General features: G+C 39.5%; 1 protein-coding gene across 9 annotated transcripts; it reads right to left on the bottom strand.

Annotated features, from left to right (window-relative positions):
* Nucleotides 1-20,953: 20,953 nt before the first annotated feature.
* On the bottom strand, nucleotides 20,954-59,663 carry phactr4a (phosphatase and actin regulator 4a). Of its 9 annotated transcripts, none has more exons than XM_085261599.1 (16): nucleotides 59,303-59,663; nucleotides 53,223-53,337; nucleotides 50,438-50,479; nucleotides 36,533-36,703; nucleotides 36,363-36,443; nucleotides 35,140-36,285; nucleotides 33,152-33,520; nucleotides 30,326-30,457; nucleotides 29,256-29,829; nucleotides 28,515-28,747; nucleotides 25,417-25,576; nucleotides 25,104-25,159; nucleotides 23,031-23,092; nucleotides 22,786-22,923; nucleotides 22,233-22,309; nucleotides 20,954-22,088 (listed from the first exon to the last, which is right to left on the bottom strand). In XM_085261599.1, the coding sequence occupies exons 3-16, from the start codon at nucleotides 50,448-50,450 to the stop codon at nucleotides 22,073-22,075; spliced, it is 3,228 nt and encodes a 1,075-aa protein (XP_085117725.1). In that variant the 5' UTR covers nucleotides 50,451-50,479; nucleotides 53,223-53,337; nucleotides 59,303-59,663; the 3' UTR covers nucleotides 20,954-22,072. The 9 variants fall into 9 exon arrangements, with proteins under 9 accessions (XP_085117725.1, XP_085117726.1, XP_085117724.1 ...); XM_085261600.1 differs by lacking the exon at nucleotides 59,303-59,663 and adding an exon at nucleotides 58,428-58,566; XM_085261598.1 differs by lacking the exons at nucleotides 50,438-50,479; nucleotides 53,223-53,337; nucleotides 59,303-59,663 and adding an exon at nucleotides 50,022-50,196.
* Between the last annotated feature and the right edge of the window lie 12,426 nt (nucleotides 59,664-72,089).

Raw genomic sequence — 72,089 nt, 5'->3', positions numbered from 1 at the left:
TCTGACCATACTAATGAACAAAAGGTGGCCTTGCTTTCTTGTGAAATTTAAACACAGGTTTAAATAAATACAAGTTATAACTGCCCTCATTAAAAATAAAAAAATAAAAGAATAACTGCTAAAACATTAGATGTATGTACTTTATAAATGAATTTGCATTAAAGTATTTAAACTCTCAAAAGTGAGTATCTCATCGAAATAAATGTTTTCTTTCCAAATCCAGTTTGCCGTACTACAGAATTACACATTAAACAGTGGACAGCTGGTTCATTAGTAGAAATTGAACAGACATTCCGACTACTTAGTGTTAAGCAGGTAATGAAATGGCAGATTTAGCATTGCTTGAATGTGTTGCCATCTTCAGAGACAGAGTTAATATGTTCTAACCTCCTAAGACCCGAACTCTTCCATCGCATGCATTTTTAATTTCTCTCTGATATTTGGGCTGATTGGCACCTGATAAATGTAAAAACAAAGAATTATCAGATTTTTTTTTTTTACCTAATTTTTGTTTCTGAGAAAAATGAGATCCAGATATGAGCATATTTGTTTAAAATTTCAATGGAACAGTGGCAGTATGATGTCCTCGTAAGTGGATATCAGGCCCTTGTAGAGCAAAATGTAGTATTTTGGTCTAGACAACCCAAAATGTGATGTCCAAAATGTGACGCCAGGTCCTAGGAGGTTAAAGAGAGTGATGAATGGCTTATCAGTTGTTTCTGAGTGTCAAGAGATGAATGGAAGGCCAAACACTATTGAAGCAATAGTCAGATACTCAACATTGTGGCTCAGTTGCCAGGAGTTAGCCACCAACCCATTTTAAATAGCACAGTAAGAATATGTTTAGACGCAGGAGCAGTGAGAATAGGATGGTTTGGTGGCGGTCCTTCTGTATATGCAAGTTATTAAATTGAAACACTTGGTTTCATTTGTGCTGATACTGAAGAGAAGATCTAAAACGTGGCTGATGACCCCATCTCTCTTGAAGAGGTGCGCTACAACTACATGCATGTGTACACATACTGAAGATGCACAACCAATCACGGAACCTCCTGAGGGTGGCCGCTATTTAGGCTCAGCAGGGCTTAATTCTGTGTCTCTAATGATGGGTAGTTCAGTACCTAATGTGAAAATGTCAAAGTTGATTTGTTAGAAAGTCTCATGTTGTACATTACAATTATTCTCTTTAATACCCCTGATGCATACAAGTACCAAATACTCTACAGTGGTATGCAAAAGTGTGGGCACCTCTGATAATTTTCATGATTTTCCTTCATTAATCATTGGTTGTTTGGATCAGCAATTTCATTTTATCATATAGCAGATGAACACCATGATATCTGAGAAGTGAAATTAAGTTTATAGGATTTACAGAAAGTGTGCAATAGTTACTTAAACTAAATTAGGCAGGGCAGCAAGTGTTTTTCTTGGAATGCTGTTGTTTCAGCCATGCATACCACCTCTTGTTATGTCCAAATAATTCAATTTTAGTTTTAATCAGTCCACAGCACCTTATTCCAAAATGAAGCTGGCTTGTCCAAATGTGCTGTAGCATACCTTAAGCGACTCTGTTTGTGGCAAGTACACAGAAAACTGTCAGGGTCCCTGTGCCTACCCGGTCGGCTCAGTATGGCTACATATGTTTTTATTTTCTTTTTTTGTTCCTGCTCTCTCCCCTGTGTTACCTGAGTGATTGGAGTGTGAAGAGGAGCATGAGGAGTGGACGGAGTGTGTGTGTGACTTTCGGTGTCTTTCCTGTTCATGTGTGGACCCCCGGAGCCCGGCTTTTCTCTCACCTTTGTAAATAGATCACCTGGTGTATTGTAATACAGACTCTTGTGCTTTCAAGACCTAGAGCCTGCGCGTGAGTCCGTTCAGTCCCATTGTGACAAAAAGACTTCTTCTGCATTACTGTCCCATACAGCATCTTCCTTGTGCAAAATGCGCTGAATAGTTGAACGATGCACAGTGACATCATCTACAGCAAGATAATGTTGCAGGTCTTTGGAGCTGGTCTGTGGCTTGACTATGGCCACGTTCACACTGCAGGTCTTAATGCTCAATTCTGATTTTTTGATCAAAGCCGATTTTTTTTGTCTGCCTGTTCACACTACAAATAAAATGTGACAGCAAATGCGTTCGCATGCGCAAAAGAAGACGTCACACACAACGCACTGTCAATGCACTCAAACACAACCCGGTTACGATACGACCGTTCAAGTTTAGCTTGAATAAAATTGTCTCCCCATATGCTAATCAAGTCCAAAACCTCAGTTTCTGTCCATTGAGTCGCTCTGTCTCCAGTTTCCGCCGCCATGCTTTCTCGTTTGGCTTCTCCGGCGCTGATAATTAGCGTCTGCCTTGTGTCAGTGACGTAAAAGACGGATTTAATGCAACATGACCATTCAAACTGCAGTCGCTTTCTAAAACATCAGATATGTATTGAAATCAGTACCACATACGAAAGTGAGCTAGGTCGGATTTGAAAATATCAGATCTGTGCTGTTCGAACTGTCATACCATGATTGGATATGGGTCGCATAGGGTCAGAAAAGTTGGATTTGATGCAGTTTCGCCTGCAGTGTGAACGTAGCATAAGACTGTTCTCACCATCCTTCTCCTCTGCTTATCTAAGATTTTTCTTGACCTTACACTTCGGGCCTTAACTAGAACTGCGCCTGTGGTCTTCCATTTCCTCTCTATATTCCTCACAGTGGAAACTGACAGCTGAAATCTCTGAGATAGCTTTTTGTATTCTTCCCCTAAACCATGATGTTGAAAAATCTTTGTTTTCAGGTCATTTGAGAGTTGTTTTTGTTGTTGACAGTTTTTTGTTTCCAACTGTGATACAAAAACAACATTTCAATGGAAGCAAGTAGAGGAATCTACAGTGACAGTTTTTGTTTTAATGCATTTCAACAGTTTAAATAATTTGATGTATTTTAAAAGCTGACAAACTGAAAATCGAGTAACAATGAGTAACTTCTTATTTCTTCGAAAGGTGTCAACACACCCATTTACAACACAGCTGTGAAGATCTGCTGGCATCTTGTAGGCTACAGGGCTCAGGTAAGACCCAGAGCCATCCAAACAAAAACTGACATAAAATATCAGGTAATATATGAGGACCTGAGTGTGCTGGTGATTGTCTCCTTTTATTTTGATGATGGCGCGCCTTAGACAAAACAAAATCCTATCACACATCGCTGCTTAAGATCTGAGAGATTTTTTGGTGGAGAAGAGCACAGAGACACTCAGAGAGCAGTGATTTACTGTGACACCTACAGACTATCACACCTGAGAGTGTTAGTGAAGAAGTGTAAATGCTGAGAGAAAAACCTCTGTTTTGGTTTCTTTTGAGGGCTTTGGGAGTTTGAATTGGAGGATTTTTAAGAAAAAAAACCCAAACCTCTTCTAAAACTGGTAAGACTAGAAAACTCACAAGTGTTTTATAACATCAGGTTCACATAACATTGAAACAAAAATGCATTGTAAATGTGTTTTCTGTTTCAGGTGTAGGCATTTCCAGAGGCCATACGTCATAAATTTCAGTCGGTCACACATGGCATACATTTATTAGTAGTCCAGCTACAGTGTTTCAATATTTCTGTGATGTTTTAAATATTTATAAAATATCATTCTTCTAACTTTATTACAGAACACCTTAACTCCTCAGCATAGTGAGAAATTATGTTCAGATCCTTAAAGAGAAGCAGCAGGTAGAGCATAGCTCCAAACTGCTCAGGAAGTGGTGATAGAGGTAGTTCCCTGCATCCTGCAGGGCTTCTGGGAGCTTCCTCCTCACCCTCTCTTGAACATGGCCTCCCAAAGTCTGATACTCTCCACCAGTGCCACAAAGGCCACTTTGGGTTCTGTCACCAAAGCTCTTACAGCAGTGGCCATCTTCTCCCTCTATATCAAAGATAACATGGTCCAGACCATCCTGAGGGAGATCAGAGAGAAATATCCACCAGAAATTCTTCTCACCAACATTGGAAACTTTGCACCAGTGCTGCTCACTACAATTGCTGATGTAGCAAAGAACCACATAACCAAGATTTTCAAGCCCTCTTTTGAAACTCCACCAATGTCTGATGTTCTTCCCAATGAAGAACCTCCTTTTGAGAGTCTGCCAATGGCCGTTACGTCAGTTGAAGAAAATCCTTTGGAAATTCTGCCAAAGTCTGATGTTCTTCCCAGTGAAGATCCTCCTTCTGAAAGTCCTCCAGTATCTGATGTTCCTCTGGTTAAAGAACCTGCTTCTGAAAGCCTGTCAATGTCTGATGTTCCACCAGTTAAAGAACCTCTTTCTGAAAGCCTGCCAGTGTCAGATGTTCTTCTCAAACTCCATCCATGTCTGAGCCAGCTGAAGGCCATATAATCAGAAAGAAAAAGAATAAAGAAAAGGGCTTCTTCAAAAAAAAAACTGTGGTGTTGTCGTGTCAGACCCAGAGAAACTGACTGACTTTGAGACTCCCATCTGTTTGTTCTCACTCTACAAAATCAAAATAAAAAACTCATCAATATTTCTGCATGAGTCTGCATCTATGTTTAAAAAATATTTTTATTGTCTATAAGAGTCTCTTAGGGTTCTCAAAATAAATCCACAAGTCCAGTAACTGTTGTTAACATAACATAACATAGCACATTAGTGTTATTATTTTTAAGAAAACTTCTCATTCTTACAGGTAACATATTAACAACAGTAACTGAAACTGGTATATAAAACTACAGAATGCATCTCCTCGAGAAAATACAGTGTAAATGCTGGTAGCTAAATGGTTTGAGTTGACTTTTTATAATTGCTGAATCTTTGGTAAAAAAAAACAAAAACAAATTGTTGAATAAGCTGAAATACAATGAATCATTCACACGAAAGCCAAAGTGCAGAACTGTTGAAAGCTGAAGTTCAAGTGGGAAAAACCAGAATATTTGAAGAATATCTTCTGTGTATGTCTGTGAGTACCAGCGAGTAGTGACATACGGAGAAAGAAGGGAACTGGCATCAAATGAACAGGTAAATTAGTTTTTAATCTTGAACTGTTTTACTTGGTTTCATTTTAACACACACTGTGTCCAAGCCTGTGATAACTGTGATAAGCCATGTTTTTAAGAAAGGCGAGTTCAATATTTCAACCCAGGCCTGATTACTAAGAATCACTTAAATAGAACCTGTTTTAAAAAGTAAAGTAGAATAAAGAAAAATCTGAAAAAGCAACACATCGTGGCACGTTTCAAAGTAACAGCTGAGAAACAACTTGACATTGTCAGTCTGAAAAGGGTTATGAAGCCAAGGCTTCTAAGGCTTTACTGAAGCAAACCATGGTGAGAGCCACAACTTTGAAAACAGTGGTGAACCACCTAGGAGGTGTCTGCCTACCAACTTCAAGAGTGTATTTATGACTCATCCAGGAGGTCACAAAGAAATCAGAACAACATCTAAAGAACTGAAGCCCTCAATTGTCTTAGTTAAGGTTGTTTTTCATGATTCAACAATCGGAAAGTAACTGGGACTAAATAGAACCAATGGGAGAGTTCCAAGGTGAAAACCACTGCTAACAAAAAAGATCAAATTCTCATCTCTTATTTGCCTCAAAAACATCTTTTTTTTCTGAATGAACTTGTTGTGCCAAATGCATTTTGCAAGATCAGCTCTATAAATTCTCTATACGCTCCTCTTGTTCAAGTGTTTCTTTTCAGTTTATTTCTTCATTTCATGTTGTGTTATTCCAGTTATCACATTATATGTGCTATACAGTATGACAATATCTGAGGCCAGGACAGGCATGTGTATGTGTGTGTCTGAGAGGGAGAGAGAGAGAATCCACTGTGAGTATGTATGTGTCTGTCAAGAAATGTAACTGAAAATTGGGGTGGGAAGCTGCAATAAGACCCCAGGAGCCAGAGGTAGACAGAGATGGATCCAGGAGAACTGGGTCATCCGCAGCCCCCAAGAGTACCAACTACAGAAACGTCTTGATATCCTGATACTGCAGGCAGAAAAAACAAAAGCAGAAGTTTTTACTTTTACTCTTTTACTCTTACTAAGGTTTGCATACCGTTACATCTGGTGTAAAACTAAGAGCATTTCTTCATAAGATCATCATCCCAACAATCAAACATTGTAGTGCAGGTGTGATGGTCTGGGGCTGCTTTAGGAAGTGGATGATTTGCCATAATTGATGAAGCCATGAATTTACTCTCTACCAGAAAATCCTTGAGGACAATATCTAGACATCATGTATGCCCTGAAGATCAAGCGGACTTGGGTTACACAGCAGTGGATTTGCTGGTGTTTTTCACCAGCAAATCCACCTTTGAATTGCTCAGAAAAACGAAACGCAGGCTTTGAGTGGCCAGACGTAAATCTGAGATTCTTTGGCATGACCTTAAACATACATTTACAAAAAATAAAATACAGTCAGGGCCAAAATTCCTCCACATCCATGTGAAAGACTCCAGGTATTGCCAATGCTTGATTGCAGTTGTTGCTGGCTGTAATGGTGGTGCTACAAGTTGTTAGTTTTTGGTGTGGACACAGAGGACAGAGACAGAGTTTGGATTACTGGACCAATGAAGTCCAATAATCCAAACAGTGGTGCAGGGGGAAAAAAACAGCACAGAGCTAAGGAAAACTGAGGGCTTAAATCAGAGGTGGAGGCAGACATTTGAAACACCCGGGGCTTAGCCCTAAAGGGTAGTATGAATGTGGGATTTTTTTTATTTTTTGGGGGGTGGGGGGGTGGGGGGGTAGAAATGACTGAAAGATTAATTGGCTCCGTTTTGAGTTTTGTTCAAAAAAGAATGACTTCATATAGGGAAAAATATATATCACATATGCAGGACACCTTAAACTAGTTTTTTAATTAAGCAGCAAGGCAGAACAAAGTCGGGGCTGTATCAAGACACAGGGACTAAACCCCAATTCAACCAGACCCAGAACTGATCCTGAATTAAAACAGGACTACAACAGTTCAATATCAGGACTACTTGGGATTTAACCAAGACAGAACCACAATCAGAACTAGATAATAGTAGCACTAAAAATCATCATAGACCTGCACTACACTTGTTTTTTTTTATTCTACCAAAGTACAATATTTAGATTGAGAAAAGTTTATATAATTATTTAGCCTTGTTGTGCAAACAAGCCTGCAAAACTTAATAAATGTAGAATATGAAAAATAGCAACCCTAAAAAGAAACACTAGGTATGAGATACATGAGGACCTATGATACGGTGATACTTTTGGTAAACGACCATTTGACTAACATGTGTGTCTCACCTGCTCTTGTTCATCTCTGTTCTGTCCTCATTCTCCTCTCTCTCCCTCTCTGTTCCTCTCTCTCCCTCTTTGTGCTGACAATCATCAAATATACAGTTGAAACCACATATTTATGTACTCTTCAGATCAAAACACAAACACTTTTTTAATTGTAACATCAAATCCGACTAAATATTTTTTTTAGATTGATAAATATAAAAACACATTTGTTAACTTTAAGAGTAAAGAGAGAAACTATCTGTATTTCTTAATTGTAAATGGCACCAAATTGTATTCAAAATTGAGCCACACTTATGGAGCTCCACAGTTCTTTTCCTGGTGTTTTGGTTGACATCTCTTAATTTTCTCATGTCAAAGAAACAGGCTCTGTGTTTTGCCTTATATGCATCCACAGGTGTGCCACCAATTTACTCACATGGACTCTACTAACCTATCAGAAGCTTCTTCAGCTCAGAATGGAATCGTCTGGAGTTTTCTTATTAATTAACAATAAACTTAGTGTACATGTACTCCTAAATTTGATGAAAGTGATAAAAATAGACAGATCCCTCTCTCTTTATTCTGACATTGAACTAATTCAAAAGATATTTCAATATTTATCTAAAACAAAAGTTTACTCTAAATTGATGTTGTACAGTAAAAATGTTTTATGTTTTCTCCCTAAAGTGTATGTAAATATCTGGTTACAAATGTGAATATCCTGCTGTGTACTGAAACCCCTCTTGTTTTGCATAGAAATATACTGAACAACATACAAAGCATAATATATAAAATAACATTTACCTGAGTTTTTTCTTTGAAAGAACCCTCTAATGTCCATTCTTATGTTTCAGTACATAACTGAAACCGATTTAGTCGGGGAGGGTAAGAACTGAAAATATGAAATAAACACACGTAAGCTAAGACTCTCTAAAAAAATAGCATTTGTTCGGCTTTTCATTTCGCCATTTGTTGATTCACTTGAAGAGCAAGTAACGTAATATTGGTCAAGTGATCAGTTTGATATCAATCTTTCGTGATGCACCGTCATATTTACATTATTTGTACGCTACGAATGATTTGCTTTGGTACCTGGTCAAACTTAAGCTCTCCTTAGTATGGCTGGCTCCGTCTCTCCAACAGCGCACTCACAGGCAGCAGCTGCCCCGCCCCCTCGTTCAGTTGCTTAGTGCCTGAGCTCGGATCATACCAATATCAGGGGGGATTCACGCACAGTCGTAAATTCCCACAGTGTGCACTATGTGCTTCGAATATTGTGTGTACTTTTTGTTTTATACAGTTGTCAGCCAGGCATCTAACTATGAAAAAATTACACTCCAAAAGACCCCGGGCTTCTGACAAAACAACCGGGGCTTAAGTCCAGTAAGCCACCCCCACGCTCCGCCCCTGGCTTAAATACACACAAGGAGCAATTAGGCCGAGACGACGCAACTATGGAAAAACAAGACACAGGTGAACAGAATCTAATTAATGAGACAAGGAGAAAACAGAACAGAACACAGGGGATGCGTCATAACTGAAACAAGGAAAAGTGTCATAGTTTGCTGTGCGGCAGGCAAGTAGTGATAACTGACACTGAAGACCAGAGGCCCGTGTCAAGTAAAGGGTCCGTGTCCGAACAAAGCTCGTGTCACGGCTTCAGAGTTCTTCAGAGTATCATGTGACTTTTCTCTGAAATGATTTGACTGCCTCGTTTTTTGTATTTGAGCTGTTGAAAAGATGCAGGAATTCGTTTTTTGAGTGAACTGGATGTCAGGTGATTCTAAGGTTTATCACCAGCTTGCAAGGAGATTGTAAGCACATTATAGAGCCACCAAAAAGGCAAAAAAGTAGTATGTTAAAATGCTCCCTATCGCCCAATAAAAACATAAGTCCTAAATCAATCACAGAGAGGATTGTTAGTTAGGGGTGTGTGTGTGTGTGTGTGTGTGTGTGTGTGTGTGTGTGCATACATTTATATTATACAGTGGTACCCCGACTTACGAATACCCCATTTAATGAAAAATTCAAGTTACGAACTCACTTAACGGCAATATTTCTGCCGGTGTTACGGCAAAATGCCCGGGTAACGAAATCCCCTGACTCTGATTGGCTGAGCCCAGAATGCCTACAATGCCCACAATGCCTTCCGAATCATGTGGCAACCCCCTTGGCTTTCGTACTTGTGCTTCGCTGTTCCGCTTGAATGACGTATTGTTGTTGCCGTTAGCAATTAGCCTACAGCCTATCGTTCACTCAAAAGGCGCGATGGGTGCTTCGACTTACGAAAGACCCTCGGGAATGAATTAATTTCGTAAGTCGGGGTTCCACTGTACCGGACCTCATATGGGTATTCTGCAAATGATACATCATTATGTTTATATGTTTATATATCGACTGTTATGTAGCCCACCTGTATTATCACAGCAGGACATGCTGTACATTGTCCAGCAGGTGTCAGTACTTTCAAATACTGTCGAACAGGGCTTCGTGTGATCTTCCTTTTGAAGCAATTGGCTGGAAAGATTCTACACATTCACAGGGCTGGGACTGGGGATAAACAGACATGTTGACCTGAAGGGATAAAACAGTCAGAGCGGTACATGACAGACCAAATAACAAAACACTAGGACTAATAAAAGCCAGAAACTAGAAATATACTCAATTGCATGAGAGAAAGCTAAACTATACAGAGCTAGCACTTAAACATCTATTTAATGCATTAGAAAGAATCATGAGTCCAAAACAAACTCAAAACACTGGGTCAGAGACCCAGAGCAGAATAGAATACACTGTGAACAAAACCCACATAACTACAACTGAGAGAATGTCAACATGTTTCTAAAAGGTTTAAAAAATTATAACAAACTACAGTCCCAGTAGCGTGACATTATCCTAGTGTAATATTTAAATCCGTTTGATTATCAGAAACATTGGTACAATGAACTATCCAGTCCATAGAAAATATCTAGTTTTGGAATGCTGATATTTTGGATTAGTTGCCAGAAATATCACATGTCAGTGCAGTGTGTAAGGTGATGGCTTTATTCCCTCTGACTAAAGAAAATGTTGTATTACTAACAAGCATTCACATAAATAGTGTTCTTACTAACTGAAAGCCTAGCCATCTCCTAGTATTACCAAATCCTTTTAGCGTCTGGTCATTGCAGGTAAATTACGTGAGGATGCTGAGAGCTGGCAGGTGAATTTAAGATTACTTCATGGGTAATTTGCTTTGTTGCTTTTAAGATGTGAGTGATATAAAGGGCAAATAGATGTAGATGAAGAAGATATATGTTTTTAGCTGCAATTTACAGAACAGAGACAGAAATAATGACAATAAGTGGGTTACATCACCTGGCAACTTTAAATGTCTAAACCAAACTCGTGTTGTGAAATCAGTGAAATATTCATATTTGTTAAGCATGTTACCCACCTGTGTCCAGGGAGAAATTGCTCTCTTTAAAGCTAGACAATTACAGTAGCACAGACTAAGAATACAAACATTTTCCCTGAAATACTAATAATGAAGATGAATAAAGTGCACAATCACAGATGTTGTATGGTACCAAGCAAACTCCTCCATACTCCTGAGACGATGCTGGAACACACAGCAGACCGTAAACCTTCTGACAATAGCACGTATTGATGTTCCATCCCTCTCATAGGGTCCAGGTATCGCCTCATGCTATCAGCATGACACTGACCCTAATGAAACAACAATTACATGGTGTTACTTTGAATAAGCTGATACAGATTAGGAACCCCCTCTGCTACTTAACTGACTAGATGAATATTCCAGATATTGACTTGATGCTATACTCTGAGTAAAAGGTTTTCCTTGAATTATTAAGTCCCAGCCCATTGTAGTGTCATAACAATAAAATTTAAAGATTACAGACCGCCAGCACTGAGAATGGTTATTAGTAGCTGGACGGGGCCATAGAAAGGCAACTAACCAGCAGCAGTATCTGCTTCTTTGTGCAAAGCTGATCAGGAGTAGCACTGCCAGAACCCCACAAAAGGACTTCACACAGGCTGCTCATGTGCATGTATATGACCAGGCTGTCAGAGCCAGACTTCGTGAGTGTCGTGGCTATCATTATTTTTCATGGTGCTTGATTTATCTTGTACTTAAAATAAACACACACTAGAGACAGGGAAGCCATCAGACTGGCAGGTCTGCAACAGGGTGCCCCATTCCCTTCACAGATAATGTTGCAGACAGCATAACCTCATCATCTCTGGAGTGGTTCACATCTGTCAGATGTGCTCAGTGTGAACCTGCTCTCATTTATGAAGAGAATGGGCATTAGTGGCTGCTCTGCCACTTCTAGTGCTCTCTTACAAATTGAGCTGCATGGCACTGGTCTGTGAGGACAGGTCCCACTGAAGGACATCAGAACCTCATGCCACCCTCAGGGAGTCTGAATCTGCGTAAACCAGGCTAGCAAGATAGCAGGCTAACTCTGCTATCGTGTTATACGGTGGTCTGTTAAAAGAATTTAGATGGCACTCAAGCTCAAGACCCTCGATTTTAGGACATTAAGTATGTTGACAAAGATTCCAGCAGGAATTGTTTGACTCACAGAGCAAACCAGGAGAATTCCAGCAGTCTGGAACAAATACGCAAACACCTACATCACTGCTACCTTGAATATTTGTGTTTTCACTTCAAGCCAAAGCTCTATTTCTTTTTATCACAAAGCTGTCGTATTTCAGCGAGCAAAGGAAACCCCACGTGTCAGTCACAAGATAGTCTGTGATTCAGCAATAAGTGAGTTCAGCATATTATGTGTTTACTTCCTGTGGGGACCCTGAGGACAGAGAATTCAACAAAGCTTTGCTAATTTGTCTAGATTGCTCAGCATGGACCAGCAGTCCTCTAATTACACCACAGTTACTGTCACGCCTGTTTGAGCACTTCCTCCCTGAAGCTCCCCAGGAATTTTAAAAAGGACAGGAGGACGCTAAAATGTAAGCAGTTAAACACACAAGAAAAAAAAGCCATGAAGAACTTCTCACAAAATAGCCGGCTGCTTTGTGAAAAGCATGGCTGGAATGAAGGAGGCTTCCTGCATTTTGCAAAATATATTCAATTTTTGCAGCAGGGTAACAGAGTGTTCCCTGCTTAATGCAATATCTAATACATTGCCATTGGAAATCCATTTTGCTTAGAAGTAGTCAGGCCTTATGGGGAAAGGGTCTATATAAACACACAAGCTTGAACCCATATTTTTCTACTTCCTTACTTTCTCATACTATTTTCACTCTTTCTGACTCCAGTGCTATGCTCTCGCTGTCTTTCTGAGCAGTTCCCATTCTTTCTGTTACACTCATTTTTTCTTTTTTTTCCCACAAGGGCTCTCAGTCCAAAAGGCTCCCATTCAGTCTTATGTGCTGAAGTTTCCAGCAGCCAGATGAAAGCTCAGGCAAATGGAAGGCTCACAATAGAGATCTGGAACACCTTGTGTGATATACACTTTGGTTTCAGTCTGGCTGGATAGATAAGAAAAAGCTTTCAGCACTGTCAGATTTGATTATGTGCCTCTCTTTTATGAAAAGGATATTTCTAAGGATCGGCCTAATTCCCGCCGTGCAATGTGGCGTGAATGAACAAGAGTCAATTACATGAGTTGATGAATAACAATGCAACTGCTGCCGTCTTTCCCTGAGCCTCTTCCTGACAAAGGTCTTCCTGTTGATCGGGAGTTCTTCTTTTCTGCCGTTGCAAATTTCTCACTCACAAGGAACCATCGGACTTTTGGGCTTTTCTCTCTATGACTGGAGGTTCCTTATTTTATAATACAAAGCCTCTCAAGGTAACTTTTGTTGTGAACTGGTGCTTTATTGTCACAATGGTTTTTTTTGTTTGTTTGTTTGTTTTTAAGTGCAATGCATTTTTTTTCTTTAGTGTGGCCCTAATACCCTTTTGTACTTTTGTATTCACCATGTACTTTCTAAATATTATCAGACAGAATGGATTGACATCTGATAATACAACGAGATATAACTTTGTAGGGTGTAGAGTGGGGTCGTGTTAACAATCAATTAAATTTTGCTTTATATCCAGCATGGTCTTCAAGGTCAACTTTGTTTATAGAGTGAGTGGGAGGTGTATGAGGATGTGTGCGAAAATGAGTCTGCACAAACTGGAACTCATATATGTCATTAGGAAGTTTATTTCATGTCTGCAGCACACATGTTTTCCACAGTGGGGACGTGCCACTGAAGTAGCAGCCACTTAAAGGCAAATCCTGAGTGCCTAAACCTGACCAGGTAAAACATTCTGAATTGATAATAAATTTAAAAACATACATTATTGATGTATGTGTATCTGTAAACTTGGGTCTCTGGTGAGAGTTGGGAAATTATACCCTCCACCATAAATCCCCTGTCAACCTCCAAATCTTTCACCTTTTAACAGAAGGAAATATTTATTGTCTATAAGCATGTAAGAGGTGAAATATCAAGTTTATGGATACAAAAATAATGGGAAGGTGTGAGTCAAGAAACACAAATCAAAAATGTAGAGGTTGTAAGCGCGTTGCTTTTATCTACAACCCACCCCATTCACTGCTCCTAACAACAGATGGGTGAGTTTGCACTTCAGTGGTATCATGTGTCCAGATTTCTGGCTAAGGTACAAATTTGACCTTTGAAAAAACAGATAACACCAGCATTGGCACGCAAGGGTTTGAAACAAGAAAGGGGTTTGATCAACTCTTGCCCCTTTGCGTTGTTTTTAAGGTGGTTTAAGGTGGTAACAATCATCTGTTGAGTTTCTTGCTCCCACTTTGCACAGATCAGCACTGGACTTGAGAACATCATCAGAAAACAGTGTGGTCAGACAACCTTGGAGGTTGTAAAAGTGCATCCTGGTCAGAACTGCATAGTCTACCTGCGAGACACCAAGAGCATGTTTTACAGAAATGTGTTGCTGTTCAGCCTCAATGTTCCACCTCATGATACCACAGAACACATTTTCCCAATGATCCATGTCCATGAGCACTGTGAGCTCTGCTGAGGTGACTGAGAGTGGCACGAGGCTTTGTTAATTTTCATAAAATGTAATTATTACCTCCCATCAGCTTCTCAGCAGCCTTACTGTCATTTGAGCAATGTCCTCATTTTATGATTTGTCAGCTGCAGCAACACAAGGTGATCAGGATGGAGCCCTTTGCTGACAGAACCTGGGATTTGGTAGCTAGAAGCCTCCATCTGGGGCATAAAAGAAAAATAATCTCTTTCATCTTTAAGATCCCAAATCCCGTACTGAAAACTAATTCCAACCAGATGACATTGATGCACTAGGACTGTGGTTAGATTATGACTTGTCCCTTCGTCTAAATGTTGCTGCTTGCCAAAATAACTCAGTGCCTCGACTGGTCCCCAGGAAGACAAACTGGACATCTAATTTTCATAGTCCCTGCAGCAGCCATGTTTAGCATCATCCAGGAGGAGGACAGGTTCAGCTCATTCTCCCTCCAAGTCTAGATGAACGCATCACAACTCAGCAATAAACAGTTGCCAGCACTCCAGCTAATTATGTATTCACTGTTTTCTGAAAAACAAAGCAGAGTTTGTCTCCCTTCATAGATAGGTAGACAATAAAGGCTATCCAGTCTAATATATGGAAATTGCTTTACACCAGTTTCAGGTAGAATTGTCATAATCATCATAATATAAAGATTGAAAACAAACCTTCTCATTTAAAATGTAATGTTATTTATTCAGAAATACAGCAGCTGCAAGATACATTATTTTTGCTTCCTACAGTTTTCTCCATTTACAGTGATTATGTATATTTATAAATAAATATGTAAATAAAGAAATAATATATAAATAAAATCCATTTTCTCACTTTATTATTTTCTATAGGGAAAGTGGAGTCAGTTATAATAGACTGTGATAAGCAAAATAGATGTCATTAAATATTCATACTTACTAAATGGTAAATATAACTTTTCTGTAGCTCTGGGTTTCCAAAATGCTGTGTCAGCCAATAGTGTGTCATTGGACTGTACTATTATTATTACTTTATTATTAATATTAGTGCCACATACAACTGGACAAGATTGGCTTGAATTATGATAATGACATGTCAAAGCCAACCACAGCATTGGCATTATGACTGGGTAGCATTAGCTGTTTATAACCAACAGCCTGTGTTGTTTATGTTTTTTGAATAAAATTTTCAAGCAAAGACATAACTTTTTCCTTCATTTTGAGTACAGTGAAGATTTGAGATTGGCTGTGCTTTGGGGAACATCAGTGCTTCATAGACGAGTCATTGCCATCCCATGAAGCTAGAAAACAGATAATGGCTGTATAAAAAAAAAACAACAACAACAGTATACTGCTGTGGTTCTTCTCTGACCTCTGGCCAAGATGTCAGCAGATTAATTAGTCCTATGCATGCACACTCTATTTGCCATGGCGTCAAAGTGTGCACAAAGGTTGACGTTGTGGTAACTAGCTAAGCAATTTACTGATGACAGCGTATTGATAAGGACCCACACGCTCAAGGCTAATGTCTTTAGAGGATTTATTGAAGTCCTCCTGCAAAGGACTGCAGACTCCTTATCAAACCCACAGGGTGACTCGTTGTCCCCGTGCTATGACATATTCTGATCTGTGTCAAAGCACACAGAGGCACTTACTAACTGATAAAGAACTTTCAGCTCTATCTTGTGCGGTGTTCATCGAACCAGCTGCCTCTAAAATGAAAAAGAATGCTTTGAGTTAGCAGGTGATCAAACTGTTTGTTTTATCAAATTCTTATGTGCACAGAAATTTTACCTATAAGTGCTCCACAATGTTCTCAACAGCTAGTCTTTAACTCTTTCAGTGTGCTGTTTGCCGGCTCGGTGTAGAATGACATTCTGGAACTTTTTTGTCTGTAAATTGTTGCTCTGGGAATAAAAATAAATAAATGCTGTGGCAGTGTTGAGAGTGGAACAGTAAACTGAACCTGAAGATTTTTAGCTACTGCTGATTAAAGGTTAGCCTTCCCTCACAAAAGCAAGACATTGCTACTAGCCAGGGTGTGAGACTCAGTGGCAGCATCACTCTCTGTGGCAGTGACAGCAAATACAAACTCAACGTAATACCAAATCAGCAAATGACAATTACATTTTTGTGCTGAGTGATCAAATCATAGAGCAGCAGCACTGGTATCCAACAGCTAATACAAGTTGAATGCCTTAACACCAACACGACACAGTTTACTACGGCCACCAGGGGGCGATAGCTATGGTTTCATAGGGCCGTATGTGAAAGATATATTGAAATGATTGGTTATGTCTGGCCTGAGTCTTCTGTCAGCAAATCAAGAACTCAGTTAACTGCAACTTTAAAAATTCAGGCATACTGAATATTGTATACATTAAATGACTTTGCACTTTCAATCCCAATTCTGTGCAGTCATGATCAAAGAATGTGTGACAATAATGTGGTTTTCTGGAAGAAAGATTTTTTTCTTTTAACTTATAACAACAGTAACATCATCTTCTGCTGAGAAGATAACTCAATATGGAATAAGTATGTTTCTCTTTTTTGAAAGGGACTGAAAATAGAGGGCATGTTCCTCCCATATTGGCTTCTCTTCATTTGCTCCCTGTTAAATTAAAATCATTCTCCTCACAGACAAAGTCTTGAATAATCAGCCCTCATCTTACCTTAAAGACCCCATAGTACTGTATCACCCCAATATGGGAGACAGACACACTCTCTACTTTTACGATGTCTAAGCATATAGTTTGGGCTCGATCAGGTGACCCTGAATCATCCCTTAGTTATTTTGCAAAAAGGCCTAGGCTGCCCATGATGCAGCATGTTGAGTTTTTCTTCTTCACTCACCCTTTTTACTCCATGTGCTTATAAACTTCTCTGCATTTAGTCATTAGTTATTATTAATCTTTTCCACAGCATCTTTGTCCCGTCTTCCTCGAATTACCTCCAACCAGTCATAGCATATGGCCGCCCCTCCCTGAGCCAGGTTCTGCTGGAGGTTTCTTCCTGTTAAAAGAGAGTTTTTCTTTCCCACTGTCGCCATGTGCTTTCTCATTGCGGACTGTCTGATCATTGGGGTTTATTTTATAGTATAATGTACCTTGATGTGATTGTTGCTGTGATTTCGCACGTTATAAATAAATAAAGAACTGAACTGAACTGAATGTTCACAAGAGGTCTCTGTAGACCTTGAATTGGCATCCACACCTCACAGCTTACAGGGTTGCTAATAGTATGGCATAAAGATTGCAAAACTAGCAACAGTTACAGAGCAAAAAGAAGTCAAAGATTAGTGCTTTGACTCATTTTTAATACATCTGGGTAGAATTATTGCAGAACAGTATGTGTGCTGCAATTAAACTAATACTTAAACATGATCTTACTAATATAATATCAGGGTTACAGTAAATATTCTTTCTTAATGAGAGATATATTCTCAACATTTGAAGCTACTTGTGACCATGATCATGCTAATTAAACTTGCAAAGGAAATAACACCTACAGACTGATTATGGGATAACTCAGTCACAAGAAACTGCATTACATCTGAGACGCTCTGCAATCGCTTTGTTAGGAATACCAACAGCGTGTGCTGAGCGCATGGCCAGTGATGCAGAGGTCCTTTGGGTCTGCTTGATTATTGTGTTTATACCTCCCAAGTCAGAGCATGGACATTTGTGCACTATAGTCACACTAGGCAAAATAATGTGACTGTGTGGTGGAGCACTAGAGGGCTCCACTCACACCCAGTGTTGAGGAAGTGTGTTGCTGAGTTTTGTGGCACGAAGTGTTCAGTTGATGTGAAAAAAGAAATAAAGCTGAAGTGAGAACTAAGAGCTCCATGTCGTCTGTGCTTACCTCCACAACCGCAGCATAACCAAAATTATCACATCTGTCTGCAATGAATCTGCAGTTTCCCTGCCTTTGAAAAGGTTGCATTGAAAAAGGCAACCAGGTTGGTAACTGCTCACAGTCAGTTCCTGTCATCAAAGCAACTTTGGTGTGTCAAGAAGGTGTGAAAATGACTTTAAGTTTGAATCATTCTGCTATGAATTTGCAGCTGAATAGGGTCAAGATGGCAGTTAATGCAATGTGTTTGTGATGATAGAGTGATTAACTCATGTGGCAGTTTTTCTGCAGTAAAGTAGAAAGCAATTATTTGCAAACTTTTGCCAGTCTGTCTGTGATTAACTGCAGACAGTCCAAGTTGGTCTGTGATTGTCTAAAGACAGATTGCTTCCCACCAGGTGAACAGTGCAATTACCTCACAAGCTGAAAGCGATAGCCCAAGGGTTGCAATGTGGTCACCAAAAGCAGTAACAGAAAAATTCAGTGCAATCACCAATTTCTCTTAGTTACAAGTAGGTTGCTATCTTTATTTTATTCCAGAGTAATAAGACTTTCAGTCTTATGGAAGTGTGAGAACAGCCCTCGACTTTGACCTCAGTCCTGATGGGTTCAGTCATTTCAGGTCAGATCGAATAAAACATCATCCATTTTATAAATTTTGTTATTGTAAGTGTCAGAAAGGTGGATTATCCAGGGTGTTTGTTGACAAATGACTTGTGATTCGATTAATCATTTGCCAGGGAGCCTGCAATAAGATGCTTCTATGTTACACCCGGTTTCGAAACACCAAGATGGGGACAGAGAAAATGCTGAGCTTGAGCCATCAGATCAACATTTCACCAACCAATGGGTGGCTGCGTTCCTTGTTTTATATGATCTGTGGTCCAAATATGATAATATTGCTCATATTGTGTCGAGTTATTTGGTACTGATGTGTTCAATGTTTAGCAAAATGTTGTATTACAAGCATTCAAATTTCTGTACTTTTTGACAAGGTTAGAAGATCCATAGAAAGAATCACCTGTCCAATATTGTGTCGCTGCCCCTTTTGCTGTTTAAACACCCCTGACCTGTCAAGGCATGGACTCCACTAGACCCATGAAGGAGTGCTGAATGGGTGCTGTGATATCTAGCAACAGATCCTTAAAGCCCAGTAATTTGAAGTGTGGGACCTCCATGGATCAGCCTTGTTTGTCCAGTTCATCCTCAGGGCTTTACTGGGTTGAGATTTTGGGGTCTAAGTCAGCACCTCAGACTCACTGTTGTGTTCCTCAAACCATTCCTGAATCATTCTTGCTCTGTGGCAGGGTGCATTATCCTGCTGAAGGGAATACCGTTTCCATGAGGGTGTACATGGTCTGCAACAATACCCAAGTAGGTGGTACATATCAAAGCAACATCAACACTGTAGACAGTATAGTTTACTATGGCCACCAGGGGGGGATAGCTATGGTTTCATAGGGCCGTATGTGAAAGATATATTGAAATGATTGGTTATGTCTGGCCTGAGTCTTCTGTCAGAGACAGTTCAGCAAATCAAGAACTCAGTTAACTGCAACTTTAACTATTCAGGCATACTGAATATTGTATACATTAAATGACTTTGCACTTTCAATCCCAATTCTGTGCAGTCATGATCAAAGAATGTGTGACAATAATGTGGTTTTCTGGAAGAAAGATTTTTTTTCTTTTAACTTATAACAACAGTAACATCATCTTCTGCTGAGAAGATAACTCAATATGGAATAAGTATGTTTCTCTTTTTGAAAGGGACTGAAAATAGAGGGCATGTTCCTCCCATATTGGCTTCTCTTCATTTGCTCCCTGTTAAATTAAAATCATTCTCCTCACAGACAAAGTCTTGAATAATCAGCCCTCATCTTACCTTAAAGACCTCATAATACTGTATCACCTATATCAAAGCAACATCAACATGGATGGCAGGATCCCAGCAGAACATTGCTGAAAGCATCACACTGCCACTGTTGGCTTGCCTTCTTCCCATAGTGTATCCTGGTGCCAGGTTTTCCATTGATAAGGGATACACATGGACCTGGCCATCCACTTACAAGAAAACATGATTAATCAGACCAGGGCACCTTCTTCCATTGCTCCATGGTCCAGTTCTGATGTAAACATGCCCAATGTCGGTGCTTTCGGTGTTGAAAGGTCTGCAGCTCCATACACAATAAACTGTGATGTCACACAACTTGGCCCATGTCAAACTCGCCAAAATCCTTACGCCCGCTCATGTTTCCTGCACGTCACTTCCTCCCTAATATATCCCACCCACTAACGGGTGCCATGATGAAGAGAAAATCAGTGTAATTCACTTCACCTGCCATAATGTTATGTCTGATCAGTGTATCCTGTGTACATGAAAACATTTTACTGTTAAGTAGGATATACTGCTGTTTTTGTTGGAAACGAGATTTTTACTGTCAGTTCACTCTGACAATCACTCAGTATTTCTACTGTAGAATAGAGCCGCTACTGTGACTGTCCATTTACTACAAACTGCTATCACAGGTGTTATCACGGGTTAGAGAGACAAATAATTGTGTTTTGTCAAAGAGACATCAGCTGCACTTTTCTAAAGACAGATCCACTACATGGAGGGAAGAAAATATTCTAATCATGGCTTAACTGTCTGTTGTCTTTAGGCTCAGATGGTGGTGACTTATTTATATAGCACATCTTTATAACACTGCCCTCATCTGGTCATTTTAAAAGGCTATATCCCTCCCATTCACACATTTCTGCTTTATTTGCATCCATGTCATCAGCAGACAGAGGCATGAAGAGACTTAAATAATCTCACTGGACTGCATGACAAATCACATTTTATTTTCTGAGCGGATTGTACAGTTATTCAGTGTTGTTGGAAAACAGTTTAATGGTCTCTGTATCAAAAAAAAAAAAAAAAAGTACCATTACTACTAGGAGATAATATCTGAGAAATACTTTAGAATTAAAACATGTCAGTGTTGCATGTCAGTAGTTTACAATACAAAGTAAATCAAATCTACACGATTGATCTATACAATAGCAGCCACCTATGGCATATACAAAGTACCATAAAACAGCCAGGAAAATAAAAATATGTACATTTTCATGCTGTGAATAATTCAGTTATAGACATAGTTTAATTAGAGGTTCAAAAACTTTATAGTTTTCGATATACCTGATTAAGGAACATAAGGTGCCTTATTAAAAAATGATCTAGGGATATGTCCCATGAGAATCAACTACATGATCAGCAAAGTACAGTAAAATGCACACATTAGGATATTATGTGTCACTGTCAGTAAGTATCAATATGTTGTTGATTCAAACAAAGTGACGACTCAGTTGTAAATAAGTCTTTCACATTTTGTCTGAGCCTTTCATTATTTTAGGTCTTCGATGATTTCAGTAGTAAGGCAGGTGCTGTGTGGCACCTTTGGGTACACTCAAATAAACAGTTTTTAAACTAGTCAGTTTAGTGGTACCATCAACAGTGCTAATATGAACCGCTTTGTGTGCACAGTCTTTCTGTTCTGGAAGAAAGGGAGAATATATTCATGAAGGCATCGGGAAGAGATTTACCCCCTTCAAGGTCAGTGTCTGAGTCCCCAATACAACGGGGATGTTCGCACGTGGCGCTCGCCCTTTTTAGTGTTGGCACCGTGCGCCTCCAACATGGATGCACCGACAAACTCCTCCTTTCCTGAATTCCACAGTGTCAGATCTGCCTTAGACCTCACTGTGGGTGAACAGATGTGTGGCTCCTTAAGTCCTTGTTCCATTTAGTGACGCCGTCTTCAGCAGGTTAGCAGGCATGGATTTAAAAAAAAGATATATATATATATATATATACATAAAATGGACCAAAGGGGACCACATATTCAGTTTGTACCGCCTCGTTCCCCCCAGTTTAAGTGCTATACTGGTCGGCACGGAGAACTAAGGCCGATGAAACCTGGAGGAAAGAGAGGAAAAGTCAAGAGGTCAGTCTAGACGCTACACTCAAAAATAGCAAATAGTACAGAAAGAATTGATGTGCTGAATAAAGCTGAAAAACAGCTGGGATGAATGTTTAATGAGAGCTATATGTGAGCCTGACCGGGTATAGATCCTGCTCTCTTCGTGGACCTCCATCTCTGAACTCTTGAATTCGTTGAGCTCCTTGCGGATAGCAGCCTGAGAAGAGGAGGAGACATGAAAGAGAGAGCGCTTCAGTGGGAACGGCTTTTATCCGTTTACAGTAGAGCACAGGAGAAGAAAGGCAGCAACGGATCAAAGCTTCATGTATTTTGATGATTCCTCAACTCTTAATGCTCCACAAACAACACACACACACACACACACACACACACACACACACACTTTTCGAACAAACTCAATCTGTATTTGATATCATGCCATATTCCAGTTTCCCCTCTCTCCCTAACACGCTTCACTTGGCTCGGTAATTCACCTGGTAAGTCTAAACCCAGCCATTATGCAGTACCTGTGCTGCATTCCAGGGATCCTTCTTTGTTACCAAATCTGCTTGGAATGCAAATCCTCAGAGTGGTAAAATACTTGCAATGTTTAAGCTACCCACTGCTGAGAAGCTCCAAACCACAGGAGGCCTGTCACGATAAAGAGATGCGTTAGAAGGTGAAGTCTCTCACCTTATCAGCAGGTGTTAGCTTCGTCCACGGCTTGTCTGCCCTGCGATCGTAGTCCTCAGCGTGGGTGCTTTCGACGTACTCATGGAAACGCAGGATCTTCCTGGCTTGAAGCTCGGCCACTGTGGGTCTCTGAGACAGCTGATGGTAGAATGGACAAGGCTGCTGTCAGTTTCTTGTTCACAACAACAGCAGCAACAGAAACAAGCTCTCACATTAAAGATAAAGTCACTTTATTGTATCCTAACCTTTCTGGTGAGCCTCCGCTTGATCTCGCTTCTCTCCAGCCGTCGGTCCACTTCGTTCTTGGCTGTGGGGAGGAGAGCACATTCCATGAGATAGGGAAACACTACAGATAGATTTCACCTGAGCTGCTGTCAGCACACTGCCCTCACTGGAATCTTTAATCACTGCCTGGCTCTGCACAAGGCACTGCATTGTTTTTAGCACGCTGAGGAGCATCAGTTCTGTAGAGTCATCTGAGGACAAGTGAGCTGCAGCGGGGCAGAATGAATCCTTGCAAACTTGCTGACAGATTCTGAGAAGTATTAAACCTGGAATCGCACTCAGCATCACAGTGATGCTGCATCAGTGATCTACCACAGATAATCTGCTCCTCATAGTTTTGAACTTTCCGTTCTTGTGTTTTAACATGTAAGCAATGGTTTCTTATTTCAGAAACCTGGGTTATATATTTGTTAATTCAGGCAAAAAATATAGAAGTGTTGAAATACTTGAGGCAGTTTGTCCATCGGAGGGCACTCACTCTACAACATCCCTGTTGGGAACAACCACCACAGGTTTGGGCCTGTACTGAGTTCACTAGGCTCCGGGCATCGTTCCACTCTCTGGGTTCATTTAAGCTAACAGTGGCGATCAGGACAAGCAGTCACACAGAGGTTAACCCAGGGTTTCCCCTACACGTTCGCATGAAGCCGTGGTGATGGTAGCATCTGACCAATCTTTCACGGATCCTATAGCTCGTCTTCCACAGGACAGGACTCCTGTGAGTGCTGCAGCTCGCCAACATAAGAGTGAATCTAGATAACAAAAAGATACCCTAGGAATACTGACGTTGCTTCACAGTACAGGCCTCTGATCCAAGCAGAGTGGAAACAAGTATTTACTTGTAAACTTGTGACAATAAGAGCAGATTATTTTAAACTGCAGTATCATCTTATCGTAGTTAAGGACTCATAAATATCTCAGTTTGTTTCGTTTGTCTGAAATTTTTTTTTTTTTTTTTTTTTTTTTAAATCAACAAATACCAGTATGTATGCTGGTTACAGAACATTGGTTTTCCAGCACCAGCAGTTGAAAGTCCATCACTTTGATTTCAGGTTAATGGTTAAAAGGAATAACACACTGTGTACAGCTTCTGGAATTGTGCTGTGCAGCTATACTGCACACGTTTCAGTTACTTCACTACTGCATGCGATTTCTCTCCCACCGCACAGATTCTGGATAACGAGGACAGATTGTATTAAATTCTAAACAAAGAGTAGGGATTTGTACACAGCCCTTGGTAAGCTTGTTCAAATTTGTACTGCAGCCCAGAGATTCAGGAACTACACAGGAGAAGGCATCAACCACAGAATGATAACAGACAGGACAGCAATGCTCCATCTACATTTTCATCTGAACTGAACGCAAAATGTTATTTTTGTGAAGTAAACAGAGGGGAAAAACATAAATACAAATCAGAATTTAATTTATTTCCATCACATGCGGCAGCAACCCGAGGTCCTTAATAAGTTCAGTGTCTGCTGTGAGGCCTGAATTTGAATACCTCCGACAGTGTCTTAACTAAAGCAGAGCAGCAGCACTGACAGAGCTGCCTGGTGACTGACCACGAGACAGATGGACTTGATATAGTAAATGTAGTGGCTGTGACTCATTAATCGCACGTGTTTGCTGCCATGTCTGGAAGGCAATGAGTAATTTAGACTCAACATCAATATGGACAACAAGCAGACGTGCCGAGTTGAAGAGCCTAAAGGAACATTGGATAAATAACTGATTCAGGCTCTCTAACGTGCACTGGTGTATTTATTCAAGTCACACACAAACTTGTAATGAAGCGCTCTCAGACCCAATAATGTCCAGACTGCTGTGTGTTTAGTGACACCCGTGGTGCCTGAGGCAAAAAGGAAAAACATTTTACAGAGTGAATGACTAATGCTCTCTATTGATTTCAAAGATGAGAAAATAGAAAGTGGGCTTCTTAACATTACAGCGCAGACGAATGAGATGCGAGTAAACACACAGCTGAATGGAGACGTGAAGGATGGAGAGAGCAAGAAATGGAGGAAGAGGCTCACCTGGAAGGATGTTCCTCTGCTCCAGCTCTTTTGCTGTGGGTCTCTGACTCAGCCGCCTGAGGGAAGACAATATTTCAGACGGAGCATATTTTTCTTTGGCTTCATTAGATAAATAGTGAAGAGTAGACAGGAAAGTGAGAGAGGGTGTGTTTTGAAGAAGAAAGTGAAGTGCTGCAGATATCGATCTCACTCTACTTTTTTGAGTTTGCTGCATGTTAATGTGAAGCCAACTAAAAAATAAAACTATTCAGGCCCCATTTTTTCCCCAAAACTGTCTTAACTTTACTCTCGGTGCCTAAAAAAAAAACTTTACCGTGTCAGTGTGGTCCCGATCTTGTTCCTCAGTTCCTCCCACTGCTCCTTATTGTTCCAGCTCATGCCATCATTGTTATCCTGAGTCTCCTTCTCTCGCTCTTGTCGCTCCAGTTTCAGCGCCAGCGTGTCCTTCCTCTTCACTCGACTCGCCAGCAAACCTGTTACACACAAGAGGCATGTTTATACATCCAACAACATGCCTACACCTGCATCATCTTTACACAGCTGAACATGGACATTTCAAAGAAGCTAATAAAGACCAAGTGCTTAAAGCTATAGTTAGTAAGAGCTCAGAGCCAGTATCCTCGGTGTGAGAAGCAAAAGGATCAAAGCAGTTTCAAGGAAAATTATGGAGACCAGTTTCCCCAAAAAGATAAAAGGATTCATTTCCAATTACCTGGTGAATTTATGAACATGCTGGAAATCTCTGCAAGCAACAGATGATTTTTTTCAGTTTTTACAATTAATCATATATATATATATATATATATATATATATATATATATATATATATATATATATATATATATATATATATATATATATATATATATATATATATATATATATATATATATATATATATTTATTTATATTTATATATATATATATTTTTTTTTTTTTTTTTTTTTTTAACATTCTGTCAGTCAAAGTTCTTAGAAAGAAAATCTGAATCGACAAAACTATGATTTTCCCCCCAAAAAAAGAAAGAAAAGAAATCTGAGGAATCTGAATCAGTGAAGAAAACTGTTATTGGTCCATCTGTTATTGGTAAGACATGAAGAAAAATCCAGTAACTTCTTCATGTTTCCTCAAATACAGTCAAGGTTGAAGCTGTCTTTAGAGGAAAAGCAAAAGCAGCAGAGACACCTCAGGACATCTGACAACTAGAAATATGGACTAATGAGTAAGAATGCGGGAATTCTGGTTATAGTTGTAGCTTTTTTTTTTTTAAGAGGAAAAAAAAAATAACTGGATGGTAACCGTGTGTGGTTAACACAGTGGATAGATGGAGAAGCCGTGGAAAATTTATTCAGAATTCAAGGAAACATCTAACCACATTTAATAGCTGGTTTGACCTTAATGAGATCATCATTATTTTTAAAGCAGGAAACTGTGCTGGTGTGGTGAGTTAGAGTGAAAGCAAAGCAGCCAATCACAGCTCCGTGTATGTAAAAAGTCCTTGAAGACCACTAGAATAAACTGTGTGCAAAGCAAAGCATTCAGAAGAGAATATTAAAGGAAAAAAAGACAGAGACTTTGCTTCATGTACACTTTCTTCTTATGATTTTTCAAAGTCTTGATGTCTTTAGAATTGTTGTTGCCCGTAGAAAGTAAAAATAATGAACTGCCCTTTAGGCCTCTGGCAGGTGGTGTCCAGAAAAATCTACAAAGTGAGACAATTTTTTCCCAAAGAACAGAGCATCACGAGGAAAGAAACTGGCAGATCGGTTATTGACAGTCTTATGTAAATTAGGAGACCCACAGTCTTCCATCACTTTGAATTAGAGCTGGGCGATAGAACGATAACGATATGTATCGCGATATAACTTTTACTCGATAGAGAAATTAAGCTATCGCGATAGACCTCGCCGCTCTTGTCCTCTTAAAAAAAAAAAAAAAAAAAAAAAAAAAAAAAAAAAAAAAAAAAAAAAAAAAAAAAAAAAGGTCAGCCAATCCAAATTAAGTAGCGCAGAGCCGAACCAATCACAGGAAATGAGTGTGCCGACTAGAAAAATCAACCGAGCGTGACCGAAGAGAAAACAGATGATGGTTCCAATGCCGGAGAGATTGTCGAACGGAAGAGCCAAAGAAGTTCCGTAGTGTGAAGGTATTTCGGCTATTTCAAGTCTGACAAAAAACAGAGTAGCGTGCACTGTAAATTGTGCCGAAAGCAAGTCTGGAAATACAATAAACTGGTGCATGCGTCACACTGTGCGCCACGTTATTGTTTTGGTGAAATGAATTTCTACAATACTGTTACTGTTAATTCTACTCTCTGCAGTGTTTAAATGCTTACATATACACACAGTTACTGTCCCTCCACACATACGACTCGGTTCTGCTTCTATGCCCCAGCTTTGTTTACTTTTTCCCACCGAGGCTTCTAGACTTCTGATTGGCCAACATTTCTGCACGGTTAGGAATCTAGCGCCACCTGCTGCTTTGGCATGTTCATAGCAGCGTTTTCCTTCATTTCTGCCTTTATGTGTGGACGGGATTATTTTTTAAAACGAAAACTCGCCGTTTTCAAAAACACCCGTGTACGTGTAGATGTAGCCTCAGTCTCTGACTGGAAGCGCTAATTCGTCATTCGGCTTTTGTCAGACTAAAGTAACTGTTAAAACTGTTTGAAAAGCTAAGCTATACAACAAGGAGAGATTGAGAATTTCCTTTTAGTTCTCAGTTTATTTGATATTGACAAAAGTTAGTCAGTTTTGTCTGTTCTTCTGTAAAACAAACTAAGATTTATTTTTAGAATTAATATTTTGTTTCTAAGTGGAATTGACAATTTAGTCTGTTTTGTTTGTTCTATTTTGAAACTTAAACGCTTTAGCGGCTGCCTTTTGTGTAGTTTGCAATATTTGTCTTTATTTATCTGAAAAAGTCTCATGTTCCTTAAGTACATCTACCCTGTTGAACTTATTATGGGAAATAAATATTTAAATAAAAACAAGCTGCTGATTATTTCACATTTTACTTGTGAGCAACGGCACATTTAAATCTTACAAATATAGTTATTTGGCTTATATCGTGATAGATATCGTTATCGCCTGAAATGAAAAAAACATATCGTGATATGAAAAAATCTCATATCGCCCAGCTCTACTTTGAATGTTTTCAGTTATTATGCTTGAGGAACATTGAAACCATAAACCTGACAGCTTTAAGATGTCAGTGCTTTAGGAAGTATTTCCCATTACACTGATATTTTAAGTATTACATATCACATCCTTTACTTTTATTGAAAACAATTTCCTGAAATGAGAGACACTAATTTGGCTGTGAGCTGAGGTGAAAACTATTTTCTATTCATCTTAATGTACTTAAAGATAAGTGGGATTTTTAAATGTCACTTTACAAGTGGAACTTACTTGGAGGGCCTTCCTCGTCTTCATCACTTTCTTCGTCTTCTCTGTACAGGATGGGGCCATCTGAGTCCGACTCCTCCTCGCTGTCTCCAGGGCCTCCACCCTCAGGGATGACGGACACTCTGGGGTCTCCAATCAAACCTCTCCTGCTGCGGGGCTCCAGCTCCGGCTGGTTGGACGGCTTAGGGGTAAGTTTGCGCATCTCCTCTTCAATGTCAAAGTCATCGTCTTCTGGCCTGTGAAGGAACACAGCAGCTGTTAAAGAGCAATAAGCCCACCCTGTCACAAACCCGCACATTGCATTTGGGAGCAATTGGGTGGGGTGCTATTATAAAATATTTGCTGTGAATTTGAAAACTACTTCTGCTTGAAATGCCCATCCCTGGTGCGCAGCTGAGGCAATAAAACAGAGGTCGTTTGCCTCCATCAAACAACATCTGTTTGTACCGATTTGTATAGAAGACTCAAAGGCGTTTAATTTTGATATAACAGTTTAGCCACACACTATGTTTGCAGCAGCTCATTCAAACTTTGAACAGTTTTATTATTATGATGTGGTTTAAGCACATTAACCCACATCAAACTATTCTGTCATGAAGCTACGTTTCCAAAATAAAGCCAAATGTGCCTCTTGATTTGTTATGCATCTGCATATTCCAAACATAAATAAAAATAAAACCTGTGCCTACCCAGTGTTGGTCACTATATAATGAGTGCATAATGTGAAGCATATGGAGCACTTACAGCCTAAGTGGTTCGATGGTGATGGGGAGAGAGTGCCGTGAGTTAAGCCCCACTTCTGTGGGGATCGCTGGTGGTACCTCAAACAGCAGTGAGTGGGCTCTATGGGAACCGTCTGGGTTTGGCTGAGGTGCACCGGGACTGGCCAGAGCCCTAGAGATGCGAACATGTAGAGGGAGGAGTGGAGGCTGGCTGGGTGGCTCGGTGGTTGGGCTCGGCGGGTTAATTTGCGTCGTGGGGATGGGACCTGTGGAGGGGATGCTGGGTGGCTGGAGCGACTGAACCCTGGGGGGAGATGGAGGTATGTGGGTGGGCGGTAAAAGCAGAGGCTCAGTGGAGGTCTCAGGAACTGCTCCATTTGTCTTCTCTGTGGTATTTCCTTTCAGGACAGCAGGGGGCACCAGAACAGGGGCAGGGGAGGGCTCACGGGTGGCAGACTCTGGGGTCTGACTGGGAGGAGAAGGATCCACAGAAAGGTGCTTGATGACAGGGGTTGTCCTCTTTGGTGGGGTTGGCGGAGAGCGTTTGGTTGGTACCGGGACAACACCTACACCAGAGCCAGCCTGTGAAAGCTCTGCTGTTAAAAAGAGAATCAACAACAAGTCAGTACCTGTTATAAAGCATGATGACAACATATACAACCTATCATGAGCAGGTTTAGACGCACATTCAATCTGTAAATGAGTATGGTTAGTTTTATTAACAAAAATGAACAAAAAGCAAATCTGTCATTTTTAGTGAGGGAGAGATGTTCCTGTTAATTCAGAGCTGGCTGCTGAGTCAGTGGAGGGTAACGCAGGTATTAGCTGTATCAGCAGGCTTTTAATGAACATTCCAGTGTGATGAGCACGCTTGGAGCATTTTGAGAATTAAATGCCCACCACATTTCCATGCAGAGCTTTTTTGCCATACATTAGCTGAGCTAAAAAACAGCTACAACCACAAAACACATGCGATGGAGGTCTGGGGTTAAATGAAGGTGAGGTATTCCCTGTTGTATGACGTTTGTGGCTCTATTCCACCTCTCCAGGCTTTACTACAACAGACCGGGATTGTGGCGCCCCTCTGGGTACCTGAGCAGCACTGGCCAGCCCTGTGACGCAGGTACAAGGGTAGAGAAAAGTAGAGGCCGAGCTCACTCTGGCGTCTCCAGCTGGTCCAGTAACAAGGCTGTCTGACCTTAGAGCCCCTGTTCAACGTGGAAGCTGGCAAAAATGAGTGGAGATGTCAGGGATAGGGCTGGGTTTACATTCCAAGTTGGGAGATGAATATGAGAGGGAGGGGGTTCAGATAATGGTTTCTTGGCTTTACTTTGCCAGAAGCAGAGTGTACATCCATCATTACACAGTAAACAACTTCTGTGGAAAAATATCTCAGAGCAAAAGATAAGCACTTTCCTCATTGCATTTAAAAAAAAAAAAAAAAAACCCACTAAAGTGTGGTGTGGTAAACATTCTTGACAGTTCAGGGAATTAAATCACAGGGAAATTATGTTTCTTCTCATTTTGGCTGGCCCATCAGCAGCAGCTACAATCATATATACATATCAGCTGGACTCAATAATATTATTATTATTATTATTATTATTATTATTATCATCATCATCATCATCATCATCAGCCTTTTTATTGCAGGTCTAAATTAAAACCCTAAATGTAAATATCAGTCTCAAATGCACAATACTGGTCATTAAATGATTTACACATCACACAGCATAGTTTTTAATATAACACAGCCTTAAAAAGTAGGAACAAAGCATCACAGAGGGAACAGAAATGAAAACTGAAAACAGAAGATGAGACCTTTTCTTTATCACAATCATATACTGCAGTAACGTGCAACGCTTGACAAAAGGCAGTGGAATGTGTCACTGCCACAGAGAATCAGCAGGTTTCAGATACAGTGCTGTAAACAGGAGCAGCTGTGGCATGCTGGGACAAAGACATAAATACTAAAAGCCAATCCTTTTTTTTTTTTTTCCATAAATCTGCCTTGCGGTGCAATACTACTAATGCTGCATAAGAGGAGCAAGCTCGTGCGTGTCTCCTCGACTGAGAGTGGCGGAAACACCGAAACTTCACAACTGGTGACATACTGGAAAGCACACACATCAGTGACATCCGTGAACAAGTACGGATATTCTGTATATCAGGATTACATCATGTTCAAATGGTGAAGTAAAAGCAGCACATTTACAACTTCAAATCCACTAAAGAGCAATTCTACTACTGTGAGCTTTTAATACTTTTAATGAGGTCTGAAACACCTGTATCTAAGTCACAATTTATTTTTAATTGCATATATCACTACATGAACTATCTTAATTGCCCCTTGGGGACAAATGAAGTCTTTCTGATTCTGAACTATGTGAGCCCTTTGGCCAATAACAAAAGCTGACTGTAGTAAGGGTTTAGCAAACATGGAGGTTTGGGTTAGAGCATGCCTCACCAAAGAGAGAAATTAGCTGGAAAAGGTTGAAGTCATCAGTCTACATTCAGTCCATTGAAAATGTCTATAAATGGAGACAACTTAGTTCTGTGGTCATTCTCTTATAAGTGGGATGAAGCACAAAGCTGATCTGTGACCTCAGACAAGCAGCTCAGAACAACAACTAAAGATGTAAAGGAAGTTAACTAACATGTCTGTTCATGACTGTATGCAGATCACTGATCAGGCATTGTTTTGTGTTTGTGTGATCCTGAATGTCAAAGTCAAGCTGGTAACAAGAATGACCTTGACAAACAACAGTCAGTGTTTGGATGAGCATGTGATTACTATGAGACAGTTTTCCTTATTTGTAGCTCTCTGTTGCAGCAAGATGTTTGGTTCTAGGCTGGCCTGGCTAAGTGCTTAGCTAACCTTTTCTGTAAGGACCAAAACAGAAAGAAAGAAGGACAAGGGGGAAAAAAAGCACTTCTATCTACTTATATGGACTATTTTTACTTGCACATTACTTTTCTCAGTTTATACATATATTAAAAAAAACACCTATACTTTAATCTTAATAACTGTACAGTACTCTGTTATTGTAACTATTTTCCATGATGTAAATATTTTCTCCTGTAAACGTTGTGTATGTTTCTGTTCTGTTTATATATGTGCTTTTATTCTGCTGCTGTTACAACCAAATTTCTCCTTGTGGGACAATTAAAGGATTATTCTATTCAGTTCTTTCAGATAGAATCACAATGTCTTTGAATTCGCTAATAGTCAAACCTGCAAGATCTAAATATGAAACGAAGTCATAATCACGCTGTTATTCATATACAAGTCACTGAACAAGGCCTTTTTCACAGCATCTATTTTAACGTGAACTACAGTTGTAATAATGACTTTAATGACAGATCGGTTCTATGAAGGCAGAGCCTTTACTATGGTAAATAGTATTTACCTAATGTTCCATGTAAATATGATGAATTAAACAAAGACTTTGCAAACATATCCTTTCTAACAGCAAAAAAAACCCCAGACTTGGGCCCTGTCTATTCCAAGTAGCTAAAAGTGTCCAGCACCATGTATTTGCTGAAGTCTGTAGAAAGACTTATCTGGTCATGTATAACATACCTTTCCCATAAACAACGGGGGAAAAACTCTGAAACACTCACTGATCTCCAGAGTTTGACCTGTGACCTAAGGAACAATGTCCACCATGCACCTGCTTTTCTATTAGAAAATTTTTACCATTATTCTATTTTTCCACCAGAAGTACCACTACTACAGTCAGCGACACTTTAAACCCAGCATTGAAATGTCATTTAATAGCCTCTTTTTCTAAAAACCAAAACATCTTCCCTCTGTCGTCTTTGTACTTGCTCCTAAAAAGGCCATTTTGGGATTTCGTTTGATGAATCCTGTAAAAACAAACAATGTAAAACAGCAGAAGCAGGCAACAAACTCACCAAGCAGTGCAGGGTTGCTGTTGCGGTTGGTGGGTTTTGGTGGGGGGACAGGAGGTTGTTTGGCATGGGGAGGAACGGGGGGCGGTGTGTCAGAGTCAGTTGAGGAAGCAGCAATGAGGGAAGGTCGGGAAGCGTCATCTATAATTAGGGACACCGTCCTTGGGGGTTTGGCTATAGATACAGCAGCAGAGGAGGAGGAAGACGAAGACGAAGAGGATGAAGACGAGGAGGGGGTCGGACTCCTGGTGGACTCATAGATAGGACTAGCGAGGAACTTGGGGGGGAGCAAAGCTTGTTTGGGTGGGAGAGGCAATTGCTGTGAGTCCTGTGTTGGAGGAGTGTCAGGGGTGAAGCGGACACCAGCAGACTCTACAGAGGGGGTAGACACACACACACAAACACACACGCGCACACACACATTAAAGACAAGGTCACAATAAGGTGCTGCATAAACACAAAATGCTGCTGCATAAACAGGAAACATGAAAGGGAACGCTGAAGGAGAAGCTGATGCCCGAGTCAGGCTTATAAAATAATAGAGCTTAACCAGAGGGAGGGCAACTCGGATCAAGGTTCTGCAATTATTAGAGGATGAGAGGCAACGTGAATCACATGATGTAAAAATCACACACAGCAGACAAGGAGGAGGATCAAAGATGCACGAAGGGGTCTTAATGATTTGTTTTCCCGCTTTTCGTGTTCACCTAGATTCATGTATCTAAGCTCAGCATTTACCGGTTCATCTTCATTAGCCCATCAAAATAAGGGTTTAGTCATTTACTAAAAATGCCTTTGCAACACCATCAGGACACTGATTAGCAGTGGTTTCATCATAGCTAAGCATCCACTGATTAAGAAAACAGGCACAGACACAAGAAATTACATCGCAGATTCAAATTGGTTTCATCAACTAAACAGGTAAACAACAGATACGACAGCAAATTTGAATTGCCATCGTATCTGTTGGTCGATAACAAAATATCAACCAACAGATAATTTAACTTGCAGACAAAAATGCTTAGATTATAATAAACTGCCTTGGTAGTAGTCCACTTGAAACATTTAAGTCACTACAAGCTTAGTAAGTAACTCCTTTTCCCTACATGAAATGCAGATACAGTGGCTCTGGAAGTGCCACTACACTGATGCAGAAGCAAAAGTTGTTTAAGATGAAATAAGGCAAAATCATTGTTCTTACACAATATGGGAAACTTGCAGCTTGTGAAATCCAGACATGTGCTACACACACTACTGGCTCCTAACAACTACTCACTCACAGGCCTACAGGAGTTATTCAATTTAAAAAAATTAATTTAAAAAAATCAGTTCCTACAACGTGAATCAGCTGTCTTTTGTACAATAACTTAAAAAAAAAAAAAAAAGGCAGGCAAGACTTCATCAGAAAGCTGAGCACCTGTACTGCAAAACTGCACAATTTCAGGATGTATTTTTGATAATTCACTGCAGACAACTTCAAAAGGTGCATTGTGGGTAAACCTTTCATGATCAGATCACTGTGTGCTGGTTCATGTCCAGAGTGACTGCTCTTTACTTGACACAGAAAGCTCAAGCCCATCAGTGCAGTCACATTTTCATGAAATCGCAATTATCAAAGATGGCCATGTTGCTCATAACATGACAAAAGGTTGAAATTAAACCTGCAAACCACACCTTAGTATATTTTGTGTTGAATTGTGGTTTTTATTCCTTGAGCAAGTAGAAGGTCAAATTAACATTTGGTGAGTATGTAAGAAATATATTTTGACACAAAAGGAAGCTGAAAGATGAGACTGGTATCAAAAAGTAAGTTAAAAGGAAACCATCCGTTTACTGTAAGATGTTCTGGCCAGCCACCTAAACCAAACGGTGATATAGACGAACTTTCAGTTTGTCCAAAATGCACTTTTTCAAGTTTCCTTCAGTGAGTTATCAAAAAGCAGATCAAACAACTTGGGTATCACTAAAGGCTTCTGAGAGAGAGACCTCACCTGATCGTTCTCTGAACTCTGCAGGGGCTACGTATCTGGGCAGGGTGCTCCTTCGGTCAGACTCTGACGCAGGGCGAACTTTCTTGCTTTCCTCTGAGGAGCTCTTCTGGAGAGGAGGCCTCAAGTCAATCTCAGAGGCAGGCCTGATGATAGGCTGAAAGTTGTCCACAGACCGCTGGGGTCCTGGCCTCTCTCTCTCATTTCTTTTGGCCCAGTTATCCCGTTTGTCCTCCCTCTCTACTCGAGCATCTTTCCTCTCGTGGTTTTCTCTGTCCCTGTCATCTTTGTTCTCTCGCCAGTCTCTCTCGGGACGCCGATCCCTCTCTTCTCTCCTGTCTCTGTCATCCCTTTTTTCTCTTTCATCACGCTTCCTATTTTCTCTGTCCTCCCGCTCGCGGCGTTCTCTTTCATCCCTGTCTCTCCTTTCCCTGTCGTCCCTATCCCTCTTGTCCCTCTCATCCCGCTCTCGTCGTTCTCTTTCATCTCTGTCTTTCCTGTCCTTCTCTTCGCGGACTCGACGCTCCCTCTCATCCCGATCCCTCCTTTCAAGGTCCTCCCGGTCCCGCCTCTTGTCCTCGTCGCGGTCCCGCCTCTTGTCCTCGTCGCGGTCCCGCCTCTTGTCCTCGTCGCGGTCCCGCCTCTCACGCTCGTCCCGGTCCCGCCGTTCTCTGTCTCTATCTGTCCTTTCATCCCTCCATTCTCGCCTTTCTCTGTAGTCTCTATCTTCTCTCCGGTCAACTCCACCATCCCTTTCTCTTTCCTCTCGCCTATCCCTTTCTTCCCTGTCCTTCTTTTCATCTCTGCCGTCTCTTCTCTCATCTCTACGGTATCTATCATCTTGTTGAGACCCTCGAGGTAGAGTTCCTCCTTTCTTATCAATATCTGATGGCAGACGGCTTCGTTTGTCTACATCAACAGCGAGCCGTGCATGAGTGTCCACATCCAGCGGTGCCCGGTTACTTCGAGAAGCGTCAGACGGCACTCGGTTACGACGTTCATCTAGTTGGGGTAGCCTGGAATTCACCTTAATGTCCGACTCCCCTCGAGACACTCGCACCCCCGCTTCTGAGAATCTGTCCACATCCATTGGCACAGGGTGACCATTTTTAACTGGTGGAGCTTTGGAGTGGTTCACTTCATTACTCTCTGTCAAAACAGTGAAACGAGTGTCATTAAAGTTGGATCCAGTTCAGCCACAGAATGCGTATTACAGGTCTACCTACCGTTCTCTGGGTCGTCCTTTAGAACGCCTTTTGCTATTAACTCTTGGCGGCTTTTCCTAACTGAAATCTTCCTCTCCAAAACTAAAACAAAAAGTAAAAACACATACATTAAGCACGATGTAATGATTTACACAACATGCAAACGCGACAAAATCCTGTAGTAACCATACCTATGGATGTTTCTGTGAACTTGTCACTTGGCTTCTTCTTCCTCCATTTCCAGGGCTTGAAGATATTTCCCATTTTGGAAAACTTGCCTTTACGTTTAGCTGGAGGCGTTCCTCCACCAGAGCTGCCTTCCTCACCTCCTTTTGTGCTCTGTTGTAGGTCAACCTCATCATCTGCATGAACAGGACACAGAAAAACAATTTCAACTCATGACAACACCCTCACACATTAATCCAGTGTCACACTTATCCCTTATTTTGAGAACATACAACCGTCTAATGTAAAAACTAAACAGCCTTTACAGGCTGCACCAGTGCAGGGCTGCCTTATTAACCGCCATAATGAAAACACTAACCTCTAAACAAGTCCAGTCCAAATTCCACTCCTCCACCTCCTACTATTTACAGGGTGGTGTGAATTAATGTGTGTGTGTGTGTGTGTGTGTGTGTGTGTGTGTGTGTGTGTGTGTGTGTGTGTGTGGGGGGGGGGTGTGGGGGGGGGGGGGGTTGCCACTAAGGTGACAGTGGGGATTCAAGACCATGTGGTATTCTCCTCCATTTGTCACACCACCACTATCAAACTGAAAACCTGAAATATTCTTGGCTTTAAGGGGGAAAGTACATATCTGAGTTAGAATTGGTAAATGGACTGATTCTAAAAATAGCGCTTTTCTACTCTCACTGAGCACTCAAAGCGCTTTATACAACTTGCGCATTCACCCAATCATAACCATTCACACAAGCACTTGATCTAAGGTTTTTAGTGCTTCTATCTAGCATTCACTCGCATTCTCACTCCAATGGATGCATTGGAGGGCAACATGGGGTTAGTATTTTGCCCAAGGATATTTGGCATGTAGACTGGAGGAGCCTGGAATCAAACCACCAACCTTCCTGTGAGTAGGTGACCGCTCTACCACCTGAGCTACAGCCACCCCCATTCTAGAACAGGAGCATTCCAGAGGAGGTGTTTTGAAAATCCCGAGAAAGCCATAAGTGGGTGTGAATCTACCATTATAATTCTTAGGCGGTGAGTCGGCAGCAGTTATAACTGTTACACAATACTGCACTGGAGCATGGCAGACAGTGACAGGAAGTCCTGTGGCATTTCAACTTTTAATGTCCCTGAAAGGAATATTAAAATGTGCTTATTTAGCTGTAGCGGTTAGACTACACATTTTATGCATCCCTCTCTACTATAAATGAGTTCATTTTATATTTTGGCAGTCAATGACATACCCAACAAGTTCCTTCAGGAACAGGTCCAGAGAGAATTTCTTAAAAATGCTATACACAGCATTTCGGTTACATTTCACACTCAGCCAGACCGGGCAAAGGTCAAACTAACAGATCGGCAAACTAGTCATTAGTCACCAATTCAAAATTCTTATAATTTCCTTATCTCAATATGCCTCACAGTGAGAAACTGAGCTGTGACCGGTGTGGCACAGGGTTTAGATAAATGTGGCCATTGGTCAGAGTCCTCAGAACATTGTGCTCCACCCCCGAGGGGAATAAAAGACAAAAAGTCTGAAAATCTGGATAAAATCCTGGAGGGATAATGCAGAAAAATCAGTATTGAATGTCCATGATCTTTGGGCACGAAGGCCCACAGCGTTAATAACAGAAATGATTCTGTGATGATAATCACTGCAACAGCTCAGGAAATCACTCTGTCTAACCACAGTTTGCCATGCCATCCACAATTTGAAGCACTGTCATGGAAAGAAGAAGCCATATGATCCAGAATCGCCAAAGTATTCTTGAGGCCGAAACTCATTTAAAATGGACCGAGGCAATGTGGAAAAAACTGCTCTGTCATAAGACCAATGAAAAATTTTAAATGGTTTGGGAACACATTGATGCTTCTTGTTATTAACAGTCTATTTGTGTCTATAAAACTGGCAGATCTGGAAAGGCACCTTCAATGGTAAAAAGCACACACACAGGTTTTTGAGCACCGTATGATGCATCGAGACAATGTCATTGTTTGTCAATAACATTGTTTCATAGGAGGGAAGTCCAGGCACAGTACTGGATGGGTTTATACTATGATTAGCAGAGACAGCTACCTTGACAAACTATTAACTTTTTTTAAATTACTTTTTTTTTAATAATTAAAGTGTTGTATTGGTTAGAGCAGGGCGATATGACCAAAAATATTTATCACGATATACATTTGAAAAATTGCAAAAACAATATAACTGACGATATAATTGACACTAGACAAAATACTTTACAACTCCACAACTTTATTAGTGCTAAAGAAAAAAATAAATAAATGTATTTTCACTTAAACAAGCAGCTGGTTTTTTTGGGGTTTTTTTTTTTTTTTTATGTGCATTAAAGTTATATAAAAATTTAACAGTGAAAATGCAAATTCCTTGCTGACAGTTTAACCAAAAGGCATTTCCAGTGGAAATTGGCCGACATATCCTCAGCATGACCATGTATAATGTCCACGAAACTTAAAGAGGTTATACACACACAATACGGTAATATTATGTTGAAGCACAGTACGTATCACTCTGCGAGGCGCCTGCCTACGATAGCTGTAATGCTCCGACAATCCATCAAGCGGTGCGGGTTCGTAGCTTAGCAAAGTCGTACTAAAACATTTGACAGATTTTCGAGCGCCGTGTACTAGGGCTGCTCGATTATGGCAAAAATGATGATCACGATTATTTTCACTGAAATTGAGATCTCGATTATTTGACGATATTTATTTAACCCTTTAAGACCTACTATAGAACCAAGTCCGCCAGAGCTTATATTATATTTTTACATGTTGTAGTGCCATTTGTGGGAGCATTTCAATTTGCTATACAACTATTATAGCCCATATTTTAATAATATGTATGCATTAAGTACATAGTAACTACATTAATTGCAAAAAAGTGCAATAAACTACAAAAAAAATTGAAAATCATTTTTGTTTTTTTTTACATATATTTCTACTTGGAGAAATTTAAGAGGCTTATCCTTCAAAACTTTAAATACAAAAAAAGTTGCAAAAAATAGTTTACAACAACAGGAAATTTATTTTGAGTGTCTTCATAGTTTTATTTTGGAGATACACCAATTTTTATATACTGCAGGAAAAACGAAAAAACAATCCTATGATGCAAATTTGCAAAGAAAACAGCAGGTGCATCAAAATAAAATATTTCCAGCAGTGCAATTCGAGTTCTAAGCATCCCAGCAACTATTCAGAAAAGTCAAACATGACCAGTATAGGTTTTTAGTAGGTTTTTAAGGCCTACAAGTAAAAAAACTACAATTTCCATGAAAATGACATCACTTCCGGTTTCGGGCAGGAAATGGCGGACATGTGACAGTTCGCGCTGACGTCTGTTTAACTGTGGGAAGTGTTACGAACAGCTGATGGATCGGCAAAGCGTGTTTCTGGAATATTATGTTTTTGTTCCTGCAAGCGCTTTTTATGCAATTTTTGCAAAGCTTTATGTGGAAGGAAACCGTGACCGAGGACAAGCTGATGGCATCAGATGCAAGTACAACTCCTCCGGTTTCATATGCAAAACAAATTATTGCGCTAGCTTACACGGTTCCGGTTCTACAGGGATTTAAAAATAGTTACACAAAACGGAGCGTGCTGCTCTGACCGGCTTTAAAGGGTTAACAATGACTTTAAAAAAATAATATAAAATAGTGTGCAACACCACTGAAGTTTTTTTAACCTTTCTTTTCAACCAACAGCAGTCACTCTCCTCTCCAAATAACTTCTGCTTAGCTTTCCGAGTTTCCCTCGGGTCCTCTTAATCAGCGTCTCCAACCTTTTTTGCGCCACGGACCGGTTTATGCCCGACAATATTTTCACGGACCGGCCTTTAAGGTGTCGCGGATAAATGAAGGAGGGGCTAATAATCGGCTCAGTCATTTTTAATGATCGTTGAAAGCCCAGATCGTAATCGTGATTAAAATTCGATTAATTGAGCAGCCCTACCGTGTACGACATAAAATCGTTTTGAGGTCAGTAAACACAACCAGAATTCATACATAAGGCACACGGGATTATAAGGGGTGCTGACGATTTTCAGAAAAATCAAAGGATTGATTTTAAGCATGCTCTACCAAAAATAGTGCTTTGGTGTGTATCTGACGGACGAAAGCTAAACCAGTTCCACACCACTGAAGTTGCAGCATTTTTACAAACAAATTCTGGTTCATCCGTTTCATTCAACGATCCGCTTTCGCCCTTCTCATTCTCCGTCGCCGCCATGCTTTTTCCACCATGTGCATATGAAAACAAAGGCGCGTTTTACCCATATTCTATTGCGATATTTCATTGTCTTATTGTTGCCCAACGTTATACCGGTATTACCGTGAACAGTATGATATGGCCCAGCCCTAGTGTTGGTGTTAACCACAAGCTATCAAAAAATACTGATCCACCACAGCCACACTAACAGGGCTGCCTCTGACACAGATCTGTATGCATTTAATTTATAACGACCTGATGAAATATTTGCAGCAGGGTCATCCATCAAACTGTTAACTGACAGAATATTTCAAAATGGCATTTAATGACCAACCCCCCACCATTTGTCTCTGAAATCCTCAGGGGGGGGTCATCCATGGCTCAAGCCCGGATGTTTTTTGAATGATCTCATGAAAGAATTGTTTATTAAGGGCAGGCGTGTTCAGGCATCAGTGTGTCACTGTTGATCAAAGGCCAAGTCACATCTGAAACTCTCCCATCTCTGACCACCCAACAATCTCACAGGAGACACACTCTCCGGCAGCTCCAACCCAACTGCCTGTGTTGATTGATGGGGGATTGACAAACAGCATTCAATGAAAAATATCTGGGATTCCACCAGCTTTGTTGCAAAGCAGGTTGACCTAGTGACTAATTATGCTAAGGGGCATTAACCCTTTACAGCCGATCGGAGCGGGCACGCTCCATTTTGCGTAACTATTTTTAAATCCCGGTAGCTCTGCAACCACGTAAGCTAGCGCAATAATTTTTTTTGCATATGAAACCGGAGGAGTTGTACTTACATCTTATGCCATCAGCTTGTCCTAGGTCACAGTTTCCTTCCACATATAGCTTTGCAAAAACTGCATAAAAATCACTTGCAGCAACAAAAACATGATATTCCAGAAACACGCTTCGCCGATCCGATCAGCTGTTTGTAACACTTCCTACGTCCATCAGCGCGAACTATCACATGACCGCATGACCTGCCCGAAACCGGAAGTGACGTCATTTTGCGGAAATGTAGTTTTTTTTACGATCGGGGCCTTATGAGCCTATACTTGTGTTTTAAAAAGTTATGTTTGAGTTTATGACTTTCTGTGTCGTTTCTGGGATGCTTAGGACTCATATTGCAGTGCTGGAAATAGTTTATTTTGATGCATATGCTGTTATTTTGCAAATTTGCACTATAATATTTATTTTTGTTTTCAATTTTCAATTTTTTTGTAGTTTATTGCACTTTTTTGCAATTTATGTAATTACTATGCACCTAATGCAGACATATTATTAAAGTTTGGGCTATAATGGTTGTATTGATGTATAGCAACTTGAAATGCTCCCAAAAATGGCTCCACAGCATGTAAAAATATAATATAAGCTCTGGCGGACTTGGTTCTATGGTAGGTCTTAAAGGGTTAAAATGCAACACTGCCCCAAATATGATCAATAGGATTCATAATGGGAAGTAGGGAGGCCAGCCTATAACACCCTTAGTTATCAGTTCAGCTAAAGCCTTTTCACAAAAGGAAAAAAAAAAAAAAAAAAAAAAAAAGAGAAAGGCACAGAGGAGACCAGAACAGGCAGAGAAGTTGCAGCAGAGACCGCTTCTAAATTCTGATAAAACCGAGTCATTCTTGACCATGATATGTCCTTCAATGCACATATTACAGAACTATGTATGACTGCTTTCTTCCATTTGCACAATATCTCTAAAATTACAAAAACATCCCATCTCAGAGTGATGCTAAAAAACTAGTTTATTACTTCTAGGCTGGACTACTGTAATTTTTTTTTTTTTTTTATTATTATCAGAATGTCCTAAAAAACCTTCAGTCAATCCAAAACCCGACACTACAGTGGTGGGTCTTATCACCAACAGTGATGAGACAGCTTACAGGGAGGAGGTCAGCGCCCTGACCCACTGGTGTCAAGACAACCATCTCACCCTCAACGTCGCAAAGACAAAGGAGTTGATAGTGGACTTCCGGAGGTGCAGAGAAGTACACACCCCCATCACCATCAACGGCGCTGCTGTGGAGAGAGTGAGCAGCTTCCGGTTCCTTGGTGTACACCTGGCTGAGGATCTTACGTGGTCAGTACACACAAACAAAACAGTGAAGAAGGCGCAGCAGCGCCTCTTCTTTCTCAGGAGACTGAAAAGATTCGGCATGAGCCCCCGCATCTTCAGGACCTTCTATCACTGTGCCATTGAGAGCATCCTCACTAGATGCATCACCACCTGGTATGGCAACAGCACCGCCTACAACTGCAAAGCTCTCCAGCGAGTAGTGCGGTGCTCTGAACGGATAATTGGAGGTGAGCTTCCCTCCCTCCAAGACATCTACAGGAAGCGGTGCCTGAGGAAAGCGGGGAGGATCATCAAGGACTCCAGTCACCCCAGCCATAAACTGTTCAGACTACTTCCATCAGGAAGGAGGTTCTGCAGCATCCGGTCCCGTACCAGCAGACTGAGAGACAGCTTTTTCCATCAGGCCATCAGACTGCTGAACACTTCATAGACACCTCAGCTTCACTACTGGAACTTTAACATTATGCACTCCATACTGTACAGTAATGCCACTGTTTTGCACATGTCTCAACTCTGTATATTTTATTTTATACATTTTATTTATTGTTTACTCTATTTAAATTGTAAAATATGTGTACACACACACACACACACACGTAGAAAAATATTTAGTATACACATCCAGAAATGCATATACTATTATATATTGTACATATATTTATTAGTTTCAGATGTAGCCATTCTTGTATTTTGCTTGTTTACATTATTGTATTTTGCACAACTCTGTTGCTTGTGAAGCTCGCACACAAGAATTTCACTCACATGTGCTGTACCAATGTACCTGCACATTAGGGCTGCCACGATTAGTCGACTAGTCACGATTACGTCGACTATCAAAATCGTCGACGACTGATTTAATAGTCGACGCGTCGTTTGAAGCTTTGTAAGATCACAAAAGACGCAGGAATACCGGTAAGCAGTAGGATTTAAGAGTGTAATAACGGCCTGACACAGAAGATGGCAGCACTGCATGTACAAGGATGCCAGCTGCCATTAACCCCGAAGAAGAAGAAGAAGCTGTGTCCCAGAATTCATAGCGCAGCCCAGCTCAGTTTCCAACAATGGCGGCAGCTAGTTAGTTTTAATATTACTCTTATTATTCTTTCTGGGTCACAAAATAAACGTTTAACATATTTTCATGCGAGAATGTAGCTGTGTAAACCTCAAATATCTGCTCAGTTTATCAAGACACCACATATTTTCAAAAGCGCTCCGACGTTTTCGGAGACGTCTGTTACCCACTAGCTCGATAGTTAGCCGGGGCAAGGCTCACCCAAATCGTTTTCAAACCCACTGCCGTCTGTCGCTACTCAGGTTAAATATATATAAGTCACTTAGATAACTTAAAAATGTTATTGTTTGGCTTTTTTAATATTTTATTTGTTCCTGAGTAAATCGGTTTGGCTGAGATTAAAGTTATAGTTTTTACACAGCTGAATAAACAATTGGTTATCAGAAGTGTGAGATGCTCGAGAATATACTCCGGTGTCCCGTTATATTTTAGATAGCAAGGAGTTTATTAAACTTCACCGAAAGAATCTGCAAATTTCATTAAAATTTAATAAACTATCATCTTGTCTTTATTTTTAGTTAGCACATACCGTAAACACTTATAGCTGTAAGCTAATGATAGTTATATAAGAGCAGATGCTGCTGGTGCAATAAGCTGTACGTTTTACGTCCAATGGATGCATGATCTGATTAGTCGACTAATCGCAAAAATAATCGGTGACTAGTCGACTATCAAAATAATCGTTTGTGGCAGCCCTACTGCACATGTGATGTGACAATAAAATTGATTTGATTTGATTTGAGAATCTGAAGCAACAGTACTGACCAGGACTAGAAAGAGAGAGCACATTTTTCTTATATTGGCTTCTTTTCATTGGCTACCTGTTAAATCCAGATTTAAATTTAAAATCCTTCTCCTCACAAACAAGGCCTTGAATAATCAAGCCCCATCACATCTTAATGACCCCATCAGGTTGGCAAATTTGAATCTGCCGCTGCTTTTAAAATGTTCATCTCTGATGCACTGAGCCACAGATTCACATATTTACCACATAATTTTCCCATGTAGACCAGAAAAAAATGTAAATAAAAATCATTACTTAAAACAAAGTTATTCTGATGACCACAGTGAAAAATAACATTGTAGACATGAAATCATGCATACTGCTTAGAGTAATGTCAGGCTTAGACAACAGTGTCTCACTCTCCTCAGAGACTGTGGCATATATGCATGACTGTGGTATGTGTAACAATGAGTAACCACAACAACATGGGGATGCACCGTGTCTGTCATCCTGAAACTCTCATAGTTCCCAATAAAAGCTCAGGTTATTTTTCCATGCAAATCAAATTGCACTTCAATGCTAAAACTTCGTATGCTGTATATTCACATAGAATATATTATGTTATCATAACACTGACATTTACCATTTACAAAGTCAATGACTCCACTCTAAAGGAAAAATTGTGTCTACTCTGCCACAGTGATATTTTAGAAGAAAAAATTAACACATTATTTGAGAGCATTTTGTGTAACTTTTATAAATAACGCATTAATTAATTTGCATTAGTAATTATTGTGTCATTCTGTATCTTGTAGAGGGCCTCATTCTCACTAGGTGAATGCATGAGCGCACTCTTTGCGGAAGAGTCCTACCATCCTTTTTGGCTGCTTGTTTGACCATCAGAATAACGATGGTGTGTGTGCCATGGGCAGCTACAATTTGAGCCAATAGTTTGACACACTGAGTAAATTTTCCATATCTCATCTCTTGGCTTTGAGTCAAGAGGGAGCATATTTTGGTCTACTACAGTTCTTTTTACTCATAAAACGAAACCCAACTCAATGTTCCAAGTACTTCCCATGCTCAGTCCCATCTATCCTGCTTTTGACTATCAAAAAGCTCATCAGGCTGAGCACACGCGCGAAGGTTTTCTGGCAATTCATGGGACACAATTCGAATTTAAATTCAAAATAGACATTTATTTCGTGAAATAACAGTCCCAACCAACAGTGTGAAAGTAGGGCCATCACAGGTTTGACATTTCTGATACAAGTTAAAATCTGCATATTCACAGAGCAGCCTATTAATTCTCCATTATGTGATGAGACTACATAAGATAAAATCATGGATCAATGTTTGTTGACAGCAAATGGTGCATATATACAGCAATTACTCAAGTGGCTCATTTCCAGCATCAGTGACATTACCAGTTTTAGATTAATCATTGTAATACTGAGTAACTTCTACATTGATATATATACAACTATGCATGCAATTTGTAACCAATCGCAACATTAATTCAATGCTACATATTCCCACACTACACTGTGTCGTCCATCACAAGGCAGGAAAGCAATCCACCGTGTCCCCTTTTCAAGAAGCATTTTCCTCTCACACTTCGCGTCACAGAGCCAACTCAGATTTAGTTGTACAGTAATATTAACAAGCATTCTTTAAGTCACATCGGTGACACCGTGTGGCTCTGCATTTGTTGCATGTAAGGAAATCATAGTAAGACAGCAACCATTTCATTTGGCCGATACCAGTGCAGTTTTATTTATTCTTCATTGTGTCCATTATCCATTTTTTTTTTTTTTTTTAATTTGTGACACAGCAGCTAAAGACATAGTGATATCATCAGCTAGTTATCTTATTTGCACAAGTTATTCAACAGGACCAATATGGAACATCCAGCTGATAATCTGGATAATATTGATATTCTTTTTTCTTTTAGACTATTTTCTTTTTGACTTTCTTAAAAAATAGAATTCAGACTGTTGGTCAGACAAAACAAGACATTTGAAGTTAAAATGTCAGACAGCAGTCATTACAGTCACCACAGCTGAAATTATCGAAAATATAAGTGAATACATTTGTTTCTTTTGATATATTTCGATAAGTATGTTGTGACCAGGCTGTTGGATGCATGTGTGGAATCCTATCCTATGTGCTCTCTGCACTCATCACTTGCTCTCACAGCTATTCCTGACACTTGGAGTTCAATGGGAGGGGCAGGGTGGCAGTAGACTAGGAGATCACTGAAGTGGTCAGAAATATGGCATGGTGACCTTGTGTTACAGCAAACCAATTGGACAAGGCAGCTTCTCACTGAGTGAGCAAAGACCTAAAGGCAGTGACCTCTGAGAGCCACAGTCAAGAGGGAAAAAATGGCATGCTACTAATGCTCCCTGAGCGAGCAGTCAGAATCTGTCCAAGCTACCGATTTGCTTTAATAAACCAGCTATGAACAGAAAAGCTTTTCCCAGTCACCTGAAAGAGTTATAAAAGCCTTAAACCTATACTAACTAGCTGGTAATACCCTGTAGTCCTCTAGTCAAGCTATCCATATGAGTCATGCCAGTCATGACACACTAATAGCAACTCCACAGAACAGCACACCAGAGACAAAAATGGAGAGCAAATATGTAGCAAAGAAGATGTTCTCGTGTTACTTGTTTTGCAGAGGAACGAGTGTTACAAAATGTTTAAAGGGAAACTATCCAGCAGAATACCACATCACATCAGACCAGGACTGACACACTGCTTTGAGATATTGTTCAAAAGAAAGGAAACACTCCAGTGGTATACAGATGCTCGATTTAAAATAAAAAAAATTTAAAAAAATGATGAGCTGCATTGTTAGTAAGAATTGTGTGAGTCCAGATGCAGACTTTCCTACTAACAGCAAAAAACAGTTCTCAGTGTTTGATCTGCTGTTTGCTTAACCAAAGACACTGAGACTTATGGTTTCCTGTAGACTTGTGAATTATAGGAAGGCTCGAGGAGTCAAGTCGTTTGAGTTAAAACATGCAGCGAGCTGGAGTCAGCTGGTGCCTTGTACCCCCAAATCTCGGTTTTCAGATAAGGTTCCACTCGGAGATGAGTGCAGACAGAGAGAGTTTTGTGTGGCTTGCACATTTCACAATCGCCACATTCCATCTGCATGCATACTTCTACACCTGTCTGTGCCTGCTGCCTTTTAGTTTCTCTCTGCTTTGAAGACACCTGTTTCTGTATACTCCATCCAACATGATATCCTCTGGCTGCCAGATTTGTTCCTCAGTTAAAACTAGTCAAAGGTATGTTCATGACAGCTGTTAAGTGCTGAGCGTCTGGCCTTGGACTCACCCGTGTTGTGTTGGGCTTGTTGCTGGGCCACAGTTTCGCTGCTAGCACTGTGTCCCATACTATGGCTTCTGTCCCTCCTGGGCTGCCAGGCGCTGCCTCTCCTGAGGCCAGCGGCAGCAGAAGTAAGACTAAAGCCACCTCGCTCTCCTCCAAACAGACAGAGCTCCTGTAACTCAACACTGTCTTGACTGCTCACTTGCGTCGTTCAGTCTCTACAGTCTTTGCCCTCCCTTCAGCTTATGTTATTTCTCTCTCACACCCTCCCTCCCTCCTTCTCTCTCACTTTAAAACACAAACACACTCACTCAGTTCTTTGGTCCCTCCCTTCTTGGAGCACTGACTTCATAAATAAGGTACACCAATAAGATAATCCAGCAGTCTGGAGTGCCTTTCATTCCTTAGAACTGATTTTTTGAGGGCAAAGTTCGAAGCAGGAGATCTCTGAAGCTTGGCCGGATCAGACATCAAGGATAGAGGGATTTCAAACGCAATGGGACCACCCACTTCTACCAATTTACAGAGTGACAAAACATTACTGCCTTAAGGGCAAGGGGGCGGGATCTGCAGGGTGAGGTAACTTGAGAAGTGGAAGGTGAGCTGAGCCAAGGTGGAGCTCAGTGGCAGAGCAGAGGAAATGGCACAGTGCAGGTGTCCAGTAACTCCCTGTGGATTGTCCGTTAAAGCAATGATGTGAAACTCCGCTTCACACCAATAGCTCCCTAGTGCAAATGTTTTTGTTTCAAATTAATCAAAGCTGGTTACAGGGGAAAAAAAACAGCCCAATGTAGAGTTCGCACTTGCTTCTTACTTAATATGCTACACCTCTTATTAAAATCCAGTAAATGCTGTCTAAGGACATTACTCTCACATCTGTCCTCATAAGTGCCAGATGGGGAAGCATGACTGAATTACACATTGTGTGAGAGTTAGTAGAGTTCCCTCTTTCAAGCCGACAGATAAACATTACAAAAAAAGCATGTTCATTTTTTCTACTGTGACTCAGAAACAGTTTAGTTGGCAGAAGTCGTTCAAAGTCTACTCAAAGAACAGAGGAGTCTACTGTAACAACATGTTCATGATTTTAAAAACCCAAACATAATGTTAAAGGATTGAGGATAGGGAGATAAGAAAAGTTAAAACAGCACTGGAATAATAGCATGCTACTTCCATTGTACTGTATATAGCAAGCTTAAACTTGAGGTTTTTCAAGAAATATTTAAAGTGAAGAGGAGCGAGAGAACAATCCGTATGTTTAAAGGACATAAAAACTCCAAAAGAAGCTGACTTCAAAATGTGGCCCACACGGTAGCGCCCTCTACAGTCAAAATGCAGCAACACAACTCTGACGCAGGAATGCGTGGAATGCACAAACACAAGTGGGCTTATTGGTACAAGGACAGTAGTTAGCACAACAATCCTTGAAATCCTAACAAAACAAACAGGATGATAACACCTTTGGCAATTACTGTAGAGTACTATCATGGTACTTAAATACTTCCCACTCTTTCAGAAGCACAGTGGCAGATGGAGACAAGCACTTTGGGTTTTCAAGCAGCTTGAAAATTGTGAAAATATTAACTCAATTACTCAAAAGAAAAACCCACACTGCTGTCACAATGACAACCCCAAAACACAAACATGTAGAATGATTCATCATGATGAAAGAGCTCTGCGGATCGAAACATAAAAACATGTGAGCCTGTCAGTTTCTCAATAGCATCACTTTTAGAGCAGACCTGAGGAGGAAGTGCAGTTTATTTTTACTGCTTGGCCACAGTGCCAGGCAGGGATGAGTAGATCGAGCTTCCTTAATCTTCTCCACCATGGCCCAGTTATCTGGGCCATACATACAGCTATGCTCTGCCCTATTGTGGCACTTCAATGAATTAAAGTAATATGAGATTAATTCTTAGAATATGGCCACAAATGTTCTAAAACTTAAACACAAGCTATACTGAAAGTACAGAAAACACATTCTTGTTTGAAGGAAGGTAAACAGCGTTTACCATCAACGTGATAGACAAAAAAAAGTTTACTCACAACTATATTCAGACTGCACAGCCATCCCAGCTATGTTTTCACAGATGAATAACGATTCAGTCTAGAACAAAAGATCCTCAGGGCTAAATGAATGGGATGGTGATACTAAGACGTCTACAGGGTGAAACGATCAGTAGTGAAAATAGACACAAGGCCACACTGCAGTGAGTGAAACCAGCAGCTCGACTCACCTACGGGTGTGTCTTCTGGGTATGAGCCAATCAGATAGCTGTACTGATAAATGGAGCTATGCGTCACAAGGACAGTCCCTATATGGGCATCCTCATATTATCAGATGGCATTTCTGTTAAACTACAGAAGCTTCTCTTTGTGTTTGTTGTAAACCTTTTCCACACAAATTAATCTAGTCAAACAAATAAAATATTTAATCGTAACATAAAATTTGGTTTTCTTACCATGATTTTCCATCACTGTGCAAACTCAGCAGTCAGCAGCTCCTGAAACAAGTATTAAGCATTTAATATTCATTTTAAACAAGTATAACAGATTTATTTGTTATAAGATGTTCCAGTTACTTCTTTCACAAACATTAAAAATATGTTAGACTTTTATTTCTTGTTTAAAATGTTTTAAGAGATTCAGAAAAAAACTAAAATGAAACAATATCCTATTTGTTGAAATATCAATCCCCAAAACAAATAAAACAATTGTTTAGTGGGGGGGTGGGGGGGGGGGGGGGGGGGTGGGCAAACAGACAAAAAAACCCCAAAAAAAACAAAAACAAAAAACAAAACACCAAGGTGAGAGCAGTCAGTGAAACCGCCACATGTTTGCTCGTATAGATTAGATCAGGGGTAGGCAACTCCAGGCCTCAAGTGCCGGTGTCCTGCAGGTTTTAGACATCACCCTGTGTCAACACACCTGAATCAAATCATTAGTTAATTCCCAGGCCTCTGGAGAACTTCAAGATATGTTGAGGAGGTAATTTAGCCATTTGAGTCGGCTGTGTTGTGATCAAGGACACATCTAAAACCTGCAGGACACCGGCACTCGAGGGCTGGAGTTGCCTACCCCTGGATTAGATGTTCTCTGCAGCTAATGGGGAGAACACTGAAGCTAAACGAAAGCTCTCCTTTTAGCCAAGACAACATAGGGCATTAATTAGCTCAAACACTGACTTCAGATCAATTCTAAAAGCCTAAAAGGCACAAAAAAAGTCACCATTAAGAGAGTATCAGGCAGTTGTAGTGTTGCAGAGAAAGGGAGTGCACACTCTCCCAGGAACTAAGGCACATATATAAAAAATTAAAATGCTCACTAAATAGTCTTTGACATAAAATGCTTTTCTTTCTCCGTTGCTGAGAAGTTATCTGGAATTCTTTACTTCACATAAGCACTTTGAGATAACCAAGCAAAAACTGTTACTGTGTGACAGAGTGAGACACTGAGTTCATAATCTCAAGTATAATTTAACCCTTTAAGACCTACCATAGAACCAAGTCCGCCAGAGCTGATATTATATTTTTACATGCTGTGGAGCCATTTTTGAGAGCATTTCAAGTTGCTATACATCAATACAACCATTATAGCCCAAATTTTAATGATATGTCTGCATTAAGTGCATAGTAATTACATAAATTGCAAAAAAGTGCAATAAACTACAAAAAAATTGAAAATCGTTTTTGCTGAATAAGTTCTAAAAAATAAATATATTTTAAATGTAAATAAAGTTTAAAAAGCTGAATATATTTTTAATGCTCTCTAAAGTATAATAGCTACAAAATAAATCAGAATAAAAATAGCTTGCTAAATGTAGCCGAAAGCTAAAAGTGTAGTTAATCCGTATCAGTGTTTGTTCTGACAGCAAATTTTGATTTTGTTTTAGTGGCAGTCTTTTGACTAAAACGTCATTTTGTGTTAGTCCTATTTTAGGCATTGTAACCCTTTTAGATTGAGCCCCGTTTTAATTTGGCTAAAAATCATAACATTATCACAGTTGAGTAAAATATAAAGTGTTTGTCGTGTTTTTACCGGTAAAAGTTGTGCCACATGGCTTATAAAGTCCACTCTTCTCTTCCTGTTTTCTTATGAAGACAGAGAGCATGGGAGCTTCTCCCCCCTCCCATCCTGTTTTTGTCACAGACACGTCAAATTGCAAGCCTAACCTTGTTGCACAAGGAGGTTAATTCTGATTGGCTCACTTCCAAACCTGGCCCGCCTCTCTACACAACTTAAATCCAATTGGAGCTTGTTTCACTAGAACATTTTCCTCTTGAATTTATTTAGTCATCGTCTTGCTTTCTTCAGAAAAGAAAGGGATGTTGACAAAAACTATGCCTATATACAGACCTATATACAGTTCACTTGTTAAGCTGGCCTGTCGGGTGAAGCATGTTATGCCAATATGCATTTTCACAAAAATCTTCCGGAGGTTTATTTAAACCCTGTATGAGTTACCACAAAAATGTATCTGTGCAAAAAATGTGAACAAGCTCTACTTAAATCTCATTAACACCAAACTATCAAACAGCCGACTAAATATTATAGGATCATTGTTCAGACTCACACTGAACATTAAGTCTTAAAAAATATATATATAAATATCTTCTGTTTTTTTGACATTTCTCGTTAATGTTCAAACATGGCTGACACATCATAATTCAAAATCAAAAAGTAATTAAACTGCTTTCAAGGGACTAATGGCAACATCGTCGTCCCCAGGCTAGCAAATCACTGTTCTTAATGTCATGTTGCTTTAAGACCAAGCAGCTGGGTGGATTGGTGACTGATCATAGTTAAGTTCCAGATGACAAGGTCAAACAAGCAGCTGACATTGACAAACTGACAGTGTGTGTTTTCTCTCCCAGGGAGCATCACAGGAGCTATTCACAGCATTGCTCCGCTTGCCAGTTGGTCAGAAACAGTGGGTGCGGCTACATGGTGACATCAACAGAGGTGGGTCCTAACAGCAGTATCATGCTGCACTTTGGAATGTCAAAAGTCTCCTGCGAACAAACTGGTATAACCCCGCCCGTGTGACTGAACAATGTGTACATTACAAAATAAAAGAGTGAGTGTAGGTAGGCGAGAATTAGACCTTTTCTTTACTTTTCTTTTGATGAAGCACAGGATGTTCTATGTGAATTCAGCTGCAGTCATGATGAAGAAAATGCACAATAAGCCAATAATTGTTATCTGTATGAGATTTGTATTTTAAAATGCCATTATGAGTCAACTTACTTTGACTGAAGGTCATTGATTATCAATAAAATGCTCCCCCAGAAACAGCGACCTTGAAGTTTTTCCTTTTCTGACTTCTGGTTCCAATGGGGAAAACCTCAGCAGCAAAATGATCCTGTCAAGTATACAAACATTCAGGAACATAAGGCAAGACACAAAAAGTGAACTTCCTTGTAGATGAGCTGCTTTGAAAACCTGCTGAGTAAGCAGTTTATGAGATACAGTTTTAGTTTGTGCCATTTCCTTGGACTGTAGCAGAGATCCCCCCCCAAACACCACTGATGAAAAAAGGAAAACAAGTTGCTCATTTACGATAAAACATTCATTACCTCACACTGAAACAAGAGCACCAACTCCGCTTTTGAACTTTGAGTTCAGCAACTGTCCAACCCCTCTGCCTCAACCATTTTGGTTCAGTCCAACTGGTTTGACAAGTCTTGGCCTACATGCTCAACAGCTGTAGCTGCGCTGTACTTCACTTCAGCTATTCCACTTCTCTTAAGCATATGTTTACTTAAACATGTAACTCCTAGGTATTCCCCAAAATGCCAAACATCCGCAACAGTGCACTAACTCAAAACACTGACATCCACTATATAAATAGATGCACACTGTTAATAGTAAGAATGCGTGCAAATGGCATGTAAAAATAGGTCCTGCTTGCCTAATGATAATATTTTTATAATTACTAATAAATCTGTTCAATCTGACCCAATACCGATGCATAGTTTTATTACTTTCTTCCTGATAAGCAATAATAAATAGATAAAGGCTTATTTCCAACTGATGAGTAAAGAAAGAAACTGATACACAGTTACACTCACAAATAATTCACTAGATCAAGTTCAGCACTAGGGCTGAACGATATATCGCATTTGCGATAATATCGCGACATGATCAAGTGCAATTTTCTAACCGCAAAGGCTGCGATTATACTCTGGACATGTCCAAATTCATGGGCTGCATCCTCCTGAGGCCGCATTTGTAGACCGATTACGTCACAGCGACGTGCCGAAGGCTGTCCAAATTACTACCATATCCCAGAATTCATAGCGCGGCCCAGCCAAACTCCAGTTTCCAGCAATGGCGGCCGCTACTAAGTTTTAAAATTACTCATACTAATCTTTCTGGGTCACAAAATAAACTTTTAACATATTTTCAGGCGAGAAAGTAGTTGTGTAAACATCAAATATCTGCTCGGTTTATCAAGATATCCCATATTTGCAAAAGTGCTTCGACGTTTTCAGAGGCGTCTGCTACCCACCAGCTCGACAGCTAGCCGGGAGCTCGAGGGTTACTGATGCGGCCGAGAACGGCACAACTCCCGGCACATCATTTTCAGATCACCGCGGAGTTTCGCTGCTCGGGTTAAACGTAATATATAAGTCACTTAGACAACCTAAAAATGTTATTGTTGGGCTTTTTTCAGTGTTTTGTTTGTTCGTGAGTAAATCGGTTTGGCTGAGATTAAAGTTATTAGATTAGATAAAATAAAACTTTATTAATCCCCTGGGTGGGTTCCTCCTTGGTTTTTACACAGCTGACTAAACGTCAAACAGAAAACTTATTAAACAGAAGTATGAGACAGTCGAGAATTTACACCAGTGTCTGGTTATATTTTAGATAGCAAGAAGCAGACGGCCGAGTTTATTAAACTCCACCGAGACAGCGGTGACGCTAATCAGAACTAGCCTTCTGATTAGCTAATCAGAAGGCTAGACCGTCCAATTTCACGCCTTTAAACTTTAAAGGCGTGTTTGTGTGTGTGTTTATACAATTGCTATTATGTTTGCACTTTATGTGTAATGTTACTGACTGCAGAGATCAGTAAGATGTGTGTATTTTTTATTTATTAGTTTTATTTATTTAATATTATTTTTTAATTGAATGACTGTCTAGTAGTTCACAGATGTCGAAAAACTGAGTGTGGTAAAGCCACTGATTTTTTTTATGTATATTTCTGCAATCTGCACATTGTACTGACTTTCATTTTAATGTTTACACCAGGGTTCCTTGTCAGCACTTTATGCTCAGATGTTTGTAAGCTAAAAATAAACTATTGTGTATGTTCAAATATACTGTTGTGATTGAAGAAGTTAAATAAAAATGTCAGTCATCAATTCATGCATCACCTCATGTCATCATAACAGAGGTCTGTCTTCCAGGAAAGAACAGTTTAAAATTAATGTAATATAGTATTGGCCATACTATATGATGTATTGCTTGTCTTTGTTTAATAATACAGAAGACAAAGACCTTAAAAAATAATCGCATATCGCATCGCAATCGCAATATTGGGGCAAAAAAAATCGCAATTAGATTATTTTCCATAATTGTTCAGCCCTATTCAGCACCATTGCAACCCAATTCTGCTCTCAAATATCCTCTGAGCACTGGTGCCGGCTGGCAGCACAGCAAACACAGAGGTGAGTTAATGTGCACCAGTTTATGTGCATGTACAAGAGTGTGAAAACCAGAACAGCTGAGCCAGTGGACTGAGGCCTTGGGACACCACGTGAACATGTGCAAACACACGCACACAATCCTGTCACTGCTTTACAGAACAACCAAAGGTTGAATAGGTGATAGCCCAGCCTCTGATTTACCTTGGTTTTCAGTTAGTGCTTCCATGTTAGCTCTGTGACTTAAACCCACATCACACAACTTAAACAGCAGCTAGATTTTCAGGTCTGGTAATAGGAACAAAGTTATGTCCTCACATTTCTGTGAAAAGCAGATTTTTTCTGAAGCATGGTATTCAAAAAATCTTGTATTTAAATCTGGGGGATAATGCCACAAAAGTATTATAGTCGCATGACTTTCAGGGGGAGAAAAAAAGCGTTTTGAAACTATTTTTGTGGAAAAGTCAGCAGACTTTAAAATCAGGTTTCATTGAAAAACATTTTTACTGGTGATTCTGTATATGCAGTTTTTATATTCCAGTGACCAGTGAAGTTAATTTAGATAATACTGTGTACAGCCCTTACCAAGATAGTTAGTGTTAAGTGGTATGCTAGAGCTACCTAATCTCAAGTGCGATATGAATTTTTTTGAAACATTTTAATCGAGGATAAAGTAAAGAGAGCAGAAACAACAAAACAACATGTGACCAAAACCAGAGCTGTGACGTGGCGACATGGCTCAGGCCTCTCCAGGTAATGATAACATGTTAATTAAGGCTAACAATTATTTTTACCTGAGAACAGAAACATTTGTGGAACAAAACCTGAAAGGAGTTTATTTTAAAGCCATACTTCACTGCTACTCTGTGGAAACATTACAACTACCAAAAAGTGGCAGTTCAACTAAGGAAAAGAAAAATATGCAGATTGTTAAATACTTCATCTACAATATTTAGCCCAAATATTACACTCTGTTAATAGATCCTAAGAGTAGATAATTTACTTATAAATAATAAAGTTTAAGTAGAAAAGTAAGTGTACTTTTTATTTGCAGTAGCAATTCATTAGCATGGCATTTATTTAGCAACACAGACATTTTGCTAATGCCAGGTGCCAATGAAAATGTAATTATACAAAAAAAAAATCCATGTGAAGCAAAAATGTAACTTTAGGGTTCTGAGTTTGTTTGTTTTTAAACATATTTATTTTGGAGCAAATTTGTAGAACTTTCACAGTTTTCCATCAGATGTGACTACACAAGTAATTTTATGGAGCTTCTTTGTGCCAATTAGTCATAAATTTTGAAGGACTTTTCCTTCATAACAGACGTTTCAAGCATCCTCCAAAGACATGCCGGACAGACCCATTTGAAAATTTCTTTGGAAACAAGCTTCAAAATAACTGCAGAAAACAATGACCTGAAGGCCTCACAAAGATGGTTGCTGAGTGGAAAAGTTTGATTCTGGAAGGATTGTGTTTATACTTTGAAGGAACCATTGAAATATATCATATCAAATGTATCGTAACAAAATATTATTGTCCTCTTGTTTACTGTAGTTTTTAGTCTCCAAACACCTGAAATGATCTCAAATTCAGCAAAATTTTCCACTTTTGTCTTTTTGGGGTTTTTTTGTTTTTTTTAATGTGTTTTAGGCAAGAGCATGACCTTTTTTCAATGTGTCAATTATCCTTCTTCAACAAAAAAGATTACTCCTTGAGCCACTTAGACTTTTATCTAATTTGGTTGTCACTTTTCATAAAATGCACATCATGAGACTCTCACAGCTCCACACACCCAATCCACAGTGATTACTCTCATGAATTTAAACCAGGTCCAAGAATTTTCCTTAAAAATAAAGTTAGCACTTCAAGCTGTCAACATACTTTGTTAAATGTCGACCTGACTCTGATTTAATGGAACTAAAGCAATGTTTAATGATGGCAGATTATGTTAAAAACTTGCAAACCATTGCATAATGAAATATGTTTTTTTGAATCATTTCTTTTAAATGTCATTTCATGTTTTTGTTAGCACTTTTAGTAATGCGAGATTCCTTCGAAAAGTCTGTCTTTAGCTGAAATGCTGCGGTTGTACTGCACTGGCAGTTCGTAAAGTTTTATTTTTTATTTTTCCCCCTCACACAATCGTGTTTGTTCACTGTAAGCTCCCAATTAGCTCACTCTCAGCTCATGGAAAAAGGGTCAGGGTTGTGCAGAGCTGAGAGGCGCACAATCAGCCATTGTGCTGCCTTTATTGTGCAGGCCTGGCGATCACTAAATGAAGCTATGAGTAACTGCGTAGCTCTCAGTGAAACACTTTCATCATGGTGCCACATGCATTCGAATTTAAGTCCCACAGCTCCACAACATTAAAATAATCACATTTGAGCTATTTATATCCCACTAACCCTTATGTGCAACTGTTTACAAAACTAGCCTGTTTTACACTTGCACGCAATTTTTTAAGGCTCGACAATATCTCTCACAGCATGAGAAAAAAATATATAAAGCTTTTTTATATATATTTTCATATATATATTCTCTAGCTTTTTCTTGCTCTGCATTAATTACAAGAAGGTGGGGAGAGGGCAAAATTAAAAAGGGATTACAGTTCTATAAAGCCAACTTTTAAAATTTAGTGACAAATTCAACTGTGACAAAACTGATAGTTGATTATCTGCCAAAAGATCAATCATGGCAAACAATTAGGTGGTTATCCCTTTTCCCACCATTTGAAAAATATGTACCTTCAAAAAGTCCTATCCTATAAAGTCTCTCAACGTCACTTCATAGTGTTACATACCTTTAGGTAGTCTGACTTTTATGGAATTTTTCTCGTATGCTTGTTCAGTGAGTGTGGTCCTGGTCAAATGCAAAAAACCACAACATCCATCTGAATGCATATCCCAACAACAGGACAATGCACAGCTGCCTGTCTAGCACAAAAACAAACTGTGGCTCCTACAGGGCGTATTACTGTTTTCAAACAGGTCTAAAGGCACCGGGTGCCTGTCAAGGCATGTAGACCGATATGTGAATGGAATGCACTTCTCTGGAAATCAAATGGCCTAGACCAACAGGGCCCATTTCGACATTAGTATAATGCGATGTAATAACTCAGAACGCTTGATCTTCTTTCTTAAGATCTCTTTTAAGTTATTCAAAAGTAAGGCAAAAAAAAAAATACAAAAAACACAGGATATGCTAATTGTGTAGTAGTTGCTGTCTGCACTGAGAACGACATGTAAGAAGCATTGAAAGAAACTATTAGAAGGTTATTTTCAGCTATTTGGCATCGCCCTAGCCAACGTTACGTGTACAGTAAAGGCCAGGCAGGTACAGGAAACTACATAACAGAAGCTAATTGGGGGAAAGGTCCTGTGAAACTATTTCGATACACATTCCTTTACGTTGTTTTCTGTCTTCCATTTCATTTTCTCTTTCCACCCTGAGCAACCAAAAGTTGGGTATGTTCCCATGAAACAGAAACGTATCACAGCAGCACCTGTACAAAAGCTAATCCCTGGCTGCTGCTAACTAAAGTTAAGTAAGAGCCAGCAACAGGTGGTTACTGTCCTCCTACTGTAGCATTAGCTTTGCTAGCTAATGTAAATTAGCTTACAGTTGTTGCTCAAGCTCCTAAAGACCGATACAATGTGTTGTACAACGGTGACTCACCTTTTCCCGTACTCGGTCAGCCTAGGTGGTATTTATCCAAAAGGCCTGGTGATTTTTCCGTTTTTGTTCTGTTTGATTGAACCCTTCTTACTTTTGACACTTGTCGCTGTTGTCCATCACAGGGGAGAGAGCAAGGCGGAACTAGCTCCAGTAAGTACCTTTGCAACCAACCCGAGCCCCAAAACTAATTTTCGCTCCAAAACACATGCGGCAAGAAAGCATCGCCTGAATTTAACTCCAAGTGCTAAGATATGCCGAATAATACTTTTGAAAGTTCTTTGCTAAGACTTTGCTGCCAAAAGGTGTTGAACATAAACTCGCAAGGGAGATTAAATACTGTCGCGCATGCGCAATTCTTCAAAGGGTGCTCGCTCCCCCACAGAGAGAAAAAAAAGCCAGACGCAAACCTCAGAAACCACGTGATTTTTCGGGGCTGGTTTGGTCAGTTTTGTGGAGAAAGTTGAAAAAGTGTGGTTCAGGTTTAGGAACTGAAACGCTTTCACTACAAAATAACCCCATAGATAAGAAAACATATATATATATATGTTTTCTAATAATTAAAGAATAAATAATACAATACAAGAATAACGGTAGTTTTTATTTATATAACTGCCTTGAATATGCGTAATTTTAAAATCCTTAACTACTTGCCTGTGAATTATTGAAATTGGTGAAACTGAAAATTAAGCATATGTTATATTTTCTGGACACCCTTTAAATACCTGGGATCAAAAGTATTTGCACACCTAGCCACTATATATTTATTTACCTTCTATATCAGAATATTTCATATGTTGTTTTAACATTAGGTTAATCATAATGTCCACACGTGGCTCAGAGTTGATTGAGAAGTGAAGAGGCACTCAAAAAGTATTAAAGAAGATAATAATACTCAAAAAAGCACAACTCTTATGAGAGACATACCAGAGTTGGCTGGTTTGCTCAGATTAGCAAGTGGGTTTAGTTAAATAAAAATGTAAGAAGGTTAAGTCATGATTATTGATATACAGCATGGCCCAGCTACTCCTTTACCGAGTCCCCTGGTATTAATCTGACTGAAACTGCTGAAAAACAAACAGGCACTGGGTGCCTATTACAAGCAAGAGCTGAAGCTAGCAGTGGTAGCAGTGTCTCTGGGAGAACAACAAGGGGAACGTAAGTTATGCAGTGCTGTGCAAAAGTCTTGAGCTACACCTCATTTCTTTGCATTCTTTCAAGACAATGGGAAATGGGTGCATCAATCTACTGAAACATGTGCAAACATAAATGTATAGACACAACAATGAAATGAAAATGAGTTAAAGGACTAAACTTATGAGTGAAAGAGCATCCAGTGTCCAAAGAAAATCTGTGAAAGGCTTTTTGAAAGCCTTTATATCTATTGCTCAAGACCACTTAAAAACAGTTTGGCTCCTTGAAAACAAAAGAAAAAAAGAAATGTACATTTACAACTATCTAATGATAATTTTGCTGTAACAACATGTATATTACTGATTACTTTGTGAATCACTTAACTTCTGTGCCACATACAGTAAGTTAAGATTGCACATTTTTCAATACTAGCAATTTTTCCAGTTGCTTTGATACAATACAGATGAAGCAAAGATCAAATTTTCATTGAACAGCTTTTACTGTAGAGGTTAGAATGCACCACAGGTATTAAAGGTACTGTGCTGCAGTGGTTTGAATCATATCTTTTAATCTATCTACCAATATATTCATGCAAATGGGGAGTCTACTTTACACACTAAAATTAATTATGGAGTTTCACAGGGTTCTGTGCTGGGACCCATTCTATTGACATTATACATACTTCCCTTTGGCAATATTATATATTTTTATTCGTTTGCAGATCATACCCAGCTTTATTTTTCTATGAAGCCAGATCACAACCACCAATTAGTTGCACTTAAGTTAAAGACATAAAGGTCTGGATGACCACCAATGCTAAAAAAAAACAACAACAACAAAAAACTATCTTTAACTTTTTAGTATTACTTTTTATGTTTTTTTGTAAAAAAAAAACAAACAAAAAAAAAACTTCTAGGCTGTATTATTATTATTCAGTATTATCAGGTTGTTCTAAAAGCTCCCTTATAGATCAGCCTTCAGCTGATCTATAATTCTCATAAGACACACATTATTCAGTAAGATGATGAATAGAATAGACTCTGCCCTTTGATCTTTTAGGAACCAAATCTGCATATCAGTATCATGCATATTTCATTTGAAAAAGTGCATTAAAAAAACTCCACAATCAGAAGAAGTCTTTTTGATTGTTTAACAACATATTCTTATTTCATTTATCAAAACAGCATTTTTTGGCTTGTTGACTGTCATGGTCCCACGGTGCTCCCATGCTGTCTGCTCCAGGTTTGTTTTCTTTCTGTCTCTCTCCCTTGGTTTTCTCTTTCTCCTCTTTCTCTTTCTGTGCCCATTTGTTGGGGTTTGTGTTCATGGATGGGACTTATCGTGGGTTGCTTCCTCTGGCCAAACACACCTGTGACAGTCAACTACCTGTTCTTGATTATCCCATGAAGCAGACTCATTCTTCACTGGGTTGTTAAACTACTCTGTTAAACCTTGGCACTTGCTTTCCTGTGTGCTTTGCGCTGACTCTGACATCTCTTGATTCTGACTGTGTGTTTCCTGTGTGCATAGATGCCAGGATTTTCCTCCCTGGTGTGTAGTGAGCCAAGACCCTGAGTTTGAGAGAGAGAGGGAGTGTTACCTGTAAAGTAAGAGTGGTGGAGGTCAGTTAAGGTCCATCCATATGTGATGTGTGCGGGTAAGCAATAGTGTGAAGATGTAAATGACGATGTGCGTAGGTGTGTTGTTAGCTTGTAGAGGACTTTATGAAGAGATATGTAAGGTAACATGAAGTGATGTTAGAAATGTGATATTTATCTCTGTTTTTTCACAGAGAGTAATTGAGCTCACACAGAAATACATACCGTACAGTCACACATGCAGACTGTTTTTATATATTTTGTTATAAAATGTGTAGTTATGTGTTATGCAAAGGGCTCAGGAGGTAGAGCGATGCATCCACTAATTAGAAGGCTGGCGCTTCAATCCCTGGCTGCTCCAGTCTGTATGCCAACGTATCTTTAGGCAAGGTACTGAACCCTGACTTGCTCCCGATGTCATTCATTGATATAAATAGGTATCCCAAAGCTTCTAAAAAAGAAACCCAAATTAAGCCATATCATAGAGGACTGGTCTTATTTAGCAAAAGATGTGCAACAGTTTTCTAAAGCTGTAGGATTCTAAAAGTGAGGGATGATACACCCTCTTCTATTGATTTTTCCTCTTGTCCAGGTCTCAAATTACAAAAAAAGTCTCAAAAGAGGTTTGCAAGGCGTAACCTTTAACTTCTACCTCTCTTTTGATGTGCTGGTATCTGAAATTGGGTCATTCACCTCAGACAGATTTGTAAAATCCACTCATTCTTGTCTTATTCCAGCTTTTATTTCTTGTGGATTTGACTACTGTAATTCTCTTTACTCTGACATCAGTCTTCAGTCATCGCATGCTACAATTAATTCAATATTCTCCTGCCAGGCTCATAACATGTAGTAAAAGATTCAGCTGTATTATGAGGACTTTAGCTGTCATGCGCATTATGATGAAGTTACATCAGTCATATTAGCTCATGACTGGCTATCTGTTAGTTTTAGAACCAATTGTAAGATTTTATTGCTTGTTTTTAAAGCCCTACACAGTTAGGCTTCTCCATATGAGCCTGATCCCCACAGCAGATTTTCCAGCAAGGCCTTGTTAGTGTTTCCAAAGACTATCTGATCACTAAAGGTTATAGTTGCACTCAAGGGCAATGACTGTGGGATTCCCGGTCTGAAGAGCTCAGGCAAGTAAACTCTCTCAGCTCTTTTAAATCTCTTTTTACACTTCTACAACCACTCTGACTCTAGTTTTAGAACTGGATGTCATTTTTCAAAAGTCTAGACACAAAACCTGTTCATTGTTCTAAAATTGCATTTTGTAGTCGTATTTTTAAGGAACACTTACAGAATCACTGAGACAATTCTTTAGATCACCTACACAAAAGGTAACAATAGCTTTTAGTTGTCCAGTTTTACAGCTGGTACTACAACCATTAAATATTGTAGTACCGTATGTGCGTTTCATCATGGTACTACTTGTAATGTCACTGTATTTCACAGATGTGGTGGACTCATGGAACAAATCTGATCTTCAGTGATGACCCCTGATATTCCCGTGACCACCAGGTCTTCCTCGTCCTGCTTGACAACCTGCATGCCTCCTGTTAGAGTATTGCTGTGTCACTCTGGAGATCCTTTATTTATTCCTGTATCACAAGGTCAAATCAACAACATCATCCAAAAGAAATTTGTATCAGTGGATCTCATTATCCAAAAAATGTGATGATTTGAACATAGAATATTATTCCTAAGTTTCCAACAAAGTACGCTATAGGAATGAAACAGTTACTTATGATTTTGAGAAATTGAAAGATCACTTTAAAGAAATGAACAGTCCATTTAAAAAAAAAAAAAAAAAAAGGTCTGCTCACAGACCTGCTGTGTGAACACGAGCAGGAGCTGATGTTCGCCAGAAGGTGCAGGAGTGAAAAGTTTGAAGACTGTGATCTCTTCTGGTCATTTGCTGAACTACACAACACAAAGTGTATTTCTCTTGACTATAGACAACACACCAGTGGCAAATATTGTCTGCCCCCTACTGGCCTGCAAAAACCACTGTTACTTAAATGAAATTACTGCTTAACTTATATTAAAAAAAATACATATATATAAATTTGTTTCTAATGCCAAAAAAGAGGAAGGAAAAATACTGAAAAACTCACTTATCTAATTCCATAATTCCAGAGTTGGATATTCTTCACTTCACACACAAAAAGTTTCTTAAACAAGCAGAAAAGAAATATTTCCCTCATTCTGGAGGAAATGACTGTTTTCTCTCTTGTAATGATTACAGTAATCCAAGAACAAGGCAATGATGCCAAAGCTGATAGTGAAACAGTTCACTTCATGTATCTGATAAAATGTATGTGCCCTTTGTTTTCCTGTTGTTAGGAAGTAAACACCGCACACAGTGTTTCTGCCTGCTGTGAGAATAAGAGCTGCAGACATTCCCAGTCTGAAGCTGTTTTTCTCTTTTTTTTATTACTCTGCTGAACAGCTCGCTGTGTGAGGAGTTGCTGGTTTTGAAGGAAAACTCAGACAAAAGCAAGCCCTCCAGTGACCTTTGCATGGACCCATTCTCGTCTCAGTGCACCAGACAGACCCTCCCAACCGTCCTATTGCATTTAATTATAGCACACTTTTAAGTTTTGATCCCAAAGTGTTTTTGCTGGGTCACTGCTCAACGTCTGTCAGTATTTATAGTCACGCTGTTATTTTTAAGTTCTGGGATGTTAAGATTCAAGGGAAATAGGAAGCATAGGACTTTGCTGTTAACAGCAACTTACTGAAAGCATGCAATGTGCTTTAGCGTGAAACTTAAAGCAACTAATTTTATCCTAAATACAACATAACCACTGATATCTGTGCACATTATTTGTTTTAGACCGTACTCACATAGCCTTTCAATTGTATTGGTGTCATTCTCACAATCACAAAATTCAAAAAGCCATCCATTTATTACCTTTGCTTGACAGTATGTCTATGACAGGAATAAATGAACAAACATATACATACAGTTTATATATCCTAAATGATTGAAAAACCAAAACATGTAATTATATTTAAGTGTTGAAATGTATTTATGACACGTTCATTATATGTAATGGACTAAAATTACGTTTTTGACACTGTCTGGTCCAGACGCACTGAAATGCATCTGCTACATGAACTCTAGCTCAGTGTACTAATTCTGAGGTTGGTTACTCTGATCCCTTCAACTGAGGTACTCTTGGTCTTCTTTTTCCCTTTTTCTAATAGGATTTAATTAGATATAATGTATTTATCTCAAATTTGAGAATTGTTACATTAATTAATACTAAGTTACGATGCCTTACAGCAAAGGACAATGCGCACACACTGGACAGGTCGCCAGTGCATCACAACCTTACACAGCTAAGGGTTGCACGGCATATCAATCTTGCCTGATAAATAAATAATATAAAAGATGAATGCCTATATATAGATAAACTAATAAATCCCCCTGACAGCTATTTAGGAAGCAACAGATTTCAGTGAAGTGACATATGTACTAATCAGTTAGGAACCATGCTTAGATTCTGGGGCCTTCATCCTATTTTTTATGCTTTGGCACCAAGTTACTTACTCACTGGTCTGTATAAAGTCATGTTGCAACTCTTGATTGGTCTATAAAAAGGCAGTGTGAACATTAACCAAAGCAGAACCACAGACCAGATCAACTAGCCCACACAAGTGAAACCCACATTACACCTAGTGTGTCAACAATACTCAAGGGTGTAGCCACAATTTCATCTTCCTTCTAGTTTGGCAGCAACCACTATGATGTGCAGGTGCAAATGTTTTGTGGATGACACAGAAAGTCATATAGTCACATTTCCAGTGATCTAAATTTTTTTATCATTTGTCCAGGTAACCTTATTTTGTTCTTATAGTTTTCATAAATTAAATGTTTCCTTATTGACGGAAAAGACTGAGTGGGCGGGTCTTTCTGTGAAACTGCACCCTCATTGGCAAATGACGTGATTGGCAGCCAGTTTGTCAAATAGTGTGATTTGAAACTACAGAAAATTCTTCATTTAGAAAGTGAAATTACCAAAAATGACCAAGATTTTACAAAACAGACTTAATTTTTCCAGGCCTGGTCTTTTTGCAACTGCAGCTATTGCCATCTGGTGGCCTTCAGATATAACGCCAGCTTTTAAGTGCTTTCACATTGGCTTCATTTTTACATCCATGTTTTATATCTATAGCCTGATGTCAGAAACTAAGCAGGGTTGTGCCTGGTTACTGTTCAGATGGAATAGTGTGTGGTAATATAAATGTTTCCTTTTTTAAACTTAGTCCTATGATAGAAAAACTTGACTATTTATTAAGTAGTTTAGATAACTAGAATGTTATATAAAATAAAATAAAATATAAAATAAAGTGACTGAAAGACAGTGAAATAAGCATAAATTTAAATAAAATATCAAGTAATAATTTATATGTAACGTAAAATATTTAAAAACTGCAAAAGAAAAATCAGACTTTAAAAGTTTGTAAATGGTTAAAATGTATCTAAACAAAAATGTCGAAGCACAACAGAACCTATTGTTACACTGTGGGAGATGTGGAATGTTATTGGTGAGGTTTTTTGTTTTTTTTACAGTATTATGACAGTTTGTGTGGTTTTATAATTGTAATTCCAGAACTTGTGCACACACCACACCACATGAGCACAAAAGCACTAACACTGCTAATGTAACTTACATAAACCTTAGCATTCACAGAAGTGTCTTTGCACGCTCTGTTGGAAAACTGTCCCTACTCCAAGTGATTTCTCCCCTCTGGGTCATTACAGCATACCCTGCTTACATTTAAATGATATAAATAAAACCTAAACCCAGTCATTTTTTTCCCACAGTAATAGTGTAACTGTAGAACCACCAATGTCAAAACCTGCTATAGGGCTGTACCACTTTGATCTGGAATTGAGAAAGTTTGCTCTGTAACACTAGCTATTGGCACACACTCAGCTGAAGCGCTAACGTGATAATTTGTCACATCACGGGAGTGTTTTTCCACAAGGTGGATCGACTTTCATGTTGCATAATATCCATTCTTGTGTACATTTTGTCCCGAAAGAATCATTTTCCAATCAACGTTGTGATCTTGCATGGACCTCCCTTATATTATACTTAGAACCAGCAAACAAACAGAGGAAACCAGCTTCTTTGAACCCTGAAAAGATGAACTATAAATATGCTAGATAGTCTGACTGTTTTACATGGTGAATAGAACCTGCACAATGCATACTGTTTGATTAGTTACACCCATGTCTTCGAATCTATTATTAGACAGCAGGATTTTATTTCAGCTATTGTGCTTCTTTTTAAATGTTCATTTCCTGTGACAAATTTGAACAAACCCACCATAACTTCCCCTGACAAATGAGAGGGAAAAGCTCACTCACCTACCTGTCAGCTTTCTGAATACTGCAGATTTATAGATGTCTGATAAAACCCCTTTTTTCTTCTGTCCTCCACTGAGACTGGTTTATCAAATGTAGAAGCTCTTTGATAGACAAAATATGTCTATGTCTCACTGTTCATGATAAAAATGAAGTTAAATAAAGCCTATTTTAAAAAGATTAGATATCCAATAATAAATTTGTCTGGTCATTTTTTGGCTTGTTTAAATAGAGTGGACTTAAATAGTCCTAAGAAGGAAAAAAGGGGAAATGAAACTTGTTTGGGTTGTATCAGGGAGCAGAGGTTAAACATGATAATAGACCTGCCTACGCTTTCCTTATGTAGCCCAGCAGGAAACACACAGGAAAACAATAAGGCCATCTTTGTGGACACAGAGGCTGATTACACAGTTCAGTGTCACAGTTTCACTCAAACATTAGATAAGCCAGCAATGCAAACCAATGCTGAAAAACAGATTATGCATGACTCACAGTTATGAACCTCAGTAAGCACCTTTACAAAATCAGCCCTTGATGAACTGCAATTACACGGAGCACCATTTCCCTGTCAGTTACTGCAAGCTCATTATGGGGTCTGTAAAAACAACTGACTGCATTCTAAATTTAGACTACAATAAGCTCTTGGTGTTAGTGTCCACATGGTTAAACACTAAAAAAGCAACAGTGTGGTTATTTAAAACCTCATAAGAGTGGAAAAGCAATAATCTATAGCAGGGGTGTCCAACTCCAGTCCTCAAGAGCTACTGTCCTGAAGCTTTTACATGCATCCCTATTTCAACACAGCTGAATAAATGATTGAATTACCTCTTCAGCATGCCATCAAGTTTGGCAAAGGCCTGGTAACAAGCCATTCATTTGATTCAGGTGTGTCGGAACAAGGATGCATTTAAAAGCTGCAGTGCAGTAGCTCTCAAGGACTGGAGTTGGAAACCCCTGATATATAGTGTGTTGATCCACCAAAGCACGGGTGTCAAACTCCAGGCCTCGAGGGCCGGTGTCCTGCAGGTTTTAGATGTGTCCTGATCCAACACAGCTGATTCAAATGGCTAAGTTACCTCCTCAACATGTCTTGAAGTTCTCCAGATGCCTGGTAATGAACTCATCATTTCATTCAGGTGTGTTGATCCAGGTTGACCATCACTAACTTTGTCAGGTCATGTTTTGGAGGCCATGAGATTTGATCTGCACCTTTTAGATTCTTTGATTGGTCTCTTCTGATTTCTATATTTTCTTTAAATCACAGGATTCTTAACGGTTTTTCTCCTGTCTATTATTTCCACTGTTTGTTTGTTTTTGTTTCATTTAATTCCACGTTTGCACGTAAAGCACTTTGAATCTCTTGGCTGTGAAAAGTGCCATATAAATAAAAAATAAAAAAAACTTTTTAGCCACAGCTTGTTGGCTGGCTCACTTTTATCAAAAGGATTACACCCTGCAAAAATAATACGCCCAAGCAGAGAAAGATGTGTTAGTTTTATTAAAATATAAGCAGTGCATCCAAAAAAAAGAGAAAGAAATTAGGAAAAGTGAGGATAAATTTGTTATTTAGGTATATAATATCTGGCACTTAAAACTTTAGCATCAGGTTAAAAAATATCACTTGAGAGAATAGAAACAAAGTATTAAATCTGGTTTCCGTGAGTTTTGCTCTCGGAAGATGTATTTTATTAGACTTTATATTGACATGATTTGACAAAAAGTAACTAGCAACTGATTAAATCATGTAATGCAAAAACGTTTAGGAGACAGAGCTGGCTGCCTACCAACAATATCCATGGGTGTGTAGATGAACTGACTTTCTTTTGATTGGAAAGGTCTTGTATTAATAGACAAACAGACTAAAGTCCAGAGAATGAACTTTGAATGCTCTGGAAGTGTTTTTAAATACCAGACTCTATAAATAGCAGTCTATTTACCTAAAGTTCAGCTTGTAAAAAAGGTTAAGAAAGCTACAGAAGCCCTTTATATGGATAAGCTTAAAACAAAAATGAAAAGGTTGTTGGTCATGACACATCATCTGTTCATGAACTTAGAGACACAAGACGCAGCAATGGCACACTTTATGATGGCTAGACATAAGGGTTAGTGTGCCACCGCAACATTATTTATCTTGGGCATTACTGTCGCTCAGTCTAGTCTTAACATTAACGTAGACTTGATGAAGTTCGCATCAGGGAGTGACAGCATGTTCTTAGAACTGACCAGGTATTCAGTGACTCATTATCTTCCCTCTTCTTGTCCCTGTCTAGGTTTATGGGAGGTGTAAGATAAACAACTGTAGTGTAAGATCAACTGTAGTGATTTCCAGTCCAGGCTAAATCTGCTACAACTGTTATAAACAGTTACACTGTAGTAAAAGACAGTGTATAAGATATAGTGAAGGATTCAGTATCACCACAAGCATTCAGTACCTTTAGAACCACCTTTAGCGGCAATAACACGAAGTAATTGTTTTCTATATGACTTTGTCTCTTTCATCATTGTGCAAGAATTTTGTTTCACTTTTCTTTACAGTGTTGTCTCTGGTTTATGCACAGTTATCTTAAAGTCCTGTAAAAGCATTTTGGAATGAGCTCTGGACTTTGACGAGGCTTCGAACTTTAGCATTTAAGATGCTCACTGAGGTCTATAGAGTCTGAGATGTGGCTGTTGACGTTTTAGCAACTATCTGACCCTGGGGTGAGTTTGCTGGGATGTCCACTCCTGGTACAATTTGCACACTTGAATAGCAGCAAATTGCCTGAACTTCTAGTTTTACAGAGATTTGTCACATTTGCTGATGATCAGTTCATCAGCTGAGTTTGATTAGCAACAACTTGCTGCTACTTAGCCTCTTACCTCTTGTGGAAGCAGTAAGGGTGTACATATTTTTACACCCGACTGCACAGAATGCTGTGAAAACTTTCTATTTCCTGATTGTAAGCATGACAGCCGAGCCAAATGTTCTCTGCCAATTGCTGCTGGCACATGGCAGTGAGCAAAATGTGTGAAATGAAAATGAAAGTGAAATATTTTTGATGGAAGAAATTTGCCTTTTGAAAGGGCACATTTCATCCTAAACCATGATCTATCCTAACCCTTCCCAAGTCACATTGTAATAACCTAACCAAACAGTCAGAGAAATGAAGTGTCAAAACCAAAAGTACAACAAAAGCTTAAAAATAACACCCTCACGTAGAAAGCAAACTATCCTTTGTTTGAAGTCTTGTGATTTATGTGCTGCAAGTGCTTAACGTGCTTTACAAAATGGAACTTCTAGGAAGCATTCCAGGTATTTCAGGAGTGCTGGGAGCAGCAAGCCAAGTTTAAACGAAGTGCAGTTTCTGCTCTTTATAGACACAGACAAAGAACTTTTTGATTGCACGTCATTTTCCAAAACTGGGAGCAAACAGACAACAGGAAGACACAGCATCCATTCTAAGAATCCAAACATTGAATTATATAAGAATATATAAAGAAGAAATACACGGAAAACCTTATGATCACACAGATACACAGTCGTGTTACTTGAGATATCAGACACTGATGGACTTGTCCAAGAAAAACATGACTGTTAGAAGCTGCACAGTTCATTGTTTTTAAGAACAGTCGGTGATGTAGGCTCCAGAAGAGGATTAGAGCCTCTGGAAGAAGAAATATGTGAGGATGTCTTTTTTTTTCTGAGAAAAAAATCCTCTTCTGTAGTAGGCAATCATCCTCAATCACACAGCACTTCCTTTTTCCAACTGCCTCAGCAACACCAAATAGATTACCTCACCGTGACACTGAAGCTTTTAAGACAATGGATGCTGCCACTCCACATGTCAGATTTAATAGACTATTAAATTGTTGGATTTTATATTGGTGGGTTTGTTTGTTTTTTTGCATAGATGTATAAAATAGAACTGGATACCCTAATATGGTGCCTAATATTTTCCAGTGAAAGTGTCTCCATTTTCCAGTCCTGTATGAGGTCCTACCTGTTCAGCACGCTTTCATTAGCATCTCTATCAGCTGCCTGCACAGCTAACATATGTCTCTTTAAGTCAAAGACAATAACTTCTTGTTGTTTGTTGACCGCATTCAGAAACAACTCCCCAAAAAATACAAGAATTAAGTGTTTGTGTTCTTGAAACAAATGTTTAACAAAGATTCTGTTTCACAAAAACGACTTTGTGTTGTGATCGTACCTCAAACTGTGATAGGGTTGTTGTGTTGTACATCACAGAATCCACCCTTCCTACTACCACCCTCTCCTGTCTTCACAAATAAAGCCCATCATTCTGGGCGTCCCCGCTGATAAACCTAAGCGCACCCAGAGCTGAAGCACCATGGAAACTTGATAAAAAAAGGGGTGTTTGTAACAGTTGTGTTTGTTTTAAAGGGAGATTCCTGCCACTATAATTAGTTACCCAAACATCTGCAGAATGTCAGATATATTTAGTTTAAAAAAATAAAACAAAGGTGTCTGAAGTTATGGAATTTGTGAGCGTGCCGCTTGATAAGATCCAAGTTCAGGCCAGTGTCTCTACTGTTTATAAGAGCATAAACATTGTCAGTGGGACACTAAATCAGGTTCCCTCATGGTATGCTCACTGATGCTAGTGTCTAGGACTGAGATGGAATGTACCCATCGGAATTCACATTCCTTTGAGCACAATGTTATTGTAATAGT

Source organism: Mchenga conophoros, linkage group LG22, assembly GCF_057382185.1.
Source record: "Mchenga conophoros isolate Kocher_MC1m ecotype Shallow Benthic linkage group LG22, M_conophoros_male_GT1.1, whole genome shotgun sequence".
NCBI lineage: Eukaryota > Metazoa > Chordata > Actinopteri > Cichliformes > Cichlidae > Mchenga > Mchenga conophoros.
Note: the sequence above shows the minus strand (reverse complement) of the source record. Positions and strands in the feature narration are given on the sequence as shown.

Excerpts from the sequence above, each read along its gene's own strand:
- phactr4a (XM_085261596.1), bottom strand. The coding sequence starts at position 48,039 with ATGGGACACAGTGCTAGCAGCGAAACTGTGGCCCAGCAACAAGCCCAA. Across the intron at positions 36,444-36,532 it reads GTTCACAGAAACATCCATAG|TTTTGGAGAGGAAGATTTCA; the intron begins GTATGGTTACTA and ends TTTTTGTTTTAG. Across the intron at positions 22,924-23,030 it reads AGCGGAGGCTCACCAGAAAG|CTGTCTCAGAGACCCACAGT; the intron begins GTTAGGATACAA and ends TTCTACCATCAG.